Raw genomic sequence first — 72,089 nt, 5'->3', positions numbered from 1 at the left:
CCCTCGTGCTCACATCCCACAAAATTAAGAACAAGTATGAAGTATAGTTCAAGAATTGGATTAATTGTTGAGCACCTCAGTTAAAGATTATTGTTAGAATACAACTTGTATTAGGATTATGACTCCTACTCGGTTTGTAATAAGGCTAGGTCAGGTGTGGCTTAGCTCTTATATATACTTCTTGTACCGGCACAATATTGCATCAACAATTATTCAATACAATTCTACATGGTATCAGACTTTCGATCCTAGGGTATGGGTAACCCGCCAGCCCCGCCACCGCTGTCGCCGCCCGGCTACTTCGAGCGGCGCGCTGCCATCGTCGCCGCGGCCATGGCCTCCTCCGCCTCAACCTCTACTCTAGCTCTACCTCCACCAATACCCATTTCCATCTCCTTCATCGACACCATCTCCAATATTAGTCCCTACATCCCCGTAACCCTAGACCTCGCTGCTCACAACTACTACCATTGGCGTCACCTCTTCGACGTCCACCTTGGGCGATGCAATATCTTCTCTCACGTTGCCGACGACTCTCTTCCTCAACTTCATGATCTACAATGGGTCAAGGATGATCTCACCATTATTCAATGGATCTACATGCGAGTCTCCACGGAGATCTTCAATCTCGTCCACTGTGACGGTGCCTCCACCGCCGATCTATGGGTGGCCCTTCGTCAGCTCTTCCAGGACAACGTCGACGCTTGAGCCAACAATCTCCACACCGAGCTTAGAAATACGGTGCAAGGTGATTCACCAGTCAACGTCTACTGCCAACGCCTCAAGGCGATCGCGGATAAACTCCACGAACTTGGTGATTCGATCGACGATTGCCAGCTCATCAATGTCCTCCTCGTCGACCTCAGCGAGCGGTTCGAGAAGCAGGCCTACTTCATCCCTATGGTGCGTCTATGTCCCTCCTTTACCGAGGTTCGCTCGATGCTCCAATGGGCCGATCGTGCCCTAACTACGAAGGACTCCCGTCCTCAGGTCTTCACTGCTTCTCCTTGCCCGCCTGCGTCGATGCCGCCACTGCCACCTCCACCAACAACACCTCCTCAACCATCCAGCCGGCGTCCAAGTCCTAACTACCGGGGCAAAAACCCTAGGCTACCGCAGTTCCGCACGGCGCCCGCTCCTGCTCCGCCCCCGGCTCCACCAACTGCACCACCACCGCCGCCCGGATGGCGCCCATCTCCTGATCCATGGACAGGGCTAGTCTGAAGGAAATATGCCCTAGAGGCAATAATAAAGTTATTATTTATTTCCTTATTTTATGATAAATGTTTATTATTCATGCTAGAATTGTATTAATCGGAAACATAATACATGTGTGAATACATAGACAAACAGAGTGTCACTAGTATGCCTCTACTTGACTAGCTCGTTAATCGAAGATGGTTGTGTTTCCTAGCCATGGACATGAGTTGTCATTTGATTAATGGGATCACATCATTAGGAGAATGATGTGATTGACTTGACCCATTCCGTTAGCTTAGCACTTGATCATTTAGTATGTTGATATTGCTTTCTTCATGACTTATACATGTTCCTATGACTATGAGATTATGCAACTCCCGTTTACCGGAGGAACACTTTGTGTGCTACCAAACGTCACAACATAACTGGGTGATTATAAAGGTGCTCTACATGTGTCTTGATACGTCTCCAACGTATCTACTTTTCCAAACACTTTTGCCCTTGTTTTGGACTCTAACTAGCATGATTTGAATGGAACTAACCCGGACCGACGCTGTTTTCAGCAGAGTTACCATGGTGTTATTTATGTGCAGGAGCAAACGTTCTCGGAATGACCTGAAACTTCACGGAGCCACTTTTCAGAAAATAAGAAAAATACCTGCAAAAGATGAAGGCCAGGGGGCCCACCACCTTGCCATGAGGGTGGGGGGCGCGCCTGCCCCCCTAGGGCGCGCCCCCTACCTCATGGGCCCCCTCTTACCTCTCCGACTCCAACTCCACCTCCATATATTAAGTTTCAGGGAGAAAAAAATGAGAGAGAAGAAATCATCACGTTTTACGATACGGAGCCGCCGCCAAGCCCTAAAACCACTCAGGAGGGCTGATCTGGAGTCCGTTTGGGGCTCCGGAGAAGGGAATCCGTCGCCAGTCATCATCAACCATCGTCCATCACCAATTTCATGATGCTCACCGTTGTGCGTGAGTAATTCCATCGTAGGCTTGCTGGACGGTGATGGGTTGGATGGGATCTATCATGTAATCAAGTTAGTTTTGTTAGGGTTTGATCCCTAGTGTCCACTATGTTCTGAGATTGATGTTGCCATGACTTTGCTATGCTTAATGCTTGTCACTAGGGCCCGAGTGCCATGATTTCAGATATGAACCTATTATGTTTTCATCAATATATGAGTGTTCTTGATCCTATCTTGCAAGTCTATAGTCACCTATTATGTGTTATGATCCGTTAACCCCAAAGTGACAATAATCGGGATACTTATTGGTGATGACCGTAGTTTGAGGAGTTCATGTATTCACTATGTGTTAATGCTTTGTTCCGGTTCTCTATTAAAAGGAGGCCTTAATATCCCTTAGTTTCCGTAAGGACCCCGCTGCCACGGGTGGGTAGGACAAAAGATGTCATGCAAGTTCTTTTCCATAAGCATGTATGACTATATTGAGAATACATGCCTACATTATATCAATGAACTGGAGCTAGTTCTTTGTCACCCTAGGTTATGACTGTTACATGATGAACCGCATCCGACATAATTCTCCATCATCGATCCATTGCCTACGAGCTTTCCATATATTGTTCTCCGCTTATTTACTTTTCCGTTGCTATTGCTATCATCACTACAAAATACCAAAAACATTACTTTTACTACTGTTACCTTTTGCTACCGTTATCACTACTATCATATTACTTTGATACTAAACACTTTGCTGCAGATATTAAGTTTCCAGGTGTGGTTGAATTGACAACTCAGCTGCTAATACTTGAGAATATTCTTTGGCTCCCCTTGTGTCGAATCAATAAATTTGGGTTGAATACTCTACCCTCGAAAACGGTTGCGATGCCCTATACTTGTGGGTTATCAAGACTATTTTCTGGCACCGTTGTGGGGGAGCATAGCTCTATTCTTTGAGTCACTTGGGATATATATCTGCTTATCATTATGAAGAACTTGAGAGATCCAAAAACCAAGATCTATCCCTCAACTACGAGGGGAGGTAAGGAACTGCCATCTAGCTCTGCACTTGATTCACCTTTTGTTTTGAGTAAGCTTGCGACACCTACACCTGCTTCTGCTATTCGTTCTGATATGTCGCATGTTATTGATGATGCCACTTCTGCTATGCATGATACTTATGATGAAACTACCTCTATGCCTGATACTACTATGCCACTTAGTGATTTTCTTGATGAACAACTTGCTAGGGCTAGAGAAATTGAAAATATTGAATCTGACGATACTGATGAAAGTGATGATGAAGAATCACTTGTTATTCCTAAGGGTTATGTCTTTGATCAAGAAGCTTCTTTAGCTATTTTAGTGTGCCAAAATAGAACTGAACTCAAAAGGTTATTAGCTAAATGGAGTAAGCAATCTCTAAATGCTAGAATGAAACCTGACCCTGCTTTTGCTACTTCACCTATCTTTGTTACTGATAAGGATTATGAATTCTCTGTTGATCCTGATATAATTACTTTGGTTGAATCTGATCCTTTTCATGGTTATGAATCTGAAACTGTTGTGGCACATCTTACTAAATTAAATGATATAGCCACCCTGTTCACTAATGACTAGAGAACTCGCTACTTTTATATCCTTGAAATATTTCCGTTCTCATTAAAGGGTGATGCTAAGATATGGTTTAATTCTCTTGATCCTGGTTGTGTGCGTAGTCCCCAGGATATGATTTATTACTTCTCTGCTAAATATTTCCCTGCTCATAAGAAACAAGCTGCTTTAAGGGATATATATATAATTTTGTGCAAATTGAAGAAGAGAGTCTCCCACAAGCTTGGGGGAGGCTTATCCAATTACTTAATGCTTTGCCTGATCATCCTCTTAAGAAAAATGAAATACTTGATATCTTTTATAATGGACTAACTGATGCCTCCAGAGATTACCTGGATGGTTGTGCTGGTTCTGTTTTCAGGGGAAAAACACCGGATGAAGCTGAAATTCTATTGAATAATATGTTGACAAATGAAAATAATTGGACACCTCCAGAGCCAATTCCTGAGCCTATTCCTAAACCAACTCCGAAGAAGAGGGGTATTTTATTTCTCAGTCCTGAAGATATGCAAGAGGCAAAGAAATCTATGAAAGAAAAAGGTATTAAAGCTGAAGATGTTAAGAATTTACCTCCTATTGAAGAAATACTTGGTCTTAATTTACCGCTTGTTGAAGAAACATATAATCTTAATCCTTTACCTATTGAAGAAACTCATGGTCTTGATAACCCGACACACGTAGTAAAGGTAAATTCTCTCTATAGATATGATAAAGCTGTAATCCCATTTACTAAGTTTGCTAGCCCATGCTTAGATGAGTTTGATAAATTTATGGCTAAGCAAGAAGATTTTAATGCTTATTTTGGTAGACAATTGAAATACAACTCAAATATGCTTGAACACTTGGGTGATTATATGGCTAATGTTAAAGGTGAACTTAAACTTATTAGTAAACATGCTTCTATGGTTACCACTCAAGTAGAACAAGTACTTAAAGCTCAAAATGATTTGCTCAATGAATTGAATAGTAAAGATAATGATTATGTTGTTAGAGTGGCTACTAGAACTGGTAGAATGACTCAGGAACCTTTGTATCCTGAAGGCCATCCTAAGAGAATTGAGCAAGATTCTCAGAGAAATAATATAGATGCACCTAGTTCTTCTAAAAAGAATAAAAATAAAAATGATAGGACTTTGCATGCTTCTAGTGAACCTATTGTTGAAACACATGAGAATCCAAATGATATTTCTATTTCTGATGCTGAAACTCAATCTGGTAATAAACCTTAAACTAGTGATAATGTTAATAATAATGTTCATGATGATGCTCAACCTAATAATGATAATGATATAGAAATTGAACCTGTTGTTGATCTTGATAACCCACAATCAAAGAATCAACGTTATGATAAGAAAGACTTTGTTGCTAGGAAACATGGTAAAGAAAGAGAGCCTTGGGTTCAGAAACCCATGCCTTTTCCTCTCAAACCATCCAAGAAAAAGGATGATGAGGATTTTGAGCGCTTTGCTGAAATGATTAGACCTATCTTTTTGCTTATGCGATTAACTAATATGCTTAAAACCAATCCTTATGCTAAGTACATGGAAGATATTATTACAAATAAAAGAAAGATACCGGAAGCTGAATTTTCCACCATGCTTGCTAACTATACTTTTAAGGGTGGAATACCAAAGAAACTTGGAGATCCAGGAGTACCCACTATACCATGCTATATTAAAAGAAACTATGTTAAAACTGCTTTATGTGATCTTGGAGCCGGTGTTAGTGTTATGCCTCTCTCTTTATATCGTAGACTTGATTTGAATAAGTTGACACATACTGAAATATCTTTGCAAATGGCTGATAAATCAACTGCTATACCTGTCGGTATTTGTGAGGATGTGCCTGTTGTAGTTGCAAACGTTACTATTTTAATGGACTTTGGTATTCTTGATATTCCCGAGGACGATAGTATGTTTATTATTCTTGGAAGACCCTTTTTGAATACTATAGGGGCTGTTATTGATTGCACTAAAGGCAATTTCACTTTTCATGTAAATGGTAACGAGCATACGGTACACTTTCCGAGGAAACAACCTCAAGTTCATAGTATCAACTCTATTGGAAAAATGCCATCGATTATATTTGGAGGTTTTGAATGTCCTCTTCCTACTGTCAAGAAGAAATATGATATTCTTATTATTGGGGATGTGCATATCCCCGTTGAGGTAACATAGTGTTATTTGAAATTTCTCCGGTTCCATGTTATTCGGAATGAGTTCGTTAACAAGACTTGATCAACCTTGTTAGTGGATTCCTTTTGATGATCATGAGATGGATGAAACTAGAAGGCACAACCTTCTGTACCCCACTTTTAGTTTCTGTTATTTATATTAAATAAAATAAAAATAAATATTTTTCTGTCTGTCATCTGATTATCCGTGCAATATAAAAATACCTCAAAAATAAAAGTTCTCCAAATGCCCTGAAATTTAAATATGATTTTTTCTAGAATATTTGAGGATTTATGGAACTAAGAACACACCAGGGGGGTAAACCACCTGCCCACGAGGGTGGAGGGCGCGCCCACCCCTCTAGGGCATGCCCCCTGCCTCATGGGCCCATGGTGGCCCTCCTCCACTTATTCCTGCACCCACACACTTCATCTTCCTGCCACAAACACGAATATCCAGCTCAAGCACGAGTTCTAGCTCATCTTGCTGCCATTTTCGATCTCCTTGCTCAAAGCACCTCTCACAAAACTGCTTGGGGAGATTGTTCCTTAGTATGTGACTCCTCCATTAGTCCAATTAGTTTCTGTTCTAGTGCTTTATTCATTGCAAATTTTTGCTGCTTAGGTGACCCTGTTCTTGAGCTTGCATGTCAAATTTATATGGTCAAAAGTAGTTTTGAAGCATGATATAGGCCCTAGGCACTTGTAGGAGTAGTTGCTATCAATATTATTTAGTTTGGTTTACTTTTATTTTGAAGTTACTAAAAAATTTCAGAATTTTTCAGAGGAAGAAATATGCTTAGGAAAATGTTCCAAGGTGGTTCTTCAAGGAAGCAAGGACCCAGGCTTGCAATGCGTGATGCTGATGAAGAGGCACCAAGAGACGCTCCAGTGCGTCCTTGTGAATGGCCTTCTGAGAACTTTATGGATCGAGCGGGAATTAAGGAATAATTTAACACATATTGCGTAACACTGATCTTGTGAGCTTCGAGGAAGAGAAGTGCAGTCAGTATCACTATCTCACCAGTACCTTTGTGAGGAGGTTTGAATTTTCAACTTCACGTAATTCTCCAACTGTCCTGTTTGATCTTTATGATAAATCTTACACTATGGACTTAGAGGATTTTACCACTGCTTGCAAACTTCCACAATGGGGTAGTATAAGGGATCCTCGCAAATCTGAATTTAGAGATTTTCTTGCTAGAATAACTGTGGGAGAATCTAGAGATATTACACAAGCTTCCATAGGGAGCATTCACTTTCCTGCTATACATTATTTTGCTCTCTTCATAGCTAGATGCATTAATGGTAAAGATGAGGCATGTCACATGTGTGTCCCCGATCTTAGTATTCTTAGGAGTGCTGTGTTAGGAGACAAATCATATAATTTGGGAGCCATTGTTGCACATAGGTTGCATCTTAATAGACTTAATGGAGATTTCTTTGGTGGAATCTATGCAACCCGCATAGCTAATTTTCTTGGTATAGCCATATGCGAAGATGATATTGAATTACCTCCTGCTTATCTAGATTTTAATGCTATGGTTCACCACTAGTTTGTCGAGAGGAATGAATCACCTCTCCAGTATCGACTAATCTTTGACAGACACCTTGATGTCCGTATTACCCTCCCTGCTCCTGCCTTCTTTGATTATCAGGCAAGAGGAGGATATACTATTACCAAAGAGGAGGCAGATGAGTACGAGAGGAGAGAGGAGGCCGCTCGTCGCCATGCTGCAGCTCAGCAGACGATAGCTGCTGCATCGCAGTACGACCCCAACTACTATTATGGATATCCGCCAGGCCAGCCGTGGCCATAGACCAGCTTAGGCCAAAAGCCTAAGCTTGGGGGAGTACGTATTTCCCACCGACATTACATTTATGTTCACACACTCATTGCTAGATGTCAGTGCTCATACTTTTTCATTGTATCATCCATGCTAGTTTATTTTCCTCTTTATGCTTTCTTCTTGTGTGTTTAATAAACCTTAAGAAAAACCAAAAAAATTAGCTGTAGCTTTTAATTAATTTACTTTCCATGCTTGTACTGGTAATTAAAGAGAAAACCCAAAAAGATTTCCTGTTCTTCTTTTGCTTGTTGGGAGCTTTCCCGTGTAAATAGTTTTGTTTCTTTTCTTTCCTTTGGGGGTCGATAGGAGAAGACCATAATTAAATTGTTGAAGTGGCTCTTATATGCATTATTGTTGATCTGACAAAAGAGCCCATATTGCCTTGTCTTCTCCTGTTTATTGAATGCCTGTAGATTCCAACTTAGTCCAATGCACGTGCACTATTATTATTATTCACATTGTTCGGTCGTGCAAGTGAAAGGCAATTATGATGTTACATGATGGACTGGCTGAGACGAGAAAAGCTGGTATGAACTCGACCTCTTTTGTTTTTGTAAATATGATTAGTTCATCGTTTCCGATTCAGCCTATTATGAATAAACATGTTTGCAATGACAACTAGAGATCATAGTTTCTTGTGCCATGCTTGATTAGCTATGAGTTATAATGGTTTACCTTGCATGCCAACATGGTATTAAAATGGTTATGATGTGGTATGATAGGGTGGTATCCTCCTCTGAATGATTTAAGTGACTCGACTTGGCGCATGTTCACGCGTGTAGTTGAAACAAAATCAACATAGCCTTCACGATATTTATGTTCATGGTGGATTATATCCTACTCATGCTTGCATTCGGTGTTGATTAATTTTAATGCATGTTCATGACTGTTGTCGCTCTCTAGCTGGTCGCTTCCCAGTCTTTTGCTAGCCTTCACCTGTACTAAGCGGGAATACTGCTTGTGCATCCAAACTCCTTAAACCCCAAAGTTATTCCACATGAGTCCACTATACCTACCTATATACGGTATCTACCTGCCGTTCCAAGTAAATTTGTATGTGCCAAACTCTAAACCTTTAAAAAATATCCTATTTTGTATGCTCGAATAGCTCATGTATCAACTAGGGATGTCTGTATCTTCCATGTTAGGCGGGTTATTCTCAAGAGGAGTGGACTCTGCTCCTCACTCACGAGATAAATGGCTGGTCACGGGATGCCCAGTCCCATGCTTTATGCAACCTAAATCAAGATAATTGCAAACAAAACTCCCCCTGGGACTCTTGTTAGTTGGAGGCACTCGTTGTTTCGAGCAAGCCATGGATTGATGCTTGTTGGTGGAAGGGGGAGTATAAACTTTACCATTCTGTTTGGGAACCGCCTATAGTGTGTGTAGCATGGAAGATATGGCCATCTCTTGGTTGTTATGTTGACAATGAAAGTATACCGCTCAAAATATTATTCACCTATGTTTCAAAACCGAGCTCTAGCACCTCTACAAATCCTTGCTTCCCTCTGCGAAGGGCCTATCTATTTACTTTTATGCTGAGTCATCATCCTCTTATTAAAAAGCACCAGTTGGAGAGCACCGCTGTCATTTGCATTCATTACTATTAGTTTACATTGAGTATGACTTGACTGGATCTCTTTTACCATGAATTACAATGTCTAGTCAGTCCTTGGTCTTTAAAGGTGCTCTGCATTTATGTTTTGTGGTCTCAGAAAGGGCTAGCGAGATACCACCTTGTTATATTATATTATGATTGTTTTGAGAAAGTGTTGTCATCCGAGATTTATTATTATTGCTCGCTAGTTGATTATGCTATTGATATGAGTAATCTTTAGACCTATGCATCATTGCAAATGTGGTTAGTTATAATCTTTGCTGAAAACTTGAATGCTGGCTTTACATATTTACAACAACAAGAGCAAACAGAGTTTGTAAAAGTTTTTCTTTATCACTTTCAGTTTATCAACTGAATTGCTTGAGGACAAGAAAAGGTTTAAGCTTGGGGGAGTTGATACATCTCCAACGTATCTACTTTTCCAAACACTTTTGCCCTTGTTTTGGACTCTAACTTGCATGGTTTGAATGGAACTAACCCGGATTGACGCTGTTTTCAGCAGAGTTACCATGGTGTTATTTATGTGCATGAGCAAACGTTCTCGGAATGACCTGAAACTTCACGGATCCACTTTTCAGAAAATAAGAAAAATACCTGCAAAAGATGAAGGCCAGGGGGCCCACCACCTTGTCACGAGGGTGGGGGGCGCGCCTGTCCCCCTAGGGCGCGCCCCCTACCTCGTGGGCCCCCTGTTGCCTCTCCGACTCCAACTCCACCTCCATATATTGAGTTTCGGGGAGAAAAAAAATCAGAGAGAAGAAATCATCACATTCTACGATACGGAGCCGCCGCCAAGTCCTAAAACCTCTGGGGAGGGATGATCTGGAGTCTGTTCGGGGCTCCGGAGAGGGGAATCCGTCGCCATCGTCATCATCAACCATCCTCCATCACCAATTTCATGATGCTCACCGCCGTGCGTGGGTAATTCCATCGTAGGCTTGCTGGACGGTGATGGGTTGGATGGGATCTATCATGTAATCGAGTTAGTTTTGTTAGGATTTGATCCCTAGTGTCCACTATGTTCTGAGATTGATGTTGCTATGACTTTGCTATGCTTAATGCTTGTCACCAGGGCTCGAGTGCCATGATTTCAGATCTGAACCTATTATGTTTTCATCAATATATGAGTGTTCTTGATCCTCTCTTGCAAGTCTATAGTCACCTATTATGTGTTATGATCCGTTAACCCCGAAGTGAAAATAGTCGGGATACTTACCGGTGATGACCGTAGTTTGAGGAGTTCATGTATTCAATATGTGTTAATGCTTTGTTCCGGTTCTCTATTAAAAGGAGGCCTTAATATCCCTTAGTTTCCGTAAGGACCCCGCTGCCACGGGAGGGTAGGACAAAAGATGTCATGCAAGTTCTTTTCCATAAGCACGTATGACTATATTCGGAATACATGCCTACATTATATCAATGAACTGGAGCTAGTTCCGTGTCACCCTAGGTTATGACTGTTACATGATGAACCGCATCCGGCATAATTCTCCATCATCGATCCATTGCCTACAAGCTTTCCATATATTGTTCTCCACCTATTTACTTTTCCGTTGCTATTGCTATCATCACTACAAAATACCAAAAACATTACTTTTACTACTGTTACCTTTTGCTACCGTTATCACTACTATCATATTACTTTGCTACTAAACACTTTGCTGCAGATATTAAGTTTCCAGGTGTGGTTGAATATACAACTCAGCTGCTAATACTTGAGAATATTCTTTGGCTCCCCTTGTGTCGAATCAATAAATTTGGGTTGAATACTCTACCCTCGAAAACTGTTGCGATCCCCTATACTTGTGGGTTATCATGTCTCCAAAGGTACTTGTTGGGTTGGCGTATTTCGAGATTAGGATTTGTCACTCCGATTGTCGGAGAGGTATCTCTGGGCCCACTCGGTAATGCACATCACTATAAGCCTTGCAAGCATTGTAACTAATGAGTTAGTTATGGGATGATGTATTACGAACGAGTAAAGAGACTTGCCAGTAACGAGATTGAACTAGGTATTGAGATACCGACGATCGAATCTCGGGCAAGTAACATACCGATGACAAAGGGAACAACGTATGTTGTTATGCGGTTTGACCGATAAAGATCTTCGTAGAATATGTGGGAGCCAATATGAGCACCCAGGTTCCACTATTGGTTATTGGCCGGAGACGTGTCTCGGTCATGTCTACATAGTTCTCGAACCCGTAGGGTCTGCATGCTTAAAGTTTCGGTGACGATTGTATTATGAGTTTATGTGATTTGATGTACCGAAGGTAGTTCAGAGTCCCGGATGAGATCGGGGACATGACGAGGAGTCTCGAAATGGTCGAGGCGTAAAGATCGATATATTGGGCGACTATATTCGGACATCAGAATGGTTCTGAGTGGTTCGGGTATTTTCGGAGTACCGGGGAGTTACGGGAATTCACCGGGAGAAGTATTGAGCCTTATTGGGCCATATGGGAATAGAGGAGAGAGGCCAAAAGGAAGGAGGCGCGCGCCCCCCTCTGGTCCGAATTTGACAAGGGTGCAGCCCCCTTTTCCTTTTCCCTCTCCCCCTCTTTCCTTCTCTCCTACTCCTGAAAGGAAAGGGGAATCCTACTAGGACTTGGGAGTCCTAGTAAGACTCCCCACACTTGGTGTGCCCCCTCTAGGGCCGGTCTCTCCCTCCCTCCTTTATATACGGGGGCAGGGGGGCACCTCTAGACACACAAGTTGATTAGTTGATCTCTCCTAGACGTGTGCGGTTCCCCCCTCCACCATAATCCATCTCGATCATATCGTAGCAGTGCTTAGGCGAAGCCCTGCATCGGTAGCATCATCATCACCGTCATCACGCCGTCGTGCTGACGGAACTCTCCCTCGAAGCTCCGTTGGATCGGAGTTCGTGGGACATCATCGAGCTGAACATGTGCTGAACTCGGAGGTGCCGTACGTTTGGTACTTGGATCAGTCAGATCGTGAAGATGTACGACTACATCAACCGCGTTGTGCTAACGCTTCCGCTTTCGGTCTATGAGGGTACGTGGATAACACTCTCCCCTCTCGTTGCTATGCATCACCATTATTCTGTGTGTGCGTAGGAATTTTTTTGAAATTACTATGTTCCCCAACATAGTCTAGGCGTGGCCTATGCCCTGGTCCGCCCGTACTCCATATGGTGCCCCGCCTACCTATACCGGTGGCTGGCAGCCCGGTGCTCGCCCTCACACCGGTGTGCCCGTCCTCGTGCCTCGATGACCGACGGCCACGTATCACGCTGCTCCCTCCTACGCGCCACCGATCTACAACACCAGTCCTCATGCATCCCATGGCGCTCCATCGCCCCCCTACATGCAGCAGTACAATGATGGTGTCTCTCTCTTTACGCCGATGCCAGCCCTACTGCTGACACCACCACACCCGCAAGCTCCCACGACTACACCGTCCTCTACTTCGACTCCGAGCTAGGACCAAGCTGCTTTTCTACAAGCCATAAACAACTTTGTTGCACAAGGGAACTCAGGTACGAATTGGATTTTCGATTTTGGTGCTTCTCGTCATATGTCTGCATCGAGTAATTTGCTTTCTTCTTGCACACCTTCATCTTTTCCCTCTATTACTCTTGGTGATGGATCTTCTATTCCTATTTACTGTGTCGGTCAGGCTCAAATCTAATCCCCAATTAAGCCTTTGCTTCTTCATGATGTTCTTGTAGCTCCTGCTCTTAATGAAAATTTGATTTCTGTTCGCCAAATCACCACTGATAATCATGTTTCTGTTGAGTTTGACCCCTTTGGTTTGTTTGTGAAGGACTACCCACCAAAGTCGAGATCGCTCGATTCAATAGCTCTGGTGATTTATATTCTCTCCTGTGCTCCCGTCGCTGTTCTCCAACATCTATGGCGGCCTATGTTGATCTGTGGCACCAACGTCTTGGCCATCCCAATAAAAATGTGTTATCCACACTTCTTAGTGAATTTTCAATACCTTGTAATAAAGACTCTCATAATTCTTCTATGTGTCAGTCATGTCAATTGGGAAAACACGTTCGCCTTCCCTTTAGTTCCTCTCAATCCTCTAGTACTTTTCCTTTTGAATTACTTCATTGTGATCAACAGAGTTACCATCACCCATATAAAGTGTATCTGGTTTTAAGTATTATCTCGTGATTCTTGATGATTTTACTCATTATGTTTGGACTTTTCCTTTACGCAACAAATCCGGCTGTCAGGACCCCGATTCCAAGTCACATCGATCTAGCCAGTAACACCTCATATCACTTTGCGGCCTCACACACGGTATTACCACGGGTGTCACCTTACCATGGCCTGGGACCGTTTGCGCCTTTTAGCTCATGTATATGATAGTGTCGCTAGCATCCATATGACAGAGAACCCGGGCCGACATGGGTAGTCGTGAACCCAAAGCGGTAAAGACCTATGGAGACAGGCATACATGAATCACATCGAGCATGTCGGTCATCAGCGAGTGAATCCGGGCTGTAACACTGGGCTAACAGGACTCCGGGGAATCCGGGCTGTAGCAGGCTAGGCAGGACTCCGGAAGTCACCGCGTGACATTTCCCCGAAGGGACAGACATAGGAACGAAGTGAAACACATGCCGGCCAGTCAAGTGTCCTGAGCAGTAGTGCTGGGCTAGCAGGACTCCGGTGAACCGGGCTGTAGCGGACTACTATGGCTCAAGGAGCACTAGACTACATTTCCCCATAAGAGAGGCTGCCAAGGATAAACAACCAGATTGTCGGATCCCACACATACCAAGCATTTCAATCATACACACAATATGCTCGATATGTGCAAATACAACATGGCATCACAACAAAACTCTACAACTCAAGTACTTTATTTAAAGGCTCCAGAGAGCCATGCATAACATGTTCATACAGGTAGGGGTCACATGACCCGACACTCAAGTCATACAAGCACATGCGGAAGCAAATAGTCTAAGTACAGACACTAGAAAGGAAGAAGGCTTCTCGAAGCCTGTCTATCTACATAGGGCCCTCCATGGCCAGGATCACCACCTGGGTGGGAAGTTACTCATCGACGTCGAGGTCTACATAAAACCCATCAGAGGGGGCGGTGTTGTCGTCTGAAAATAGTAATTAAAGCAAACATGAGTACAAAAGTACTCAGCAAGTCTTACAACAGAACATACTATACATGTTCATTCTCAAGAAGGTGGTGGAGTTATTGCAGCAAGCCAGCTTTGACTCTTGGCTAAGCTATCCTACGAGACACCACTAGCAAAATAGTTTTCGCACACGAGTCCACTAATCACCAACACAATAATCCACCGGGGATCCTCCCTCGTCATCCTACGAGAGAGCCATCCTCGGTACTCACACTTATCTTGAGTCTTTTAGTAGTAACCATTAACTTGTCTATGAACTGTATAGGCAACCAAGTAGTCCTTTACCACGGACGCGGCTATTCGAATAGATGATGTTAACCCTGCAGGGGTGTACTTATTCATACACGCTCTCACCACTTACCGTCGTTTACACGACATGTATTCGACAACCTTCAAGCGGAAGCCCAATGAGGGTGTCGGCTATGGCCTACCTAAACACTCAAGTCTCTAGTCCAGGTTTATCGCCTATCTAGGTTCCATCCGCAGGGAGTCCGGCTGAGGTTTCCACATACGGCCCCGAACGATGTGAACAGGGTCCCGAGACGCCAAATGGACGCTCGGCATACCCGGCCACGGTGTATCTATCGCATCATAGCCCACCCCTAGGGTCAGCGCTACGCACGGCCGCCAACACATAACCTACAAAACACCAGAAACTAATTGCAACTCCTGGACAGAGTACTAGGGTGATTAAGAAGCCGAGAGGGTCAATTAAGGATCCCAATGCATGGTATTAGCTGATTCTTAAATCACACATACAGATCTCAGTTCTTAGGGACGGCCTCAATGAAACAACCCACCATGTACTCCTACATGGCCTCTCATCGATACCTTTACCAAAACATGTTCAACACATCCCTCACATTACCGACATAATGATTTCACTCTAGCCCATCACCCAGATGAACCAGACCTGACACAACTCTAAGCATAGCAGGCATAGCAAGGTAGGAAACACATACATGGCTCAATCAACTCCTACACATGCTAGTGGGTTTCATCTAGTTACTGTGGCAATGACAGGTTATGCATAGGATAAGGGTTCAACTACCGCAACACACAGCAGTTTGAAATGTTGTTGTCTTAATGCAGTAAATGAGAGCAGAGGCGAGAACATGGGATTCTATCGATATGATCAATCGGGCTGCTTGCCTGATGGAGTAGTAGTAGGGTTCTGCCCTTCAGTTGGATACTCGGAGATATCCTCGGAGGCAGAACCTACCATGAAAGACACCACAGAATAGAATCAACACATGGCAATATGCAACAATATGATGCATGCTATGACATGGAAAAATGAGGTGTCCTGCCTAATGCAATGTGAAATAAGTTGAAATGGGTCCATTTGAATCAAAGATTCAAATGGAAGCTTAGGTTCTTATGCATTATAAGTGTATTAGCTTGTTTCACCTAAACAACAAGGTTAAAGCGTTTTGTCATGCATGAAACCATTACAGATGGAAAGATTGAATTTTTTTGATCATTTTTCATATATAATTTGTTTGATTTGGAGCTATGGTTGATTTTCTATGATTTTTAGAAGTTTTGGCTATTTTCTGGAATTTCCTATATAAAAATAATTCCAGAAATAATTAATTGCGTCAGCACTGCGTCACTGTGATGTCAGCGGGTCAAAGGCGCCAGCCCAGGTCAAACCTAACGGCTGGGACCCACACGTCAGTGAAACAACTAATTAACAGGGTTAAGTTAATACTAACTAAACTGTCAGTGGGGCCTGGGCCCGCATGTCAGTGACCTATTGGGTTAACTAAAAGTTAATTAGTGCTAAGCTAAAATTAGCAGGGCTCTGGGCCCACCTGTCATTGACCCAGGGGAGTTAAACCCCAGGTCAAATGAGGTCAACTCGCCGGCGGTTTGACGTCGGCGACGAGAGATGCGGCGGAGGGCTTCGGTAAACGCCCACAGGCGACCATTTGCGCGGCGGAGAGGCTCTACATGACGAGGAGACTCGTCCGCGTCTAGTGGTGGTGTTGTTTGGGCTCGGGGTGGTCGGAAAAGACGCCGGCGATGACGTTGGCGGTTGCCGGAGCTCGGACAAGCTCGGGGTCGTCGCTAGGAGGCACGGCAGGAGATGCGGAGCGGTGCTGCGGCTCCTGGGGATGTGGTGAGTACGGTGATGCGCTCGGTTTCGAGCTTGCGCATCTGTGGCCACGACGGCGACATGGCCAGCAGAGCCGAGCTCTCGACCATGATGGCCAACGGGGTTAGGGGGCAGCTCGAGCGACGTGGCTAGGGGGAGAAGAAAGAGGAGCTCACGATGAGTGCAGCGGTGGCCTCGGAGAGCTCGGGGAGGCAGCGAGTCGAGCGCGGGGTCGCCGGCGATCTTAGAGCCCGAAGGTTGAAGAAGAGGTCGAGGAAGGCGTTGCAGGGCTTCCGGCGTTGCGTAGCTCAGCGAGGAGGTCGAGGGAGATGCGGCAGAGCTCGTGGACACGGTAGATTGGCGGAGACGACGGTGGCTACAGCTACGATAGTGAGACGGCGGCAGCTGCGTCGGCCATGGCTTCGGGGGAGCGAGGGAGGGAGCAGGGGGGAAGTGTGCGGTGTCCAGGTGGTTGAGGGGAGCCAGGGAGGCAGTTCAGGCGTCGCGGTGGCGAGGGACGCAGGCAGGCAGGGAGGTGGCGTGTCGCCATGGCACGCGCGTGCGCTGTCTCCCTCCTCTGCCTACTGGCAGAGGTAGAGGATGACTGGCATGGGCTCTGGTGGGTTAGGCCACCAGCTGGGCCAGCCAGGTGGGCTGCCAGCTAGGTCCAGGTGAGTGGCCCAGTGGCCTTCTCTCTCTCTCTCTGTTTTTTTGTTTTTATTTATTTCTATTATTTCTGTAACTTTAGGGCTTTATTAAAAATGCCAGGGCATTTCCAAAAATCATAAAATTAATCATGGCTACTGTTTAGAATATATCCAACACTAAACATTTTATTTTATGATTATTTGAGCATTCAAAATATTTTATAGCATTTAAATGCCCAAATGCAAATACTATATGAGTTAATCCAATGACCTTAAGATGTCCTAGAAAAGTGTTCACCATTTTTGTCAAAGGTTTTAACCCGAAACAAAAAGGGTGGACTTTTTAGAAAGGCATTTCAGGTTCATTGAAAAAGTTTTTAGTAAACCCTAGTTGTTCCAGGGGGCTGGGGGTTCTATCATCCCCATTTAATTTTTCTGGGAAATTTAAACATGATGCAATCACTCTAATGCATGAACTAGCTAGGGTGTGACACCGACGTTCATAGTATATTTCTTAACTTTTCAGCGCTATGTCTCGGTCCACTTTTTCCTCCCTATAAGATTCATCCAATGTGATAATGGTCGTGAATTTGACAATTTTAAAAATCAAAATTTCTTTCTACAATATGGAATTCTCTTGCGCTTCTCCTGTCCTTATACCTCCCCTCAAAACAGCAAAGCCGAGCGTTCTCTTCATACTCTTAATGACATCATTTGCACTCTGCTTGTTCAATCTTTTATGCCTCGGAAGTTCTAGGCCGAGGCCCTCCACACGACCACATATTTACTCAATATTCGTCCATCCAAAGTTAACCCACAAACTACTCCTTACTTCTCTTTATTTCTCTCTCATCCAAATTACTCTGACGTTCGCGTCTTCGGTTGTCTTTGTTCTCCAAACTCCTACTCCACTTCTCCTAACAAACTTTCCCTGCGCTCTACCCCGTGTGTCCATCTAGGTTTTTTTACGAGCACAAGGGTAACCGTTGTCTAGATCTTGTTAGCGGTCGTGTTCATGTGTCTCGTCATGTAACATTCGCTGAAAACATTTTTCCCTCTTTCGAGCGTCAACAATTAGATCTCAACTCACCCACGTCGTCCACTAGTCCCTCTTGTCGCAATCATCTTCCCTTCTTTCACCCGCCGACCTATCGAGCGAAACCAGCCAAATCCTCTACCGTAGTAGTGGATCCTGCAGCGACCACTTCTGTCATCACCTCTGTTCCAGCAGAGGAAAACCCATTACACTCTGTCGCGGCAGACCTCCTGCCTATTGGAAATATGCCCTAGAGGCAATAATAAAATGGTTATTATTATGTTTCCTTGTTCATGATAATTGTCTATTGTTCATGCTATAATTGTGTTCTCTGGAAATTGTAATACATGTGTGAATACACAGACCACAACATGTCCCTAGTGAGCCTCTAGTTGACTAGCTCGTTGATCAATAGATGGTTATGGTTTCCTAACCATGGACATAGGATGTCATTGATAACAGGATCACATCATTAGGATAATGATGTGATGGACAAGACCCAATCTATTGGAAATATGCCCTAGAGGCAATAATAAAATGGTTATTATTATGTTTCCTTGTTCATGATAATTGTCTATTGTTCATGCTATAATTGTGTTCTCTGGAAATTGTAATACATGTGTGAATACACAGACCACAACATGTCCCTAGTGAGCCTCTAGTTGACTAGCTCGTTGATCAATAGATGGTTATGGTTTCCTAACCATGGACATAGGATGTCATTGATAACAGGATCACATCATTAGGATAATGATGTGATGGACAAGACCCAATCCTAAGCATAGCACAAGATTGTGTAGTTCGTCTGCTAAAGCTTTTCTAATGTCAAGTATCTTTTCCTTAGACCATGAGATTGTGCAACTCCCAGATATCGTAAGGGTACTTTGGGTGTGCCAAACGTCACAACCTAACTGTGTGGCTATAATGGTACACTACGGGTATCCCCGAAAGTATCTGTTGGGTTGGCACGAATCGAGACTGGGATTTGTCACTCCGTATGATGGAGAGGTATCTCTGGGCCCACTCGGTAATACATCATTGTAATGAGCTCAATGTGACTAAGGGGTTGGTCACGGTGAGGGAGTCCTAGATTAGGGGGTCTCCGGACAGCCGGACTATATCCTTTGGCCGGACAATTGGACTATGAAGATACAAGATTGAAGACTTCGTCCCGTGACCGGATGGGATTCTCCTTGGCGTGGAAGGCAAGCTTGGCAATACGGATATGTAGATCTCCTCCCTTGTAACCGACTCTGTGTAACCCTATCCCCCTCTGGTGTCTATATAAACCGGAGGGTTTAGTCCATAGGACAACAACAATCATACAATAGGCTAGCTTCTTGGGTTTAGCCTCTACGATCTCGTGGTAGATCAACTCTTGTAATACTCATATCATCAAGATCAATCAAGCAGGACGTAGGGTATTACCTCCATCGAGAGGGCCTGAACCTGGGTAAACATCGTGTCCCCTGCCTCCTGTTACCATCCGCCTTAGACGCATAGTTCGGGACCCCCTACCCGAGATCCGCCGGTTTTGACACCGACATTGGTGCTTTCATTGAGAGTTCCACTGTGTCGTCATCATAAGGAGGGATGGCTCATCTCGTTGTCAAGAACAACATCACCTCTGGGGGAGCCCTGGCTGTAGGACAAACTCTCCGACTAGGCGGCTTCGTCATGACCGCCCGCTGCACCGACAATGACTTCTCGGGTCATCAAAAATAGCCTCCACATCGGCTCGAAATTCACCGAGCAAATGGATCCAATGGAGCTCTCCTCTTTGAACGAGCTCTTGGATCGCATCGCCGCTTTGGGAGTCGCTACGGACTATGATCGGATCGGGCTTAAACCCGACCAAAGGGAGATTAACTCTCCGCCGGTCACCCATCAGATAGGGGTAGTGGAGGAGCAATGCGGTGATTCTTCCTCTATCCTAAGGACAAACTATGTCCGGATTCCCGAGCTCTCCGAGCCGGATACCCGTCCAGGGGAGGACATCTCCCTTACCCTGAATCTTGAATCAGGCAGCATGCCGAACCTGGGAGGCAACATCCTGGAGCCCGAACTTACAAGATCGGAGACTCCCCCGCCCCTGGGTCTCAGATTGGGTCATGGTCTAGACTTAAATCCACCCACCCACCCATATATAAACGATCTTTCCCACATTAGGCAAGAGCCCCAAGAGACAGTACATCACTATTAGGCCAGATTCCTCCTTGTAATGAACAAGGTCAAGGACTGTCGCGAGGAAGACACAATTTCGTTCTTTTGCAACAATTGCACGGACAAGGGAATCCTCAACGCCATAAGTCACCGTGACATAGCACACTTCGCTGACTTGGCGGCCATAGTACGGAAGTACTGTGCGATGGAAAGCGCCTGGAAAGCCCAAACAAAATTTTGGGATAATCCGGCTCTGACAAAACCCCCAGTCCGAACTAAAAGGGTGCACTCTCATAAGTCGCCCGACTCAATTACAAAGAAGCAAAAGCCGACTACAGGGCATGGAATAGTATTGGTGGGATGGCTTAACGGGCCCTGCAAAATTCATAGTACAATGGATACCATACCAACACGCAGCCTTAGAGCATGTTGGGTACTCCGGCAGGTGGCCAAGAGCGGTGAGGATCTCCTCATTCAAAACACCACAGAGCACCATCCCCTGGATAACAATACAGTATTGACAGTCTTCGAGACCTTCGCCTCAAATAATAGGCGTAAGCAGGCACTCTGCAGCCTTGCCGAAGTCTGCCACATGGCAGCAATAAATCCATGGAGCGACACGGCTATCACCTTCAATGCCAGTGACGAACCTAAATTCTGAACAGCCCGAGCACCAGCCGCCTTGGTCCTCAGTCCAATTGTGGATGGCTTTCGGCTTACTAAAGTGCTCATGGACGACGGCAGCAGATTAAACCTCATTTATGAGGAGACTCTTAAAAAAATGGAAATAGATAGAAACCATATTGAGCAAAGCAACACGACCTTACAAGGAATCATCCCCAGTCGAGAGGCACGTTGCGCTGGGAAAATCACACTAGATGTGGTATTCGACACTCCGGAGAACTACAGGTCCGAAGAAATTACATTCCAAGTGGCCCCGTTCAGTAGCGGATTCCACACCCTTCTAGGGTGGGAGGCATTCACGATCTTCCAAGCCATACCCCATTACGGTTACATGAAGCTCAAAATGCCCGGGCCCAATGGTATCATCACTCTAGCTAGTGATCCGGACATAGCACTCCGCGCCGAAAACAAAACAGCCGCACTGGCCCTCGAGGCATTATCCGAAGCCCTTGCGGCAGAGGAATTAACTGCGCTGCGCTCCATAGTGGACAGGGACGACGTGATACTCGACAAAAGATCCAAGTCCACCTCTTTTAAACCAGCGGATGAAATAGTCAAATTCCAAGTCCATCCAACGGACCCCACAAAAACAGCATCCATCGGGGCATAGTTAAACCCCGCTGTAGACGCCGCACTACGGGAGTTCCTGCACGAGAATTGGGACATATTCTCTTGGCATCCTTCAGACATGCCAGGAATCCCATGCAGGTTGGCCGAGCATAGCCTTAACATCCTAAAAGGATTCAAGCCGGTCAAGCAGACTCTTCGGTGTTTATCTAAACCTAAGCGACAAGCCATGGGAGAGGAGCTAGCCAAGTTACTGGAGACCTGATTCATTAGAGAAATAAAACATCCGGACTGGCTAGCAAACTTGGTGATGGTACCAAAGAAGGACAAATCCTGGCGCCTATGTGTCAACTTCAAGGATCTTAATAAGGCTTGCCCAAAGGATCCCTTCCCCCTCCCTCGCATCGATTAAATTATTGATGCTACCGCAGGACACGACTCATTGTGCTTCCTCGACGCATACTCCGGTTACCACCATATTAAGATGGCGGAGTCCGATCAAGCCGCAACGACATTTATCACTCCATACGACCCCTTCTGTTTTAACACAATGCCCTTCGGGCTCAAAAACGCCGGCGCAACGTATCAACGCATGATCTAGACATGTCTGGAAAAGTAGATCAGCAAAACAGTGGAGGCATACGTAGACGATGTGGTCGTTAAAACCAGACAAGTCGACTCCCTAATAGACGACTTGAGGCTCACGTTCGACAATCTCCAAGCATACGACATTAAGCTCAATCCGGAAAAATGCGTTTTCGGCGTGCCCGCCGGAAAGCTCCTCGGCTTCATCATCTCCAGTAGAGGAATTGAAGCAAATCCAACTAAAATCCGTGCTCTGTCGCAGTTGGCTATCCCAACTGACCTCAAGCAAATCCAGAAGTTAACTGGATGTGTGGCGGCCTTAAGCCGCTTTATCACCTTCTTCGGCGCACCGAATACTTTGAGTGGACGGACGCATCCACGGCCGGATTGGAAGAAATAAAAGCCATCCTGGACACTAACCCAATCTTGGCTGCGCCAAATATCGGCGAACCAATGCTGTTATACATAGCGGCAACTCACCAAGTTGTAAGCGCAGTTCTTGTCATCGAACGAGAGACGGACGGACATAAATTCCCACTTCAAAAGCCGGTATATTATGTATCCACTGTCCTCACTCCATGCAAATCACGGTACCCATATTATCAAAAGATAGCATATGCGGTATTCATGGCATCCCGGAAATTTCGACACTACTTTCAAGAGTGTTCAATTATGGTGGCCTCAGAAGTACCACTCAACGACATAATAAACAACCGCGATGCCACGGGCCGGATTGCCAAATGGGCTATCGAGCTCCTCCCGTTCGACATAACATATAGACCACGACGAGCCATTAAGTCGCAAGTACTGGCCGATTTCGTCGATGAGTGGACAGAAGCCGAACTCCCTAAAGAGTACAGCGCGTACTCCAATTGGATCATGCACTTTGACGGCTCTAAAATGATGGCTGGTCTGGGGGCAGGCATCGTCCTGACGTCCCCCACCGGAGATACAGTCCAATACGTACTCCAAATATTATACACAGACTCCAACAATGGAGCCGAATATGAGACCCTATTACATGGTCTCCGGATGGCAGTTTCCATGGGCATTCAATGCCCGGAGGTGCGTGGGGACTCGAACCTCGCAATATCTCAAATAAATGGAGACTTCGATGCCAAGGATCCAAAAATGGCGGCATATCGCAATGCCGTCCTCAAAATGTCAGCTCGGTTCGAGGGGCTCGAATTCCACCATGTGGCTCGGGAAAACAATTAGGCGGCGGATATCCTGGCCCGTATCGGTGCTAAGCACGACCCTGTCCCACCTAACATATTCTTGGAAAGGCAGTTTAAGCCATCTGTGGTATGGGAAGGGGACACCAGTAACAATAGTCCGGACCCAGCCACAACACTAGATACCGAACACTCTAACACAATCGCAGGCTCTGCCATCGAAATAACACCTTCAGCCCACGTGATAATGGCCATCATCGCCCCGTGGACAGAACCATTCCTGGCCTACCTAACCAGGCAGGAACTACCCGAGGACCAAAATGAGGCACGCTGCATAGTGCGACGATCTAAAGCCTACAAGGTCCACGAGGGAGAGCTATATAAGAAAAGCACTACCGGAGTCCTCCAAAGGTGCATCTCCGAAGAGGAAGGGCGGAAGCTTTTGGTAGAAATCCATGCTGGACTCGGCGGCCACCACGCCGCAGCTCGGGCCCTTGTAAGCAAGGCCTTCCGTACAGGTTTCTATTGGCCGACGGCCCGAGTAGATGCACAGGATCTGGTCCAACGTTGCATCGGTTGCCAGCTTTTTGCAAACCAAAGCCACATGCCGCCTACCGCTCTCCAAACAATCCCCATTACTTGGCCCTTTGCGGTCTGGGGGCTTGATATGGTCGGACCCCTCAAAGGGGGAACCCATAAGAAAAAAATACTTACTGGTCATGGTGGATAAATTCACCAAATGGATAGAAGCCAAACCCGTTAAAACGGCTGAATCCGGACCGGTGATAGACTTCATATCTGGGGTTGTACACCGTTATGGCATCCCCCACAGCATCATCACCGACAATGGCACGAACTTTACAGCCGACGAGGTAAAACTTTGGTGCAGTGATACGTCCATTTTGCATCATGCTTTTATATCAATATTTATTGCATTATGGGCTGTTATTACACATTATGTCACAATACTTATGCCTATTCTCTCTTATTTTACAAGGTTTACATAAAGAGGGAGAATGCCGGCAGCTGGGATTCTGGGCTGGAAAAGGAGCAAATATTAGAGACCTATTTTGCACAGCTCCAAAAGTCCTGAAACTTCACGGATGATGTTTTACAAATATATAAAAAATATTGAGCGCAAGAACCTCACCAGGGGGCACACCCTTCTCACGAGGGTGGGGGTGTGCCCTACCCCCAGGGCGTGCCCCCTACCTCGTGGACCCCCTGGTGGCCCTCCGGTGGCCATCTTCTGCTATATGGAGTCTTTCGATGGGAAAAAAAATCATAAGCCATCTTCTCGGACGAAACTCCGCCGCCACGAGGCGGAACCATGGTGGAGCTGTTCTGCCGGGGAAACTTCCCTCCCGGAGGGGGAAATCATCACCATCTGATGGAACAAAACATCCTGATGAACATCTGATATATGTGGATCAAGTTTGTGGATTATTTAAGCTTGTAGGTGTACCCAGAGATGTTGTTAAGAAGAAGGTCTTCCCCTTATCTTTGAAGGGAGATGCATCGACATGGTATAGGCTATGTGATGATATGAGGTCTTGGAATTACAAACGATTGAAATTGGAATTTCATCAGAAGTTTTATCCTATGCATCTTGTTCATCGTGATCGCAATTATATATATAATTTTTGGCCTCGCGAAGGAGAAAGCATCGCTCAAGCTTGGGGGAGGCTTAAATCAATGTTATATTCATGCCCCAATCATGAGCTCTCAAGAGAGATGATTATCCAAAAAAAATATGCTCAGCTTTCTGGTAACAATCGCACCATGATTTATACTTCTTGTGATGGCTCTTTTATGATGAAGACTATTGAATTCAAACGGGGTTTATTTGAAACAATTAAACATAACTCTGAAGATTGGGACCTCGACAATGGTAAGGAGTCAGGTATGACACCTAGTTTTGATTGTGTTAAATCTTTTATGGATACCGATATTTTTCGTAAATTTAGCAGTAAATATGGACTTGACTCTGAGATAGTAGCTTCTTTCTGTGAATCTTTTGCTGCTTATGTTGATATCCCCAAGGAGAAGTGGTTTAAATATCATCCTCCATAGAAGTAAAAGTAGATGCACCTATTAAAGTTGAAGAAAAGACTATTACTTATAATGATCCTATTGTTCCTACTTCTTATATTGAGAAACCACCTTTCCCTGTTAGGACAAATGATCATGCTAGAGCTTCAACTGTGGTTCGTAAAAGCAATATTAAAACATATACACCTCCTGAGCAAGTTAAAGTTGAACCTAATATTGCTATTGTTAAAGATCTCTTGTCTGATAATATTGATGGGCATGTTATTTATTTCTGTAATGAAACTGCTAGAATTGCTAAACCCCGTGATAAAGATAAACCTAGACCTCTAGTAGGCATGCCTGTTATTTCTGTTAAAATAGGAGATCATTGTTATCATGGCTTATGTGATATGGGTGCTAGTGCTAGTGCTAGTGCAATACCTTATTCCTTATACAAAGAAGTTATGCACGATATTGCACCTGCTGAGATGGAAGATATTGATGTCACAATTAAACTTGCCAATATAGATACTATTTCACCAATGGGAATTGTTAGAGATGTTGAAGTCTAGTGTGGGAAAACTAAATATCCTGCTGATTTTCTTGTTCTTGGTTCCCCACAAGAGAGCTTTTTTCCCATTATATTTGGTAGACCCTTCCTAAATATTGTTAATGCTACCATAGATTGCTAAAGAGATGTTGTTACTGTTGGTTTAGATGATATGACTCATGAATTTAATTTTTCTAAATTTAGTAGACAACACCGTGAAGAAGAATTACCTAGTAAGGATGAAATTATTGGTCTTGCTTCTATTGCCGTACCTCCTAGTGATCCTTTAGAGCAATATTTGCTAGACCATGAAAACGATATGTTTATGAATGAAAGAAGGGAATTAGATGAAGTATTCTTTAAACAGGAACCTATTTTGAAAAATAATTTACCTGTTGAAATCCTAGGGGATCCTCCTCCACCCAAGGGTGATCCTAAAATGAAAGAAGTGGTAAGAAAGGAGATACTAAAGCTCCTTGGGGCAGGTATAATTTATCCCATTGCTGATAGTCAGTGGGTAAGCCCTGTCCAGTGTGTCCCTAAGAAAGGAGGTATTATTGTTGTTCCTAATGATAAAGATGAATTGATTCCTCAAAGAATTATTACAGGTTATAGGATGGTAATTGATTTCCGCAAATTAAATAAGGCTACTAAAAAAGATCATTACCCCTTACCTTTTATCGATCAAATGCTAGAAAGATTATCCAAACATACACAATTTTGCTTTCTAGATGGTTATTCTGGTTTCTCTCAAATACATGTGTCAGCTAAAGATCAATCAAAGACTACTTTTACATGCCCTTTTGGTACTTTTGCTTATAGACGTATGCCTTTTGGCTTATGTAATGCACCTGCTACCTTTCAAAGATGCATGATGGCTATATTCTCTGACTTTTGTGAAAAGATTTGTGAGGTTTTCATGGACGACTTTTCTGTCTATGGATCTTCTTTTGATGATTGCTTGAGCAACCTTGATCGAGTTTGCAGAGATGTGAAGAAACTAATCTTGTCTTGAATTGGGAAAAGTGCCACTTTATGGTTAATGAAGATATTGTCTTGGGGCATAAAGTTTCTAAAAGAGGTATTGAAGTTGATAAAGCCAAGGTTGATGCTATTGAAAAGATGCCATGTCCCAAGGACATAAAAGGTATAAGAAGTTTCCTTGTTCATGCCGCTTTTATAGGAGGTTCATTAAGGACTTCTCAAAAATCTCTCGGCCTCTGACTAATTTACTACAAAAAGATATACCATTTGTCTTTGATGATGATTGTGTAGAAGCATTTGAAATACTTAAGAAAGCATTGATCTCTGCACCTATTGTTCAGCCACCTGATTGGAATTTACCCTTTGAAATTATGTGTGATTCTAGTGATTATGCTGTAGGTGCTGTTCTAGGACAAAGAGTTGATAAGAAGCTAAATGTTATTCAATATGCTAGTAAAACTCTAGACAATGCTCAAAGAAATTATGCTACTACTGAAAAAGAATTCTTAGCAGTTGTATTTGCTTGTGATAAGTTTAGACCTTATATTGTTGATTCTAAAGTAAGAATTCACACTGATCATGCTGCTATTAAATATCTCATGGAAAAGAAAGATGCAAAACCTAGACTTATTAGATGGGTTCTCTTGCTACAAGAATTTGATTTACATATTGTTGATAGAAAAGGAGCTGAGAACCCCGTTGCAGACAACTTGTCTAGGATAGAAAATGTGCTTGATGACCCACTACCTATTGATGATAGCTTTCGTGATGAGCAATTAAATGTCATAAATGCTTCTCATACTACTCCATGGTATGCTAATTATGCTAATTACATTGTTGCTAAGTTTATACCACCTAGTTTCACATACCAGCAAAATAAAAAGTTCTTCTATGATTTGAGGCATTACTTTTGGGATGACCCACATCTTTATAAAGAAGGAGTAGATGGTGTTATTAGACGTTGTGTACCTGAGCATGAACAGGAACAGATCCTACGCAAGTGTCACTGCGAAGCTTATGGAGGACACCATGCTGGAGATAGAACTGCACATAAGGTACTACAATCTGGTTTGTATTGGCCTACTCTCTTCAAGGATGCCCGTAAGTTTGTCTTATCTTGTGATGAATGTCAAAGAATTGGTAATATTAGTAGACGCCAAGAAATGCCTATGAATTATTCACTTGTTATCGAACCATTTGATGTTTGGGGCTTTGACTATATGGGACCTTTTCCTTCCTCTAATGGTTATACACATATTTTAGTTATTGTTGATTACGTTACTAAGTGGGTAGAAGCTATTCCAACTAGTAGTGCTGATCATAACACTTCTATTAAAATGCTTAAAGAAATTATTTTTCCAAGATTTGGAGTCCCTAGATATTTCATGACTGATGGTGGTTCACATTTTATTCATGGTGCTTTCCGTAAAATGCTTGCTAAATATGATGTTAATCATAGAATTGCATCTCCTTATCACTCTCAGTCTAGTGGTCAAGTAGAATTGAGTAATAGAGAACTCAAATTAATTTTGCAAAAGACTGTTAATAGGTCTAGAAAGAATTGGTCCAAGAAACTTGATGATGCATTATGGGCCTATAGAACTGCATATAAAAATCCTATGGGTATGTCTCCGTATAAAATGGTCTATGGAAAAGCATGTCACTTACCTCTCGAACTAGAACACAAGGCTTATTGGGCTATTAAAGAACTTAATTATGATTTTAAACTTGCCGGTGAGAATAGGTTATTTGATATTAGCTCACTTGATGAATGGAGAACCCAAGCCTACGAAAATGCCAAGTTGTTTAAAGAAAAAGTTAAACGATGGCATGACAAAAGGATACAAAAGCGTGAGTTTAATGTAGGTGACTATGTATTGTTATACAACTCTTGTTTAAGATTTTTTGCAGGAAAACTCCTCTCTAAATGGGAAGGCCCTTACATTATCGAGGAGGTCTACCGTTCCGGTGCCATAAAAATCAACAACTTTGAAGGCGCCAATCCGAAGGTGGTGAACGGTCAAAGAATCAAACACTATATCACATGTAATCCCATAAATGTTGAAACCAATGTTATCGAAACCGTAACCCCGGAGGAATACATAAGGGACACTTTTCGGAACGTTTTAGACACCGAAAAGGAATAGGTATGTGGTACGGTAAGTAAACCGACTCCAAAACAGTTTTTAAGACAAGATTTCTCCGTTTTGGAATACTTAGAAAAATAGAAAAATAAGCGGCAGTCTGGAAAGGACACAAGGGCTCCACGAGGGTGGAGGGCGCGCCCTACCCTACTGGGCGTGCCCCCTACCTCGTGGGCAACTCATGTGCTCTCCGGACTCCGTTTTCGTACACGACACGTATTTTGGTCGGTAAAAATTCATTGTATAATCTCCCAGGGGTTTTGACTCCCGTATCACGCAAATATCTCTTGTCTTTGTTTTGAGCTGTCCTGCTGCAGACAGAGCAACATGTTGTCCCAGGATTCGGAAGGAGAAAGCTACGTGGCTGATTACCTTGCAGATCCTAAGGTTTATGGGGATGTGGAGCATTGCGGTTGGACTACAGAAGAAGAAGAGGACTATGAACCCAAGGGAAAGGAGGAGACGAGCTCAGATGAAGATGAAGTCCCACTACCTTAACCTGGGGACATGCATGTGGAGTTCAAAAAGTCAAGCCTCCCGGATAGGGTAAAGAAACCTAAGATCGAGTTTATCCCTTTTCGCCTCTTGCAGGAGAACAAATAGGAACAATGCAAAAAGATACTGAGCTTGGAGCAGGAGATCGAGGACCTAAGGGACCAAAATTCTGTCCTCAAGCGCAAATTAAGGAAGAAGCCTACGCCATCAACAAAATCACCACCGTCTCCACCAACAAAGAAGAATTGAGTATCTGGTATGGGCACTCCCCTTGGCAATTTCCAAGCTTGGGGAGTGCCCCTGTATCGTATCACCATCACTTTAGCTTTACCGTTTTTCATAGTTCGATCATTTTGGTAATATCTTGATCTAGTAGAATAAAAGTTCTTAGTATGATCTAGTTGTGAGTTTTGCCTTATTATCCTTCTATGTAATCGAGTTTGTGAGCTATATAATAAAGATTAGTTGAGTCAAGGGCTTGATTATTTTGCCATGACCCTAAAGGAATAAAAGAAAAGAGAAAGAAATAAAAAGAAACAAAGAGATCATATGAGTCTTATGGAGAGTAATGAGCTCACATAGAAAGAGTATGATTAATAAAAGTTGTTGAGAGTTGACAAACACAGTTTTGGTCATCGTTGCAATTAATAGGAAGTAATAAAGAAAGAGAGGTCTTCACATATAAATATACTATCTTGGGCATCTTTTATGATTGTGAGCACTCATTAAAATATGACATGCTAAAGAGTTGACATTGGACAAGGAAGACAACGTAATGGGTTATGTTTTCTTACATCTGAGATAAATTATATTGTCTTGGATCTTCCAACATTATGAGCTTGCCTTTCCCCCTCATGCTAGCCAAATTCATTGCACCAAGTAGAGATACTACTTGTGCTTCCAAACACCCTTAAACCAGTCTTGCCATAAGAGTCCACCATATCTACCTATGGATTGAGTAAGATCCATCAAGTAAGTTGTTATCGGTGCAAGCAATAAAAATTGCTCTCTAAATATGTATGATTGATTGGTGTGGAGGAAATAAGCTTTATACGAGCGTGTGATATGGAAGTAATAAAAGCGACATACTGCATAATAAAGGTCCATATCACAAGTGGCAGTATAAAGTGACGTTCTTTCGCATTAAGATTTTGTGCATCCAACACATAAAAGCGCATGACAACCTCTGCTTCCCTCTACGAAGAGCCTATCTTTTACTTTTATCTCCTACATTGCATAAGAGTCATGGTGATCTTCACCCTTCCTTTTTTACATTTTATCCTTTGGCAAGCACAATATGTTGGAAAGATCCTGGTATATATGGCTAATTGAATGTGAGTTTTCATGAACTATTACTGTTGACATTACCCTTGAGGTAAAACGTTGGGAGGCAAAACTATAAGCCCCTATCTTTCTCTTTGTCCGATTAAAACTCCATACCCATAATTATTGCATGAGTGTCAGCAATTGTGAAAGATTATATGATAGTTGAGTATGTGGACTTGCTAAAAAGCTCTTATACATTGACTCTTTCCTATGTTATGATAAATTGCAATTGCTTCAATGACCGAGATTGTAGTTTGTTAGTTTTCAATGAAGTTTACGATTCATACTTCATATTGTGATTGAATTATTACTCTAGCATCAGATATTATATGACAAAGAATTATGTAAGTTGTTGTTCTAAGAATGATTATGATGCCCTCATGTCCGTATTTTATTTTTACCGACACCTCTATCTCTAAACATGTGGACATATTTTTCGATTCGGCTTTTCGCTTGAGGACAAGCGAGGTCTAAGCTTGGGGGAGTTGATACGTCCATTTTGCATCATGCTTTTATATCAATATTTATTGCATTATGGGCTGTTATTACACATTATGTCACAATATTTATGCCTATTCTCTCTTATTTTACAAGGTTTACATAAAGAGGGAGAATGCCGGCAGCTGGGATTCTGGGTTGGAAAAGGAGCAAATATTAGAGACATATTCTGCATAGCTCCAAAAGTCCTGAAACTTCACGGATGATGTTTTCCAAATATATACAAAATACTAAGCGCAAGAACCTCACCAGGGGGCCACACCCTTCCCACGAGGGTGGGAGGCGCGCCCTACCCCCCAGGGTGTGCCCCCCTACCTCATGAGCCCCCTGGTGGCCCTCCGGTGGCCATCTTCTGCTATATGGAGTCTTTCGATGGAAAAAAATCATAAGCCATCTTCTCGGACGAAACTCCACCGCCACGAGGCAGAACCTTGGCGGAATCAATCTAGGGCTCTGGTGGAGCTGTTCTGCCGGGGAAACTTCCCTCCCGGAGGGGGAAATCATCGCCATCGTCATCACCAACGCTCCTCTCACCGGGAGAGGGCAATCTCCATCAACATCTTCATCAGCACCATCTCATCTCAAAACCCTAGTTCATCTCTTGTATCCAATTCTTGTCTCCAAGTCCGGGATTGGTGCTAGTAGGTTACTAGTAGTGTTAATTACTCCTTGTAGTTGATGCTAGTTGGTTTAATTGGTGGAAGATCATATGTTCAGATCCTATATGCATATTAATACCCCTCTGATTATGAACATGTTTATGATTTGTGAGTAGTTACTTTTGTTCCTGAGGACATGGGAGAAGTCTTGCTATTAATAGTCATGTGAATTTGGTATTCGTTCGATAGTTTGATGAGATGTATGTTGTCTCTCCTCTAGTGGTGTTATGTGAACGTCGACTACATGACACTTCACCATTATTTGGGCCTAGAGGAAGGAATTGGGAAGTAATAAGTAGATGATGGGTTGCTAGAGTGACAGAAGCTTAAACCCTAGTTTATGCGTTGCTTCGTAAGGGGCTGATTTGGATCCATATGTTTCATGCTATGGTTAGATTCACCTTAATACTTTTGTTGTATTTGTGGATTCTTGCAATAGAGGTTAATCATAAGTGGGATGCTTGTCCAACTAAGGGCAGCACCCAAGCACCGGTCCACCCACATACCAAATTATCAAAGTACCGAACGTGAATCATATGAACGTGATGAAAACTAGCTTGACGATATTCCCATGTGTCCTCGGGAGTGCTTTACATCATATAAGAGTTTGTCCAGGCTTGTCCTTTTCTACAAAAGGATTGGGCCACCTTGCTGCACTTTATTTACTTTTGTTACTTGTTTCTCGTTACAAATTATCCTATCACAAAACTATCTGTTACCACTTATTTCAGTACTTGCAGAGAATACCTTGCTGGAAACCGCTTATCATTTCCTTCTGCTCCTCGTTGGGTTCGACACTCTTACTTATCGAAAGGACTATGATAGATCCCCTATATTTGTGGGTCATCATGCAGCAACATGGGCATCAAGCTCGATTATGCTTCTGTCTATCACCCGCAAACTAACGGTCAAGTCGAGCGAGCAAATGGTCTTATCATGAGCGGCATCAAACCCAGATTAGTGCAGTCCTTAAAGGAATCAAACACGCAATGGGTAGAGGAGCTCAACTCCGTACTATGGGGGCTGCGGACCATGCCGAATCGTACTACCGGATACACACCGTTTTTTATGGTGTACGACTTCTGCCTTGCGACATAATTCATGACTCACCTCGAGTGTGCATGTACGAAGAGAAAGAGGCCGAGCTCGATTGGAAGGACAGTTTGGACGCCCTGGAGGAGGAGCGCGACGTGGCAAAAGCCCATTCCGCATTCTATCAGCAACAGGCTCGAAGGTATCAAAGCAGAGAAGTACGTGCCAAAACCTATAATGTTGGTGAACTAGTTCTATGCCTGCCGGAGAAGAAAAGAACAAGCTCAAGCCCAAATGGCAAGGTCCCTTCATTATTGACCATATGTTGACCGGTGGAGCGTACCGTCTGCGGGATGCATCAGACAATCGACTCGAGCCAAACCCATGGAACGCAGCCAGACTCCAAAGATTCTATGCCTAGTGTTGGACTCTACGTTTGTCTCCTTACCCCCGTCAATTTTTTGCATATCCATTATCTGTCTTTTCTCTCTTTCTCTCGTCTTTTTTCTTCTCCTCAAGGCCTTAAAAGGCTAACTTATGTCTTGACTACACAACCTTGACGCGCTACCCGCGCTCATTACCTGGGGGCTTCTTATACAGAAGCTTAATATAACTATTTTTCTGGGCTTTATGCCCCACATATGTGTTATTCTTCCGCATGTACCTTTTTCACCATTATATGCATCAATATGACTTAAGTTTTGGCCAAGCTGGGTTGCCTGGCTCTTGTATTTATGCCCTACGTTCCCGTTAATTCGGCTAGGGCATAAGGGGAGCACCCTCTGCGATTGTTATTGCCGGGTCAGCCGGATGTGTACCTCAGACTGGGAATATTCGGTCGGTGAACAAAAGATGACTTTTATTTATTTTGATACATGCCCCCAGATGTTTATAGCCCGCATCTCTTTTCGCAGTTCGGACATGCACATTAGGGCATGCGTACCCAAGGAAAGGAACCCTTAACGGAACTATTCTCCCTGGAAGATATTTCTTACTATCCATGTAATATAACATAGCTAGTTGGGTACTTGTTTGTTCAAGCACTTATGACCCCTACGCCTGGTTTCCATGCATACCCCAGTTTTTACATAACCGAGCGGGTATTCAGATACACTCCGGACTATCGGGTCCAGAGGTTGAAGCGAAAAGATCCGCCATGACAAATGATTTACAATCCGGCTAGGGACATTATATATGTCACTTAAAGTACACAGTCACTAAGACTGACTAAATTCTTCTTCTATACCATCCAACAAGCTGTCTAGCCTACAATCCTGTTGGGAATACTTTGCGGCTAATTCTACTTGGTCATACACCAAACTGACGGGGATCTCTTTCCCATCGGGCCCCACAGGTCCGACCTCGGCCATGTAGTTTGGGTCAGCTTTGGTATATCGCGTCTTCACCATGGCCCAGGCTTCCCTTGCACCTTGTCGGCAAGCTGATATCTTCCATAATCGGAAGCGCCGCCGTGCTCCCTTGAGCTTCTCTATAAGCTCCCCCATGCCTCCTGGTGGGGAGGCGGATGACCACAAGGCTTGGGCAATACCCTGCATCACCTGCCGAACTTGTTCGTGCAATTGTGAGAGCTCTGGTAGAAGATCACCCGTTGACCCGGGCATCTCCTCCGCCGGACGACCCGTCAGCATACCTGCAGACATAACTCTGTTAGCCGGCTTCTTCGCCGAACTCTTTCAAAAGTTCGTTCAAGCACTTACTGAAAATGCCATGTCAAAGCCGCTTATTCTCCTTCACGGAGTCCACAAGCTGGGCTCGGACATCTTTCAGTTCCACGCCCAGCTGGATATTGGCGTCCTAGAGATTATTTTTCTCCTGCCTGACCCGCGTAAGCACGCGCTCGCCAGCATTTAGCTGTCGACTAGCACGTTGTGTATTCTCCGGCACGGCCTCCGGATTCACTCCGGAGTCATCTGCAACATCTATTGTTAGATTTGCATGCCTGCCGCATACTATCTGGTACCTGTCACTCTTTGCAATGGAAACAAGTGTTACTAGAGGGGGCCTTCTCAGACTCCTTCAACGCGGCAACCACGGCCCGTAGCTGGGCTTTGCACTCTTCTAGCTCCTGCGACAATTGGGTATTCTTCTCTGTAAGAACCTGCACAATTAATGATCCTTAAATCAGTTGTGTCAACTGTTTCAAGTCTCAGGGGCTACTGATATATATATAATCATCAATTTTCTTACCTGTATATCCTTTACATACTGGTCTGTGGCTCTGGCAAGACCGTTTTGAGCAGCACAGATGTACGCGTCTCCTGAGTTGAAGGCATCGAACGCCTCTTGGGAGAAACAAGTGTCACGAAGTACGGCCCAGCGACGCCTGTGATTCATGGCGCTCTCCACTTTGGAATTTGTAGCGGATAGTCTATCCGCATCCTCTGTAGGAGGAGCATCTGGCGTTCGCCCCGTGTTAGTTTCTGCCTCTATGTCCGGCCCTGGAGCCCGACTGGTGGAGGCGTGATCGGCAACCTCTCCGGATATAGTCCGGCGAGCATTTTTCCTACTAGGAAACATGGACGTCATTATATTTTAAGAAAGACGACAACCACGGAGCGAGGTTCTGAATCATACCTCTGTGTCGGCATCTTAGTCCTGACCGCCTTCCTTTTTAGCCTACCCGGCTTCGGTGTCCTGTGTTGGCGACTCACTGCGGGTTCGGCATGGCGTCCCGAGGGCCTTCCCTTTAAGACACCATATGTGTACGATAGGCGAAGTGCATAAAAGGGGATCCTTCTCAGAAGTTGGGACTCCGGTTTTTTTACATGCGATGCAGGGAGTAGCCCAGGATAGTCGGCTATGATGGCCACCATGGCATCATCGCAGCTCAATTGAAAGAATGTCCTGTCGAACAGCTCCACAAATATGTCCGAATCCTCTTCGAGTCCAGGATCGAGGGCCCGGTCAGGGTCCTATGGTTGTGGAGGTGGGTTGTTGACCTCCCTTATAGATTTTCGCAGTTCCTTCCATGAAATGGCGAGGTGAGTATTTATGACGAAGAATGCGGGAAGGTTGGGATTAAAAAGTGACAACTTACCCAGCTTGGAGGGTTGTACAGGGAGAATCCATCCCGTGGCTTAATATGGATGAACTCCTCTTCCTCTCCCTTGAACAAATTGGACAGAATTTTTCTAGAGCAGCAACTGAGTCCGGTCCCTTACGCCCGCAGCGGGTGGCATCATCTTCCCTGTTAAAGCGCCACATGGGGTGCCCTCGATATTGAAGTGGTTGCACCCCCCGCATTATACGTATTGACATAACCTCGATTATTGTCAGTCCTGATTGAGCCATCACTTTTATCCGGCCCATCAGGTAAAGGACTTCTCCGTTATCTTCCTCCTGAGGGCTCCGTGGGCACCAACTTCGGTGTTTCTTCAAAGGGGCGTTATTGAACTCGGGAAGACCCATCCGAATAGGATCTGGAAGGGGGACGTCCTCCATATAAAACCACTCTGAAGGCCAGTCTTGGGACGTCTTCTTCGGGGTACCGGACAGATATCCGGTCCCGGCGATGCGCCATATTTCGACTCTGCCCACTTGATATATTGAGCCCTTCTGTGTACGGGGCACAAGACAGAATAGCCTTTTCCACAGCTCGAAATGAGCTTCGCAGCCCCGAAACATCTCACAAAGGGCAACATAACCAGCGATGTGTAATATGGAAGCAGGGGTGAAATTATGCAACTGGAGGCCATAAAACTCCATAAGCCCGTGGAGGAACGGATGGATTGGAAATCCAAGTCCCCTTAGTAAATAAGGGATGAGGCATACTCGCTCCCCCTTGGAGGGATTGGGGAAGTTCTCCGCTTGCTCCCCGCCATTATAGGTGGCTAGCCCGGCTCGAACGGAGACCATATACGCTGGAGGGAGAAATCCCTGGGTCTATAACTCTACTAATTGGTTGTGCGGGATGGAACACATCTCCCAATCACCGGGCTTAGGGCTACGGCGGCGGGAGGAGGAGCTGCGATGGCCGGCCATGTTGGAATGGATTTTTTTGAGTGCACTCCGATGGATACTCGTCGTGGGAGGATGGTGTGGTCTGGATTTAAGAATCCCCGTCTCTTTAATAGACAGTTTACTTACATGGCTAGGGTGGCAAATGGAAAAATGCCCTGGCTCCTCGCATTCGCTCAACACGTGGAAGATAGCCCTTATTGGGCGCGGAAGCCAAGAAGTGCAACATTTATGGGGAGCCGGACACTACTCAGCAGATATTCAGAATTTGGAGAAGAACCTGCCTTGCAATGCCGAAGACAATCTGCGCGCCGGACTCATCGTCATTGAAGCCTGGTTCGGGGGTTACTAAGGGTGTTTTGGATTATGGGGTCTTCGGACAGCCGGACTATATCCTTTGGCCGAACTGTTGGACTATGAAGATACAAGATTGAAGACTTCATCCCGTGTCCGGATGGGATTCTCCTTGGCGTGGAAGGCAAGCTTGGCAATACGGATATGTAGATCTCATCCCTTGTAACCGACTCTGTGTAACCCTAGCCCCCTCTAGTGTCTATATAAACTGGAGGGTTTAGTCCGTAGGACAACAACAATCATACCATAGGCTAGCTTCTAGGGTTTAGCCTCTACGATCTCGTGGTAGATCAACTCTTGTAATACTCATATCATCAAGATCAATCAAGCAGGACGTAGGGTATTACCTCCATCGAGAGGGCCCGAACCTGGGTAAACATCATGTCCCCTACCTCATGTTACCATCCACCTTAGACGCATAGTTCGGGACCCCCTACCCGAGATCCGCCGGTTTTGACACCGACACACGGGATGATGTGTTACGGGACGAGTAAAGAGACTTGCCGTAATGATATTGAACAAGGTATTGGTATACCGACGATCGAATCTCGGGCAAGTGCTATACCGGTAGACAAAGGGAATCGTATACGGGATTGATTGAATCCTTGACATCGTGGTTCATCCGATGAGATCATCGTGGAACAAGTGAGAGACAACATGCGTATCCATATCTCGATGTTGGTTATTGGCCGGAGAGATGTCTCGGTCATGTCTGCATAGTTCCCGAACCCGTAGGGTCTACACACTTAAGGTTCGGTGACGCTAGAGTTGTAATGGGAATTGTATGTGGTTACCGAAAGTTGTTCGGAGTCCTGGATGAGATCCCGGACGTCATGAGGAGTTCCGGAATGGTCCGGAGGTGAAGATTTATATATGGGAAGTCCAGTTTCAGTCACCGGAAAGGTTTCGGGGTTTATCGGTATTGTACCGGGACAACCGAAGGTGTTCCGGGGGTCCACGGGGAGGGTCCACCTGCCCCGAAGGACCTAATGGGCTGTAGTTGGGTGGGAACCAGCCCCTTAGTGGGCTGGTGCGCCCCCCAAGGGGCCAAGGCGCCTAGGGTTGGAAACCCTAGGGGGCCGCTGCCCTCCCGGGGGGCGGGCGCCCCCCTAGTTGGAAACCCTAAGGGGGCCGCTGCCCCCCCGAGGGGCCGCCGCCCCCTAGATGGATCTAGGGGGCCGCCCCCCTCTCCCCTTCCCCCTATAAATAGTGGGGGGTGGGAGGGAAACCGCACCTATTTCTCCTGGCGCAGCCCTCCCCCTTCCTACACCTTCTCCTCCTCCGTAGCGCTTAGCAAAGCTTTGTCAGAGAACCACGAGCTCCACCGCAACCACGCTGTCGTGCTGCCGGAGCTCTCCCTCAACTTCTCCTTCCCCTTGCTGGATCAAGAAGGAGGAGACGTCCCCGGGCTGTACGTGTGTTGAACACGGAGGCACCGTCGTTCGGCGCTTAGATCGGAATCAACCGCGATCTGAATCGCTATGAGTACGACTCCTTCATCCGCGTTCTCATAATGCTTCCGCATCGCGATCTTCAAAGGTATGAAGATGCACTCCCCTCTCGTTGCTATTAAACTCCATAGATTGATCTTGGTGATGCGTAGAATTTTTTTTAATTTCTGCAACGACCCCCAACAGTGGCATTATGAGCTAGGTTTATGCGTAGTTTCTATGCACGAGTAGAACACAAGTTGTTGTGGGCGTCGATTTTGTCGATTTACTTGCCATTACTAGTCTTATCTTGATTCGGCGGCATCGTGGGATGAAGCGGCTGATACGTCTCCAACGTATCTACTTTTCCAAACACTTTTGCCCTTGTTTTGGACTCTAACTTGTATGATTTGAATGGAACTAACCCGGACTGATGCTATTTTCAGCAGAATTGCCATGATGTTGTTTTATGTGCAGAAAACAAAAGTTCTCGGAATGACCTGAAACTCCACAGGATATCTTACAATAAATACTAAAAAATCCTCGCGAAATATGAAGACCAGGGGGCCCACACCATTCTCACGAGGGTGGGGGGCGCCCCCCTAGGGCGCGCCCCCTACCTCGTGGGCCCCCTGTTGCGTCTCTGACTCCAACTCCACCTCCATATATTGAGTTTCGGGGAGAAAAAAATCAAGGAGAAGAAATCATCGCGTTTTACGATATGGAGCCGCCGCCAAGCCCTAAAACCTCCCGGGAGGGCTGATCTGGAGTCCGTTCGGGGCTCCGGAGAGGGGGATTCGTCGCCATCGTCATCATCAACCATCCTCCATCACCAATTTCATGATGCTCACCACCGTGCGTGAGTAATTCCATCATAGGCTTGCTGGACGGTGATGGGTTGGATGAGGTTCACCATGTAATCGAGTTAGTTTTGTTAAGGTTTGATCCCGAGTATCCACTATGTTCTGAGATTGATGTTGCTATGACTTTGCTATGCTTAATGCTTGTCACTAGGGCCCGAGTGCCATGATTTCAGATCTGAACCTATTATGTTTTCATCAATATATGAGAGTTCTAGATCCTATCTTGCAAGTCTATAGTCACCTATTATGTGTTATGATCTGTTAACCCCGAAGTGACAATAATCGGGATACTTACTGGTGATGACCATAGTTTGAGGAGTTCATGTATTCACTATGTGCTAATGCTTTGTTCCGGTTCTCTATTAAAAGGAGGCCTTAATATCCCTTAGTTTCCATTAGGACCCCGCTGCCACAGGGAGGGTAGGACAAAAGATGTCATGCAAGTTCTTTTCCATAAGCACATATGACTATATTCAGAATACATGCCTACATTACATTGACGAATTGGAGCTAGTTCTATGTCACCCTATGTTATGACTGTTACATGATGAACCGCATCCGGCATAATTATCCATCATTGATCCAATGCCTACGAGCTTTCCATATACTGGTTTACACTTATTTACTTTCCCGTTGCTATTGTTACAATCACTACAAAATACCAAAAACATTACTTTGCTTTCATTACACTTTTGTTACCATTACCATCACTATCATATTACTTTGATACTAAACACTTTGCTGCAGGTACTAAGTTTCTAGGTGTGGTTCAATTGACAACTCAGCTGCTAATACTTGAGAATATTCTTTGGCTCCCCTTGTGTCAAATCAATAAATTTGGGTTGAATACTCTACGCTCAAAAGCTGTTGTGATCCCCTATACTTGTGGGTTATCAAGACAAATTTCTGGCGCCGTTGCCGGGGAGCATAGCTCTATTCTTTGAGTCACTTGGGATTTATAGCTGCTTGACACTATGAAGAACTTGAGAGATCCAAAAACTAAGATCTATCCCTCAACTACGAGGAGGGGGGGTAAGGAACTGCCATCTAGCTCTGCACTTGATTCACCTTCTATTATGAGTAAGCTTGCGACACCTACACCTGCTTCTGCTATTCGTTCTGGTATGTCGCATATTATTGATGATGCTACTTCTGCTATGCATGATACTTATGATGAAACTACCTCTATGCCTGATACTACTATGCCACTTAGTGATTTTCTCGAGGAACGACTTGCTAGGGCTAGAGAGATTGAAAATATTGAATCTGATTATGAAGATGAAAGTGATGATGAAGAATCACTCGTTATTCCTGAGGGTTATTTATTTGATCAAGATGCTTCTTTGGCTATTTTAGCCTGCAAAATAGATATGAACTCAAAAGGTTATTAGCTAAATGGAATAAGCAATCTCCAAATACTAGGATGAGACCTGACCCTGCTTTTGCTACTTCACCTATATGTGTTGCTGATAAGGATTATGAATTCTCTGTTGATCCTGATATAATTACTTTGGTTGAATCTGATCCTTTTCATGGCTATGAATCTGAAACTTTTGTAGCACATCTTACTAAATTAAATGATATAGCCACCCTGTTCACTAATGATGAGAGATCTCGCTACTTTTATATCCTTAAAATATTTCCGTTCTCATTAAAGGGTGATGCTAGTTTAATTCTCTTGATCCTGGTTGTGTGCATAGTCCCCAGGATATGATTTATTACTTCTCTGCTAAATATTTCCCTGCTCATAAGAAACAAGCTGCTTTAAAGGAAATATACAACTTTGTGCAAATTAAGGAAGAGAGTCTCCCACAAGCTTGGGGGAGGCTTCTCAAGTTACTTAATGCTTTGCTTGATCATCCTCTTAAGAAAAATAAAATACCTGATATCTTTTACAATGGACTAACTGATGCTTCCAGAGATTACCTGGATAGTTGTGCTGGTTCTCTTTTCAGGGAAAGAACACCGGATGAAGCTGAAATCTTATTGAATAATATGTTGACAAATGAAAATAATTGGGCACCTCCTGAGCCAGCTCCTGAGGAAGCTCCTGCTCCAATTAATGATCCTATTCCTAAACCAACTCCGAAGAAGAGAGGTTTCTATTTCTCAGTCCCGAAGATATGCAAGAGGCAAAGAAATCTATGAAAGAAAAAGGTATTAAAGCTGAAGATGTTAAGAATTTACATCCTATTGAAGAAATACATGGTCTCAATTTACCGCCCGATGAAGAAATATATGATCTTAATCCTTTATTTATTGAAGAACCTCCAGACCTCGATAATCCGACACAGGTAGTAAAGGTAAATTCTCTCTATAGATATGATAAAGTTGAAATCCCTCCTACTAAAAGTGCTAGTCAATGCTTGGATGAGTTTGATAATTTTATGTTTAAGCAAGAAGACTTCAATGCTTATTTTGGTAGACAATTAAAACAAGATTCTAATATGATTAAATACTTGGGTGATTATATGGCTAATATTAGAGGTGAACTTAAACTTGTTAGCAAACATGCTTATATGGTTACCACTCAAGTAGAACAAGTACTTAAAGCTCAAAAAGAATTGCTCAATGATATGAATAGTAAGAAAAATGATTATGCTGTTAAAGTGGCTACTAGAACTGGTAGAATGACTCAGGAACCTTTGTATCCTGAAGGCCACCCTAAGAGAATTGAGCAAGATGCTCAGAGAAATAATATTGATGCACCTAGTTCCTCTAAAAAGAAGAAAAAGAAAAATGATAGAACTGTGCAAACTTCTAGTGAACCTATTGCTGAACCACCTGATAATCCAAATGATATTTCTATTTCTGATGCTGAAACACAATCTGGCAATGAACCTGAAAAATGTGATAATGTTAATGATGATGTTCATAATAATGCTCAGCTTACTAATGATAATCATATAGAAATTGAACCTGTTGTTGATCTTGATAACCCACAATCAAAGAATTAACGTTATGATAAGAAAGACTTTGTTGCTAGGAAACATGGTAAAGAAAGGGAACCTTGGGTTCAGAAACCCATGCCTTTTCCTCCCAAACCATCCAAGAAAAAGGATGATGAGGATTTTGAGCGCTTTGCTGAAATGATTAGACCTATCTTTTTACGTATGCGATTGACTGATATACTGAAAACAAATTGTCGGTGTCAAAACTGGCGGATCTCGGGTAGGGGGTCCCGAACTATGCATCTAGGCCAGATGGTAACAGGAGGCAAGGGACACGAAGTTTTACCCAGGTTCGGGCCCTCTCGATGGAGGTAAAACCCTACATCCTGCTTGATGAATATTGATGATATGGGTAGTACAAGAGTAGATCTACCACGAGATCAGAGAGGCTAAACCCTAGAAGCTAGCCTATGGTATGATTGTTGATGTGTATGTCATCCTACGGACTAAAACCCTCCGGTTTATATAGACACCGGATAGGGTTAGGGTTACATAGAGTCGGTTACAATGGTAGGAGATCTGAATATCCGTATCGCCAAGCTTGCCTTCCACACCAAGGAAAGTCCCTTCCGGACACGGGACGAAGTCTCCAATCTTGTATCTTCATAGTCCTGGAGTCCGGCTGAAGGTATAGTCCGGCCATCCGGACACCCCCTAATCCAGGACTCCCTCAGTAGCCCCCGAACTAGGCTTCAATGACGATGAGTCCGGCGCGCAGATTATCTTTGGCATTGCAAGGCGGTTCTCCTCCAAATTCCATGTACCTGTTGAATAAAGTCCGGTTTCTTGTAGATGTTGCGCTCCTTGGCTTCTGCGCCCAATAACGGCTGCTCCCTACGTTCCAAACGAATATGAAAGGTCTGAGTGTTTTTACATTCACACCCTAGTCGTGTAAACAAGCTGACCTATTTAAGGAGACGGGGATTTAGATCCAAACCACACCTTCCCCCTTCGCGAGTGTTCATCAGAGCGCATTCAACAAAGATCCATTCCACCATGGCCAGCCGTCGCGACTCCTCCTCCCGCCCTTCCAGCCCTAAGCCTGGATATTGGGAAAGATGCTCCATCACGCATAGCGAGTTAGTGATGCTCCAGACCAAGGGATTTCTCCCCCTGTCCTATATGATCCCGGTTCGAGCCGGTCTTGCCGTCTATAACGGCGGAGAGCAAGCGGAGAGCGCCCCTAATCCCTCCAAAGGAGAGAGGGTGTGCCTCGTCCCTTATTTAATAAGGGGGCTCGGATTTCCAATCCATCCATTTCTCTGGGGGCTGCTGGAGTTCTACGGCCTCCAGCTAGATCATCTCACGCCTGCCTCAATATTGCATATCGCGGGCTTTGTAGCCCTCTGCGAGCTATTCTTGGGTGTTGAAGCTCATTTCGGACTATGAAGGGAGCTATTTTGCCTCGTGCCCCGTTCCAAGAAGGGGTCTATGTATCAAGTGGGCAGAGCCGAAGTATGGCGCATCCCCGGGACCGGCTATCTGTCCGGAACCCCAAAGAAGGCGTCCGAAGACTGGCCCTTGGAATGGTTTTACATAGAAGACGTCCTGCTGCCGGATCCTATCCGGATCGGCCTCCCTGAATTCAACAATGCTCCCTTAAAGAAGCGCCTAAGCTGGCGCCCATGGAGCCCTCAGAGGGAAAGTGACAGGGACGTTGTTTACCTGATGGGCCAGATAAGATTGTTAGCTCATTCCGGACTAACCATGATTGGGGTCATGGCCGCATGCATCATGCGAGGGATGCAGCCGCTACATTATAGAGGCCACCCCATGTGGGATTTCAACGGGGAGGACGACACCACCCGCTACGGCCGTAAGGGGCCGGATTCGGCTGCGGCTCTAATAAAGACCTTGTCCGCTTTGTACAAGGGAGTAGAGGAGGATTTTCTCCGCGTCGACCCAAAGGGTGGATTTTCCATGTACAATCCTCCAAGCTGGGTGAGTGATCACATCTTGCCCATCCATTTTATATCCCCATTGTTAAGTATTTAATCTTAGTGATTTCGATGCAGGAACTGCGCCAGGCTGTTAAAGAAATAAACAGCCCTCCTCCACAACCCGAGGACCCGGGATGGTCCCTCAACCCAGACTCGCAAGAGGATCCGGAGCTTTCGATGGATCTGATTGATGGAGTGTTCCATCAATTGAGCAAGGACAACGCCCTGGTGGCCATTACGGCCGATTATCCAGGGCTAATCCCGACCTCCCAGAAACGGGAGGCCAAACCTGCGGCGACAAGCCAATGAGGGGCCGCAGGGCCCCGTGGGCAGAAAAGAGGTGCAGTCCGGACCGGGGCGTCAGCGCAAAGGTATGGCGCACCCCCTTATCCCAGGTGGCATACCTTCAGGGCATATTAACACTTGTGCCCTCTTCAGGACAAAGAGACCTCGCCGAACTATATTCGGAGAGACCGCCAATCGCGCCTCCACCAGCCAGGCTCCAAAGCCTGGCCCGGAAGCGGGGCCGAACATACGGCGTGCACCGGACGCTCCTCCGACGGAGGATGTGGACAGGTTGTCTGCCACCAACTCTGAGGTGGAGAGTGCCATGAACCACAGGCGTCGCCGGACAATTCTTCGTGATGCTTGTTTCTCCCAAGAGGCGTTAGATGCCTTTAAGTCGGGAGATGCGTACCTCCGTGCCGCTTAAAATGGTCTAACCAGAGCCACGAAGCAATATGTAAAAGACATACGGGTAAGAAAATTTTGGTAATTATATATATACCAGTAGCCCCCGAGACTTGAAACAGTTAAAATAACTGATTTAAGGATCATTTGTTATGCAGGTTCTTACAGAAAAGAATTCCCTACTGTCCAAGGAGCTGGAAGAGTGCAAAGCCCAACTTGAGGCTGCACTAGCCGCGGTAGGGGTGCCTAAGGAGGCCCCCTCTGGTAATATACACTTCAAAAGATAAGTATTTTGCGAAGCACGGCTTTGGTGCGAATCTGACAAATGAAATTGCAGATGGTGCCGGATTGGATCCGGAAAGGCAACACCTCCTACGCCAGCTAAAGGCTGGTGAGAGGGTGCTGTTAAAGGTGATGGGGGAGAAGAACGATCTACGAGATGCCAACACCAAGCTGGGCGTCGAGCTGAAAGATGTTCGTGCCCAGCTGTTAGAATCCATGAAGGAGAATCAGCGGCTTCGGCGCGGCATATTTAGTAAGTGCTTGAACGAACCTTTTGAAAGAAAGTTCGGTGGGGAAGTCGATTAACAGAGCAATGTCTGTAGGTGTGCTGACAGGCCATCCTGCAGAGGAGATGCCCGGTTCTATGGGTGACCTTCTTCCCGAGCTCTCGCAACTGCTCGATCGAGTTCGGCAGGCGATGCGAGGCATCGCCCAGGCCCTATGGTCATCCGTCTCCATGCCCGAAGGTCTTGGAGAGCTTGCGAAGAAGCTAAAAGGAGCACGGCGGCGCTTCCGATTATGGAAGATATCAGCTTGCCATCAAGGCGCTAGGGAGGCCTGGGCCATGGTGAAGACGCGGTACGCAAAGGCTGACCCCAACCACATGGCCGACGTCGGTCCTATAGGGCCCGATGGGAAGGAGATCCCTGTAAGCTTAGTATACAACCAAGTAGAGTTGGCCGCAAAGTATTCCCAGCAGGACTGTAAATTAGACAGCCTGTTAGATGGTATTGAAGAGGAATACGATCAGTCAAAATGACTATGTAATTTAATTGACATTTATAATGCCTTCTAGCCGGATTGTAGATCATTTGTCATGGCCGACCTTTTCGCTTCAGCCTCGGGACCTGACGGTCCGGAGTGTGTCCGAATTCCCATGCGGTTATATAGGAACCGGGGAATGCATGGAGACCAGGCGTAGGGGTCATTAGTGCGTGAACAGACAAGTGCCCGACTAGTTATGTTATATTACATGGTTAGTAAGAAACATCTTCCAGGGAGAATAGTTCCATTAGGGGTTCCTTTCCCTGGGAGGCATGCCCTAAGGTGCATGTCCATGCTGCGAAAAGAAACGCAGGAAAATCATCTGGGGGCGTATAGATAAAAATAAAAAAAGATCATCTTTAGTTCACCGACCGAATATTCCCTTAAGAACGCTAGCTTTCGGCTTCACCCAGTCTGAGGTACACGTCCGGCTAACCCGGCAGTAACAATCGCAGAGGTGCTCCCTTTACCACCAAGCTGAACAATCGGGAACGTAGGGGTAAGCACAGGAGCCAGGCAACCCAGCTTGGCCAAAACTTAAGTCATATCGATGCATATAATGGTGAATAAAAGGTACATGCGGAAGTGTGACGCATGTGTTGGGCATGAAGACCGTATGAATAAGCTTCTGTTTAAAGAAGCCCCCAGGTTTAATGAGCGCGGATGGCGCGTCACTTTATGAGCCTTTAAGTGCTATAAGAGAGAGAGAGAAGAAGAAGAGAAATGCAAGATAGAAAATATATAAAAAATGGACAGAGGAAGGAGACGAACATAGAGTCCGGCACTAGGCATAGAATCTTCGGAGATGGGCTGCGTTCCATGGGTTCGGCTCGAGTTGGTTATCCGATGCATCTCGCAGGCGGTACACTCCACCAGCCAGGACTTGGTCAATTATGAAGGGACCTTCCCACTTGGGGTTGAGTTTGTCCTTTTTCTTGTCCGGTAGTCGTAGAACTAATTCGCCAACGTTGTAATTTTTGGCCCGTACTTCTCTGCTTTGGTATCTTCGAGCCTGCTGTTGATAGAATGCGGAACGGGCTTTTGCCATGGCACGCTCCTCCTCCAATGCGTCTAAGCTGTCCTGCCGATCGAGCTCGGCTTCTTGTTCTTCGTACATGCGCACTCGAGGTGAGTCGTAAATTATGTCACAGGGCAAAACTGCCTCTGCGCCGTACACCATAAAGAATGGTGTGTATCCGGTGGTGCGATTCGGCGTGGTCCGCAGCCCCCAGAGTACGGAGTCGAGCTCCTCTACCCAGTGCGTGTTAGATTCCTTGAGGGACCGCACTAATCTGGGTTTAATGCCGCTCATGATAAGACCATTTGCACATTTGACCTGGCCGTTAGTTTGTGGGTGATAGACGGAAGCATAGTCGAGCTTGATGCCCATGTTTTTGCACCAGAGTTTTACCTCGTCGGACATGAAGTTCGTGCCGTTATCAGTGATGATGCTGTGGGGAACGCCGTAACGGTGTACGACCCCGGATATAAAGTCTATCACCGGTCCGGATTCAGCCATCTTAACAGGCTTGGCTTCTATCCATTTGGTGAATTTATCCACCATGACCAGTAAATATTTTTGCTTGTGGGTTCCGCCTTTAAGGGGTCCAACCATGTCAAGCCCCCCAGACCGGGAAGGGCCAAGTAATGGGGATAGTTCGGAGGGCGGTGGGTGGGATATGGCTTTGGTTTGCAAAGAGCTGGCAACCGGTGCATCGTTGGACTAAGTCCTGAGTGTCTGCCCGGGCCGTCGGCCAATAAAAGCTTGTACGGAAGGCCTTGCTTACAAGGGACCGAGCTGCAGTGTGATGACCGCCTAGTCCGGCATGCATTTCAGCTAGGAGGTTCCGCCCCTCCTCTTCGGAGATGCACCTTTGAAGGACTCCGGTAGTGCTTTTCTTATAAAGCTCTCCCTCGTGGACTCTGTAGGCTTTGGATCGCCGCACTATGCAGCGTGCCTCATTTTGGTCCTCGGGAAGTTCCAGCCTAGTGAGGTAGGCGAGGAATGGTTCTGTCCACGGGGCGATGATGACCATTATTACATGGGCTGAAGGTGTTATTTCATTGGCAGAGCCTCCGATTGTGTCAGAATGTTCGGTGTCGGGCAGTGCGGTTGGGTCCGGGGTGTTATTGTTTGGCTCCCCTTCCCATACTACGGATGGCTTGAACAGCCTTTCCAAGAAGATGTTGGGGGGACTACATTGCGTTTTGCGCCGATGCGTGCCAGGACATCTGTCGCCTGATTATTTTCCCGGGCTATATGGTGAAATTCAAGCCCCTCGAACCGAGCTGACATTTTTAGGACGGCGTTGCGGTAAGCTGCCATTTTTGGATCCTTGGCATCGAAGTCTCCATTTATTTGGGATATTGCGAGGTTCGAGTCCCTGCGCACCTCTAGGCGTTGAATGCCCATGGATACTGCCATCCGGAGACCATGTAAAAGGGCCTCATATTCAGCTGCGTTGTTGGAGTCCGTGTACATAATCTGGAGTACGTATTGAACTGTGTCTCCTGTGGGGGACGTTAAAACAACGCCAGCCCCCAGTCCGGCCAACATCTTGGAGCCGTCAAAATGCATGATCCAATTTGAATATGTGCCGTACTCTTTAGGGAGTTCGGCCTCCGTCCATTCTGCGACGAAGTCGGACAAGACTTGCGACTTGGTGGCTCACCGTGGCTTATAAGTTATGTCGAACGGGAGGAGCTCAATGGCCCATTTTGCAATCCGGCCCGTTGTGTCACGGTTGTTTATAATATCGTTAAGTGGTACTTCCGAGGCTACTGTTATTGAACACTCTTGAAATTAATGTCGTAGCTTCCGGGATGCCATGAATACTGCGTACGTGATCTTTTGATAATGCGGGTACCGTGATTTGCAAGGAGTGAGGACAGTGGACACATAATAGAACGGCTTTTGAAGGGGGAATCTGTGTCCGTCCGCTTCTCGTTCGACGACGAGCACTGCGCTTACAACCTGATGTGTTGCTGCAATGTATAATAGCATTGGTTCGCCAATATTTGGCGCGGCCAGGACTGGGTTTGTTGCGAGTATGGCTTTTATCTCCTCGAGTCCGGCCGTGGCTGCATCCGTCCATTCAAAGTGTTCGGTGCGCCGAAGGAGGTGGTAAAGGGGTAAGGCCTTTTCTCCCAAATAGTAGATAAAGCGGCTTAAAGCCGCCACGCATCCGATTAACTTTTGTATTTGTTTGAGGTCCTTTGGGATATCCAGTTGCGACAGAGCTCGGATCTTGGCTAGATTTGCTTCGATTCCTCTACCAGATACAATAAAGCCCAAGAGCTTTTTGGCTGGAACGCCGAAAATGCATTTTTCCGAGTTGAGCTTGATGTCGTATGTTCGGAGGTTATAAAATGTGAGACTCAAGTCGTCTACTAGAGATTCGACATGTTTTGTTTTGACGACCACATCATCTACGTATGCCTCCACTATTTTGCCGATCTGGCTTGCCAGACATGTCTGAATCATGCGCTGATATGTTGGGCCGGCGTTTTTGAGCCCTAAGGGCATTGTGTTGAATCAGAATGGGCCGTATGGTGTGATAAATGCCGTTGCAGATTGGTCAGATTCTGCCATCTTGATTTGATGGTAGCCGGAATATGCATCGAGGAAACACAACGAATCGTGTCCTGCGGTAGCGTCGATAATTTGGTCGATGCGGGGGAGGGGGAAGGGATCCTTTGGGCAAGCCTTGTTAAGGTCATTAAAATCAACGCACAGGTGCCAGGATTTGTCCTTCTTTGGTACCATCACCAGGTTTGCTAGCCAGTCCGGATGTTTTATATCTCTGATGAATCCGGCCTCCAATAGCTTTGCTAGCTCCTCTCCCATAGCTTGTCTCTTAGGTTCGGAAAAACGCCGAAGAGCCTGTTTGACAGGTTTGAATCCTGTTTGGATATTTAAGCTGTGCTCGGCCAGCCTGCGTGGGATTCCTGGCATGTCTGAAGGGTGCCAGGCGAAAATGTCCCAGTTTTCTCGTAGGAACTCTCATAGTGCGGCGTCTACATCAGGGTTTAACTGTGCCTCGATTGAAGCTGTTTTATTTGGGTCCGTTGGATGGACTTGGAATTTGACTATTTCGTTCGCCGGTTTAAAGGAGGTGGACTTGGATCTTTTGTCGAGTACCACATCGTCCCTATTCACCGTAGAGCGCAGCGAGTTAGTTCCTCAACCGCTAGGGCTTCAGATAGTGCCTCGAGGGCCAGTGCGGCTGTCTTGTTTTCGGCGCGGAGTGCTATGTCCGGATCACTAGCGAGAGTGATGATACTGTTAGGCCCGGGCATTTTGAGCTTCATGTACCTGTAATGGGGTATTGCTTGGAAGATTGTAAACGCTTCCCGCCCTAGCAGAGCGTGATAACCGCTGCTGAACGGAGCCACATGGAACGTGATCTCTTCGGACCTGTAATTATCCGGCGTGCCGAACACCACATCTAGTGTGATTTTTCCTGTACAGCGCGCTTCCCGACTAGGGATTATTCCTCTAAAGGTTGTGCTGCTTCGCTCAATGCGGTTCCAGTCTATTTCCATTTTTTGAAGGGTTTCCTCGTAAATGAGGTTCAATCCGCTGCCGCCGTCCATGAGTACCTTGGTAAGACGAAAGCCGTCCACTATTGGGCTGAGGACCAATGCGGCTGGTGCTCGGGCTGTTCGGAATTTAGGTTCATCACTGGCGTTGAAGGTAATTGCCGTGTCACTCCATGGGTTTATTGTTGCTACTTGGTAGACTTCGGCAAGGCTGCGGAGTGTCCTTCTTCGCATATTATTTGATGCGAAAGTCTCGAAGACTGTTAATACCGTATGGGTGTCTCTGGGGTGGCTTTCTGTGGCCTCCGGATTTAGGAGGTTTTCGCCAATTTTGGCCACCTGCCGGAGTATCCAACATGCTCTAAGGCTGTGAGTTGGTGTGGCGTCCTCTGTACTGTGAATTTTACAGGGTCCGTTAAGCCATCCTTCCAGTACGGTTCCATGCCCTATAGAGGGTTTTTGCTTTTTGGTATTTGACCTGGGTGTCTGGTTATGCTGCACCCTTTTATTTCGGACTGGGTTTGTATTTAGGGCCGGATTGTCCCAAAATTTTATTTTGGTTTTCCAGGCGCTTTCCATCGCACAATACTTTTGTACGATGGACGCCAAGTCAGCGAAGCATGTGATATCATGGCGACTTATGGCGTTGAGTATTCCCTTGTCCTTGCAATTATTGCAGAAGATTAAGATTGCGTCTTCCTCGTGGCAGTCCCTTAGCCCGTTCTTAACCAGGAGGAATCTAGCCCAGTAATGATGTACTGTTTTGTCGGGCTCTTGCCTGATTTTGGATAGATCGCTTATGTTGGGGTGGGTGGGTGGAGTTAAATCCGAAGCCTCACCCCGTCTGAGGCTCAGAGGCCGAGGAATTTCTGAACTCGAAAATTTGGATCCCTGGGTGTTGTCCAATGAATCCAGCCCGTCGCCTGACTCGAAGTTCAGGTTTTGAGTGATATCCTCCCCTCCGCGGGTATCCGACTTGGAGGGGTCGGGAATCCGGACGTAGCGAGTCCTTAAGATAGACGAAGGGTGGCCGCACTGTCCCTCTACCACGACAACATGATGGGTGACTTGGGGAGAGTTAATCTCTCTCAGATCGGTTTTAGGCCCAATCTGGTCGTAATATGTAGCGACTCCCAGGGCGGCGAAGCGATCCAAGAGCTCGTTTATGGAGGAAAGCTCCATTGGATCTAACTGCTCGGCAAGTTCCGAACTAACATGAAGATTGTTTTCGATGGCTCGAGAGGTCATCATCGGCGCAGAAGCCGAACAGGCGGTCATAAGAAAACCACCTAGCCGGAGGGTTTGGCCGACAGCCAAAGCTCCCTTAGCAATGGTGTCGTCTTTAAAGACGGGGCGAGACATCCTTCCTGATGGCGACGATAGAGAGGAACTCTCAATGAAAGCACCAATGTCGGTGTCAAAACCGGCGGATCTCGGGTAGGGGGTCCCGAACTATGCGTCTAGGCCGGATGGTAAAAGGAGGCAAGGGACACGAAGTTTTTCCCAGGTTCGGGCCCTCTCGATGGAGGTAAAACCCTATGTCCTGCTTGATTAATATTGATGATATGGGTAGTACAAGAGTAGATCTACCACGAGATCAGAGAGGCTAAACCCTAGAAGCTAGCCTATGGTATGATTATTGATGTGTATGTCGCCCTACAGACTAAAACCCTCCGGTTTATATAGACACCAGATAGGGTTAGGGTTACATAGAGTCGGTTACAATGGTAGGAGATCTGAATATCCGTATCGCCAAGCTTGCCTTCCACGCCAAGGAAAGTCCCTTCCGGACACGGGACGAAGTCTCCAATCTTGTATCTTCATAGTCCTAGAGTCCGACTGAAGGTATAGTCCGGCCATCCGGACACCCCCTAATCCAGGACTCCCTCACAAATCCTTATGCTAAGTACATGAAAGATATTATTACAAATAAAAGAAAGATATTGGAAGCTGAAATTTCCACCATGCTTGCTAATTATACTTTTAAGGGTGGAATACCAAAGAAACTTGGAGATCGAGGAGTACCTACTATACCATGCTCCATTAAAAGAAACTATGTTAAAACTGCTTTGTGTGATCTTGGAGCCGGTGTTAGTGTTATGCCTCTCTCTTTATATCGTAGACTTGATTTGAATAAGTTGACACCAACTGAAATATCTTTGCAAATGGCTGATAAATCAACTGCTATACCTGTCGGTATTTGTGAGGATGTGCCTGTTGTGGTTGCAAACGTTACTATTTTAACGGACTTTGTTATTATTGATATTCCTGAGGACGATAGTATGTCTATTATTCTTGGAAGACCTTTTCTCAATACTGCAGGGGCTGTTATTGATTGCAACAAAGGCAATCTCACTGTTCATGTTAATGGTAATGAGCATACAGTACACTTTCGGAGGAAACAACCTCAAGTTCATAGTATCAATTCTATTGGAAAAATTCCATTGATTATATTTGGAGGTTTTGAATTTCCTCTTCCTACTGTCAAGAAGAAATATGATATACTTATTATTGGGGATGTGCATAGCCCTGTTGAGGTAACCTAGTGTTTCGAAATTTCTCCGATTTCATGTTAATCAGAATGGGTTTGTTAACAAGACTTGATCAACCTTGTTAGTGGATTCCTTTTAACGAGTATGAGATGGATGAAACTAGAAGCACAACCTTCTGTACCCTCTCTTTACTTTATGTTATTTATATTAAATAAAGTAAAAATAAATAATTTTCTGTCTGTTATCTGATTATTTGTGCAATATAAAAATACCTCAAAAATAAAAGTTCTCCAAATGCCCTAAAAATTAAATATGATTTTTTTTATAGAATATTTGAGGATTTATGGAATAAAGAACACACCAGGGGGCCAACCACCTTGCCACGAGGGTGGAGGGCGCGCCCCCTGCCTCGTGGGCCCATGGTGGCCCTCCTACACTTATTCTTCTAGCCACACACTTCATCTTCCTCCCTCAAACACGAAAAACCAACTCAAACCCGAGCCCAAGCTCGTTTTGCTACCATTTTCAATCTCCTTGCTCAAAGCACCTCTCACAAAACTGCTTGGGGAGATTGTTCCTTGGTATGTGACTCCTCCATTGGTCCAATTAGTTTTTGTTCTAGTGCTTTATTCATTGCAAATTTGTATTGCTTAGGTGACCCTGTTGTCGGTTTCAAAACCGGCGGATCTCGGGTAGGGGGTCCCAGACTGTGCGTCTAGGCCAGATGGTAACAGGAGGCAAGGGACACGAAGTTTTACCCAGGTTCGGGCCCTCTCGATGGAGGTAAAACCCTACGTCCTGCTTGATTAATATTGATGATATGGGTAGTACAAGAGTAGATCTACCACGAGATCAGAGAGGCTAAACCCTAGAAGCTAGCCTATGGTATGATTGTTGATGTGTATGTTGTCCTACGGACTAAAACCCTCCGGTTTATATAGACACCGGATAGGGTTAGGGTTACATAGAGTCGGTTACAATGGTAGGAGATCTGAACATCCGTATCGCCAAGCTTGCCTTCCACGCCAAGGAAAGTCCCTTCCGGACACGGGATGGAGTCTTCAATCTTGTATCTTCATAGTCCAGGAGTCCGGCTGAAGGTATAGTTCGGCTATCCAAACACCCCCTAATCCAGGACTCCCTCAGTAGCCCCTGAACCAGGCTTCAATGACGACGAGTCCGGCGCGCAGATTGTCTTTAGCATTGCAAGGCGGGTTCCTCCTCCAAGTACTTCATAGAATATTTTAAACACAAAGATAGTGTCCGATTCTACAAAATAAGTTTCCACATATTGCCATAGAGAGAATAATATTTACACAAATCTAATCTGCTGACCTACTCTGTAATGTGACATCACACCACGGCCAAGCTTTTATTCAAACCGTTTTACTGTCCCATCTTAGCGCGTTATGCGAGGCGGTTTCCTTGGCACGTCTTGTTAAAGCAGAGATCGTGTCCCCTTATTCCGGGACTCTCATCAATATGGGCGTGGGTAACCCAACCGCGCCATTGATTATGGCGCTTGGAGATAAGCAAGTTTTACCAGGCTGGTGGCGACACGTAGTTGCGTCCACCCATATAAGGGGATAAGGATCCACCATTTCACCCACGCCTTCTTCCTCCTTTGCCTATCCATTCTTGCGCACTCGAGCTCCAGCGCCCAAGTCCGCACTACCACCTCAACCTTCTCCAGTCATGTACGGAGCGGGAGGCAAGTGGATGGTCTCCTCCGTCACGGAGGGACACATCAAAAAGCTGAGGAAGGCCGGATATCTGGCTAGCGACATCACGCACCGGCTTCCCGAAAAGGGGCAGCTCATCCCCACTCCTAGGCCCCATGAGAGGGTGGTATTCCTCCCCCATTTCCTCCGCGGACTGGGCTTCCCTCTGCATCCATTTGTCCGGGGGCTCATGTTCTACTATGGCCTGGATTTCCACGATCTGGCCCCGAATTTTGTCCTCAACATCTCGGCGTTTATCGTCGTGTGTGAGGCTTTCCTCCGCATCCGCCCCCATTTCGGCCTATGGCTCAAGACCTTCAACATCAAGCCAAAGGTGGTGCGCGACAACCGGGCGCAGTGCGGAGGTGCCATGGTGGGCAAAATGGCCAACGTCCTATGGCTCGAGGGCTCCTTTGTGGAGACCCTGAAGGGGTGGCAATCGGGGTGGTTTTACATCACCGAGCCGCACGACCCCGAATGGGTCGCAGCCCCCGAGTTTCGGTCCGGACCCCCTACGCGGCTCACCTCCTGGAAGGAGACCGGCCTGTCGTGGGGTAAAAAAGGAGAGCTGACCGGACTCCAAACATGCGTCCAAACCCTGGTGAACAAGAAGCTCAAACTTGTCAACGTAGTCCAGGTTATGCTCATCCGCCTGATCCTGCCGTGTCAACGACGGGCCTTCAATCTGTGGGAGTTCGACCCAGCGCAGCATCAAACTCTAAACAGGCTCTTCGACACGATGTACGAAGATGCCTGGAGGATGCTTTTCAAGGGCGCCAAGCCTCCTGCATCCGCTACCGAGGATCGAGGATTCAGCGCGCAACGTCACACGCTCGCGGTAAGCTGTTTTTTCCTTTTACAGGGTATCAATTTTCCATAGTTTGATTCTATGCGGGATCTAAACTCCCTTACCTTTGACAGGACTGGCAGGTGACGTCCGGACAGATCAATTGTCCGGCTCCTTTGCCCGAAGGCCCAGCAGACGCTCACTTGGCAAAGCTGCTGGTTCCGGCACCCTATGTTGTGCCGAAGAAGAAGGTCAAGAAGAAGGCCACGAGGACTCGAAAGAGTGCCCGGCGCCTGGAGGTGTCGGATTCACCATCCGACGAATCCAAGATGCACTCCTCCCAAGAAGACGAGGAGGAGGAAGAAGAGACCCCTCCCCCTCCAGCGGGGGAAGGGAAGAAAAGGAAGGCCGCCCTCTCTGAGGAGGCCGGAGGGTCCAAGAAGGGGAAAACCCTTCCTCCGGACTACTCCGCCGACACCGACGACGGCGGAGATGAGTGGAAGCCCAGGGCCAAGCCCCTGGCAAAATCGTAAGTATCTGGATACCGGAGTAATTCATAGTATTCGTTTATTGCATAGCTTTCCCTTATGTCGAATTTGCTTATGCAGCCCACCCAAAGATCGGCTCGACGCGTCGTCGAGCGGCTCATTGGACTCGTCGGATGTGAACTCGCTTCCGACGGCTTCCTCCCCCCCACCCTACGGACGACACCGAGGTGTTGTCCCAACAGGTTCCAATCCGGGAGGAGGTGGTCCTGGAGGTGCCGCGAGGCGACCTCCCGGACTCCAGGAGTAAAGGGGATGAAACCCCCCAGGGCTCCAAGTCCGGCTCTAGGCCGGATGCCGCTCTGGAACCTTCAAAGGTTCCAGAGTCCGGCTGGGGACCTCCTTCCAAGAGGAGCAAGTCCACCGTGCCGGCGGCCTCCGTCCAACCGGAGGCACCGGACAATATGCTGGAGGCACTCCAAGGCGCCTCCATCGACGAGGAGCACCGCGCTATTATGAGTGCGGTGGTCCAGAAGGTTCAGTCCGCAAAAAAAAGACTAACTGAAGCTTGTACTAGCCTTTTGACAGGCTTCGAGGTATGTAAAGAAAGTGTAAATAATAGTACCGCATAGACAGTAGCCCCTGATGCTCTGTTTGGTGTTCGGGAAGAAAAGCCAAATAGAGGATCAAATAGAATTCGTAGGAGTCTAACAAAAATGAGTCAATATGCATGTGCAGGCTACCCTGCTTGCGTCCGCCGCACTGACTGCGGAAGTGGACACGCTAAAGCAGGACCTCAAAAGGTCCGAGCAAGAGCTCGAGCATGCCAAGAAGCAGCTCGAGGATAATGAAGGTAAGAAATACCTTGTTAAATATATATATATATATATATATATATATATATATATATATATATAAGGTGCAATTGCAAAAAATGACATGATTATCGTGGCTATTGTAGGGGCCACGTCTGAGGTGGCGACCCTTAAGCAAACGCTGGACGAGGCCGAGAAGAATTCGGCCTCGGAGCGCACCGAGCGGGAGAAGTATGAGGCCGAGGTTGGCAAGGTGCAGCAAGAGCTCCAGGCTCTCATGGAAAAACATGAGAGTTTGGAGTGTGACTCAAGGACGCGAGCGTCCGAGCTCGCGGCGGCTATTGAAAGTGCCAAGTCTGCCAAGGACGAATCCCAGAAGACCCTCCAGGAGTTGGATGAGGTGAAGAAGATAGCGGCGGGTAAGGCATTCTTTATGCAAAGCAAACACATAAGCATGAGTTACTTGTTACTTACCCGAATCCGGAGTTCTCCAGGCGCGTTCTCAGATCTTCCCCGGAGTGTGTCTGATGCTGACGCATTCTATCGAGCCAAGGAGGGGAGCTCGACAGAGAAGGTGTTCCGGTCTCAGTACGCTGAGGCCGGACACCCCGTGCCCCTGAGCGACCAGCTGAAGCAACTGATCGAGCTCCACAAGGCGGCCGAACAGGCCATGAAGGGCCTCATAGTTCGGCTGTGGCCTGGAGAGGCTCAGCCTGGGAGCTATTTCGGGCTGGTGCGGCGGCTGGTGGAGGCCTGTCCGAGGCTTGAAGACATCAAGCGCTCCGTCTGCATTGAAGGTGCCCGTAGGGCCCTTGCCCGTGCTAAGGTGCACTGGGGCAAGCTGGATGCGGAGAAGCTTGTGAAGGACGGGCCACCGCCGGGGAAAGAGCATAGCAAGCCCGAGAATTACTATAAGGATGTTCTGAAGGGTGCCCGCCTTGTGGCGGATGAATGTACTATGGATGTAATTTTTGAGTAAAACTCGCTCGTTTTGTCCTGTGCACTGAAAACTTGTTCATATGCGCTAAGCAATGCTGCTTGAATTTAAAATATTACCTTCTGTGCGGCTGTTTATCAATACTAAGAGATGGCGAGTTGTCGACTTCTGCCCCCTTGCCGCTAGTGCTGGGGTGTTCGGGGATAAACCTGGGCGCTCTTTTTCCCATATTTGGGTCCTTCGAGGGAGGCGCTCAGCCCAACGAATGAGGCAATCAGACTATAATGCATGAACACTCTCACTTAGCTATAGAATTCTATAATTTTAAATTTCGGCGAAGCCCCTAGTATTCGGAAGACCGAGTTCGGGGCGTTATCCACGCCTTGGCCGGACAGAGCCGGCTCCTCGCCCTAAGCGGCATAAGTCTTTAGGGACTCAAAAAACCTCTCGAACAGCGACCGGCTCTCGCTTCATCATGACGGTCAGTTTTAGCTTTCTCCACTGAGGTGCTCGACCCAGCTCAACCGGGGCACAATCGCAGTGGTTCTCCTAGTGCTACCTTAGCCGATATAGCAGAACGTAAGGCACCAAAACATAGGAGCCGGGCAAACCCAACTATTGACCCAAGGCATGATTCGGAGTCGATGCATATAGTGCTATAAGTTCGGGGTGCCGCACTTGTGAAAGTGTTCGGACTTCTCACACCATATTGAGGGGTGCTAAAAGCCCCTGGCGTATTTTGGCCATACCAAGTTGTACGGGTGCAACATGTCGTTAAGGAGCATTTATTTATAAAAAGATAATGCAAAAAATAGACAAAAGCTATGCATTGTTTATTAAAAATAGTTGCGATCAAAGCAGAACGATACAAGTAATGCGATAAACGAAAAGTTGGACTATTTAACATGTCTGCGCCAGGGGCAAGCTGCGGAATAGTATGCGAAACAGGTATACTGCTCGTGATAGAGACCACCTGGTATTTTCGTAAAGCGGCATGGCTTGTCTGCTTCCCTGGTCCTTGCATCGTTTGTGCAGCAATTGAACTACCGAACAGGCCTTTCGAAGAGTAGAGTCCTGGAAGTAAGAGAAAAGTAAAAAATCAGCAGCCCCTGGTGCGGTTTAAGCCGTGTTTTGGGCGTGCCGTGATGGTGCCCCTCCCCCTGTGCCCATGGTATTTCTAGAGCGTAGTTATGTACGCGAAGTACTAGCGTCGCCTTTTTGCGACGGTTGGGGTTGGGGCCGCATTGCTACGCCTGCTCGGAACGTGCCAGGCGGTCTTGTTGTAGGTTACTCTAGGCGCGCTTGACGGTGTTCGGTCGTTTAGTGGCTGGACTGGAGAACTGCCTGGAGAGGCTGCTTTGAACTTCCGCTGCAAGGGCCGCCGTGTGCTCCTCCGTTCGGAGGGAGCATTCGGTGTTTCCATTGACCGTAATTACTCCTCGAGGGCCTGGCATCTTGATCTTAAGGTATGTGTAATGCGGTACCGCATTAAACCTAGCGAATGCGGTTCGCCCGAGCAGTGCGTGATAACCACTGTGAAATGGGACTATGTCGAAGATTAACTCCTCGCTTCAGAAATTATCCGGAGATCCGAAGACCACTTCAAGTGTGACTGAGCCTGTATAGTTGGCCTCTACACCTGGTATTACGCCTTTAAAGGTCATTTTGGTGGGCTTAATCCTCGAGGGATCGATTCCCATTTTCCGCACTGTATCCTGGTAAAGCAGGTTCAGGCTGCTGCCGCCGTCAATAAGGACTCTAGTGAGATGAAATCCATCAATAATTGGGTCTAGAACCAATGCGGCGAATCCGCCGTGACGGGTGCTAGTGGGATGGTCCCTTCGATCAAAGGTGATCGGGCAGGAGGACCATGGGTTGAACTTTGGGGCGACTGGCTCTATCGCGTATACGTCCCTTAACGCGCACTTCCGCTCCCTCTTGGGGATGTGGGTTGCGTATATCATGTTCACCGTCCGTACTTGTGGGGGACAACCCTTCTGTCCATTGTTGTTCGGCGGTCGGGGCTCCTCGTCGTCATCTCTATGCAGACCCTTGTCTTCATTGTCGGCGCTTAGCTTGCCTGCCTGCTTGAACACCCAACAATCCCTGTTGGTGTGATTGGCCGGCTTTTCGGGGGTGCCATGTATTTGGCACAAGCGGTCGAGTATTCGGTCCAAGCTGGACGGGCCCCTAGGATTCCTTTTGAATGGCTTCTTCCGCTGACCGGATTTAGAGCCTCTGAATCCGGCATTAACTGCCGTATCCTCAGCATTGTCGCCGTTAATGTGGCGCTTCTGCTTGTTGTGACACGACCTGCCACTAATGTCCCTGGTGTCCGAACTACCAGGGTTCTTGGTCATATTGTTGCTACGAGCGAGCCAGCTGTCTTCTCCCGCGCAAAAGCGGGTCATGAGTGTCGTGAGTGCTACCATAGATTTCGGCTTTTCCTGTCCAAGGTGCCGGGCCAGCCACTCGTCGCGGATATTGTGCTTGAAGGTTGCTAGGGCCTCAGTGTCTGGACAGTCGACTATTTGATTTTTCTTTGTAAGGAACCGTGTCCAGAATTGCCTGGCCGATTAATCTGGCTGCTGAATTACGTGACTTAGGTCATCGGCGTCTAGGAGTCGCACATAAGTGCCCTGGAAATTGTCGAGGAATGCGGCTTCCAGGTCCTCCCAACAACTGATTAATCCTGTTGGCAAGCTGTTGAGCCAATGCTGAGCTGGTCCTTTAAGCTTGAGTGGGAGGTATTTGATGGCGTGAAAATCGTCGCCGCGGGCCATGTGGATATGAAGGAGATAATCCTCGATCCATACCGCAGGGTCTGTTGTGCCATCATATGATTCAATGTTTACGGGTTTGAAACCCTCGGGGATTTGATGATCCATTATTTCGTCTGTAAAGCAGAGTGGGTGTGCGGCGCCTCTATACTGGGCTATATCCCGACATAGCTCCAATGAGCTTTGTCTACTATGTTCGGCCCTGCCGAATTTGTGGCTGGCATGATGGTTGCCGTCTCGAGCCGTGGGGCGCCCACGCGATCCGTAGATCGATCTTGTTTGCCTTGCCTTGTCCTCCAACATTCTCGTAAGTCCGACGCGTAGTCCCGTGCCTTGCTACAGGGTGCGGCTTGAGTGGAGGGTCGGGAGGCCTCTCTGTCGCGGCCACGAAGTGGCCGTTCGGCCGCATCAAGTGCTTCCTCCTCTAATCGGGGTAGCAACTTGCGCTTTGGGTAACTCTTGGAGGGGCGTTCGAGTTTATGCTCTTCGGCCATAAGGACTTCAGTCCATCTGTCAACCAGCAAATCTTGATCAGCTCTGAGCTATTGCTGTTTTTTCTTGAGGCTTCTTGCCGTGGCCATAAGCGTGTGTTGGAAACGCTTTTGCTCAACGGGATCCTCTGGCATGACGAATTCGTCGTCATCGAGGCTTGCCTCATCTTCGGAGGGAGGCATATAATTATCGTCCTCGACCTCTCTGTCTGCCGTTCTCTCATGAGGGCTGGTTTCTCCATCCTCCTGTGCTAAACCTTGCTGGAGGGGGTTTTCTTCGGCAATCTTCGGACTATTATTATCTCCCGTGCTGGAATCACCATTTTTGTGTTGGCGGGATTTTGAGCGGCGCCGCTGACGCCGGTGCTTGGGCTGTTTCTTGGAGGGGTCATCGTCCGCTGTTCCGTCGCCCTCTCCCTCTTTTGGGGTGTCCACCATGTATATGTCATATGACGAGGTGGCTTTCCAGGGCCTAGTAGGCGCTGGTTCTTCATCATCTCCTTCATCGGCGTCCATACCATCGATGTCTTCGGAGTCGAAGTCGAGCATGTCGGTTAAGTCATCGACATTGGCTACAAAGTGGATGGTGGGTGGGTTTTGAATTTCTTCATCGTTCGTACCCCAACCTTGCTGACAGTAGTCCGGCCAGGGCTCTCCTGATAAAGAGAGAGAATTCAGTGACTTCAGGATATCGCCGAAAGGCGAGTGCTGAAAGATGTCCGCGGCAGTGAACTCCATGATCAGCGCCCAATCGGATTCGATTGGCAGGGGCGCGGAGTGTTTGGAGTCCGGAGAGGAGTCCCGCTCCTTGGAGTCACGAGCCTCGCAGAGTACGGGGCTGGTGTTTGGCTCAATCGTCGTTTGGATCGCAGCCCCCGAGGTGGCGTCCAACCGCCCATCCTCGATCGGCGTAGTTGACTCCGAACTAAGGGTCGGAGCCGGTGCAGGTGCGGCCTCTAGGGCACTGTTCGGTGGCAGAGTTAGATCATGCTCGTCATGACAGTGCGGCACGCTCGGCAGTGGTTCGAATCCACCGAAGATCAAGTCCCCGCGGATGTCAGCCGTGTAGTTTAAACTTCCGAATCTGACCTGACAGCCAGGGGCGTAGCTTTCGATCTGCTCCAGGTGGCGAAGTGAATTGGCCCGCAGTGCGAAGCCACTGAAGACGAAGATCTGTTCGGGGAGGAAGGTCTCACCCTGGACCGCATCGCTATCGATTATCGTAGGAGCCATCGGGCCTGACGGCGATGGCACAGAGGAACTCTCAATGAAAGCACCAATGTCGGTGTCAAAACCGGCGGATCTCGGGTAGGGGGTCCCGAACTGTGCGTCTAGGCCGGATGGTAACATGAGGCAAGGGACACGAAGTTTTACCCAGGTTCGGGCCCTCTCGATGGAGGTAAAACCCTACGTCCTGCTTGATTAATATTGATGATATGGGTAGTACAAGAGTAGATCTACCACGAGATCAGAGAGGCTAAACCCTAGAAGCTAGCCTATGGTATGATTGTTGATGTGTATGTTGTCCTACGGACTAAAACCCTCCGGTTTATATAGACACCGGATAGGGTTAGGGTTACATAGAGTCGGTTACAATGGTAGGAGATCTGAACATCCGTATCGCCAAGCTTGCCTTCCACGCCAAGGAAAGTCCCTTCCGGACATGGGACAGAGTCTTCAATCTTGTATCTTCATAGTCCAGGAGTCCGGCTGAAGGTATAGTTCGGCTATCCGAACACCCCCTAATCCAGGACTCCCTCACCTGTTCTTGAGCTTGGATGTCAAATTTATATGGTCAAAAGTAGTTTTGATGCATGATATAGGCCCTAGGCACTTGTAGGAGTAGTTGCTATCAATATTATTGAGTTTGGATTACTTTTATTTTGAAGTTACTAAAAATTTTCAGAATTTTTCAGAGGAAGAAATATGCTTAGGAAAATATTCCAAGGTGGTTCTTCAAAGAAGCAAGGACCCAGGCTTGCAATGCGTGATGCTGACGAAGAGCCACCAAGAGACGCTCCAGTGCGTCCTTGTGAGTGGCCTTCTGAAAATTTTATGGATCAAGCGGGAATTAAAGAAGAATTTAACGCATATTTGCATAATGCCGATCTTGAGGACTTTGAGGCAGACAAATGCCCCCAGTATCATGAGCTCACAAGCTCTTTTGTGAGGAGGTTTGAGTATTCATCTTCACGTAATTTTCGTTTAGTCATGTTTGATCTTTATGATAAATCTTATACCATGGAACTAGAGGATTTCACTCTTGCTTGCAACTTTCCACAATGGAGTAGTGTTAGGGATCCCCCTAAATCTGAATTTAGAAACTTTCTTGCTAGTATAATTGTAGGGGAATCTAGAGATATAACGCAGGCTACCATAGGGAGCATTCACTTTCCTGCTATACATTATTTTGCTCTCTTCATAGGTAGGTGCATAAATGCTAAGGATGAAGCATGTCACATGTGTGTCCCTGACCTTAGCATTCTCGGGAGTGCTGTGTCAGGAGACCAATCTTATCATATGGGAGCCATTGTAGCTCGTAGGTTGCATCATAATAGACATAATGGAGATTTCTTTGGAGGAATTTATGCAACCCGCTTAGCTAAATTTCTTGAGATAGACGTTCGTGAAGGAGACATGGAGTTGCCTCCTGCTTAATTAGATTTTGATTCTATGGTTTCCCACCATTTTGTCGAGAGGAACGAATCACCTCTCCAGTATCGACTAATCTTTGACAAACACCATGCTGCCCATATTGCTCTCCCTGCTCCTGCTTTCTTTCTTTATCAGGCAAGAGGAGGATATACTATTACCAGAGAGGAGGCACATGAGTACGAGAGGAGAGTGGAGGTCGCTCGTCGCCACACTGCAGCTCAGGAGGCGATAGCCGCTGCATCACAGTACGACCCCAACAACTTTTATTATGGATATCAGCCAGGCCAGCCGTGGCCATAGACCAACTTAAGCCAAAAGCCTAAGCTTGGGGGAGTACGTATTTCTCACCGACATTACATTTATGTTCACACACACTCATTGCCAGATGTCGGTGCTCATACTTTTTCATTGTATTATCCATGCTAGTTTATTTTATTTTATGCTTTCTTCTTATGTGTTTAATAAACCTTAAGAAAAACCAAAAAAATAGTAGTAATTTACTTTCCATGCCTGTAGTAGTAATTAAAAAGAAAACCCAGAAATATTTCATGTTCTTCTTTTGCTTGTTGGGAGCTTTCCCGTGTAAATAGTTTTATTTCTTTTCTTTTCTTTGGGGGTCAGTAGGAGAAGGCCTTGATTAAATTTTTGAAGTGGCTCTTATATGCATTATTGTTTATCTGACAAAAGAGCCCATATTGCCTTGTCTTCTCCTGTTTATTGAATGCTCACAGATTCCAGCTTAGTCCAATGCACGTGCACTCTTATTATTATTCACATCATTCGGTCGTGCAAGTGAAAGGTAATTATGATGATATATGTTGGATTGACTGAGATGAGAAAAGCTGGTATGAACTCGACCTCTTTTGTTTTTGTAAATATGATGAGTTCATCATTCTTGATTCAGCCTGTTATGAATAAACATGTTTGCAATGACAATTAGAGATCATAGTTGCTTATGCCATGCTTGATTAGCTATGAGTTATAATGATTTACCTTGCGTGCCAACATGCTATTAAAATGGTTATGATGTGGTATGATAGGGTGGTATCCTCCTCTGAATTATTTAAGTGACTTGACTTGGCACATGTTCACGCATGTAGTTGAAACAAATCAACATAGCCTTCACGATATTTATGTTCATGGTGGATTATATCCTACTCATGCTTGCATCCAATGTTCATTAATTTTAATGCATGTACATGGCTGTTGTCGCTCTCTAGTTGGTCGCTTCCCAGTCTTTTGCTAGCCTTCACCTGTACTAAGCGGGAATACTGCTTGTGCACCCAAACTCCTTAAACCCCAAAGTTATTCCAGATGAGTCCACTATACCTTCCTATATGCGGTATCTACCTGCCGTTCCAAGTAAATTTGTATGTGCCAAAATCTAAACCTTCAAATAATCATCCTGTTTTGTATGCTCAAATATCTCATGTATCAACTAGGGATATCTGTATCTTCCATGTAAGGCGGGTTATTCTCAAGAGGAGTGGACTCCGCTCCTCACTCACAAGATAAAGGGCTGGTCACCGGGATGCCCAGTCCCATTCTTTATGCTAACTAAATCAAAATAATTGCAAACAAAAATCCCCCTGGGACCTGATGTATGTTGGAGGCACTCGTTGTTTCGAGCAAGCCATGGATTGATGTTTGTTGGTGGAGGGGGAGTATAAACTTTACCATTCTGTTTGGGAACCGCCTATAATGTGTGTAGCATGGAAGATATCGCCATCTCTTGGTTGTTATGTTGACAATGAAAGTATACCGCTCAAAATGTTATTCACCTCTATTTCAAAAGCGAGCTCTGGCACCTCTACAAATCCCTGCTTCCTTCTGCGAAGGGCCTATCTATTTACTTTTATGTTGAGTCATCACCCTCTTATTAAAAAGCACTAGCTGGAGAGTGCAATTGTCATTTGCATTCATTACTGTTAATTTATATTGGGTGTGACTATGATTGGATCTCTTTTACCATGAATTACAATGTCTAGTCAGTCCTTGATCTTTAAAGGTGCTCCGCATTTATGTTTTGCGGTCTCAGAAAGGGCTAGCGAGATACCATCTTGTTATATCATATTATGATTGTTTTGAGAAAGTGTTGTCATCTGAGATTTATTATTATGGCTTGCTAGTTGGTTATGTTATTTGAGATGAGTAATCATGAGACCTGAGAATTATTGCAAATGTGGTTAGTTATAATCTTTGCTGAAAACTTGAATGCTAGCTTGACATATTTACAACAACAAGAGCAAACAGAGTTTGTAAAAGTTTTTCTTTATTTCTTTCAGTTTGTCAACTGAATTGCTTGAGGACAAGCAATGGTTTAAGATTGGGGGAGTTGATACGTCTCCAACGTATCTACTTTTCCAAACACTTTTGCCCTTGTTTTGGACTCTAACTTGTATGATTTGAATGAAACTAACCCGGACTGACGCTATTTTCAGCAGAATTGCCATGATGTTGTTTTATGTGCAAAAAACAAAAGTTCTCGGAATGACATGAAACTCCACGGGATACCTTACAATAAATAATAAAAAATCCTTGCCAAAGATGAAGACCAGGGGGCCTACACCCTTCTCACGAGGGTGGGGGCGCCACCCCCCTAGGGCGCGCCCCTACCTCATGGGCCCCTTGTTGCGTCTCTGACTCCAACTCCACCTCCATATATTGAGTTTCGGGGAGAAAAAAATCAGGGAGAAGAAATCATCGCGTTTTACGATACGGAGCCGCCGCCAAGCCCTAAAACCTCTCGGGAGGGCTGATCTAGAGTCCGTTCGGGGCTCCGGAGAGGGGGATTTGTCGCCGCCATCCTCCATCACCAATTTCATGATGCTCACCGCCGTGTGTGAGTAATTCCATCGTAGGCTTGCTGGATGGTGATGGGTTGGATGAGATTCACCATGTAATCGAGTTAGTTTTGTTAGGGTTTGATCCCTAGTATCCACTATGTTCTGAGATTGATGTTGCTATGACTTTGCTATGCTTAATGCTTGTCACTAGGGCCCGAGTGCCATGATTTCAGATCTGAACCTATTATGTTTTCATCAATATATGAGAGTTCTAGATCCTATCTTGCAAGTCTATAGTCACCTATTATGTGTTATGGTCCGTTAACCCTAAAGTGACAATAATCGGGATACTTACTGGTGATGACCATAGTTTGAGGAGTTCATGTATTCACTATGTGCTAATGCTTTGTTCCGGTTCTCTATTAAAAGGAGGCCTTAATATCCCTTAGTTTCCATTAGGACCCCGCTGCCACGGGAGGGTAGGGCAAAAGATGTCATGCAAGTTCTTTTCCATAAGCACGTATGACTATATTCGGAATACATGCCTACATTACATTGACGAATTGGAGCTAGTTCTATGTCACCCTATGTTATGACTGTTACATGATGAACCGCATCCGGCATAATTATCCATCATTGATCCGATGCCTACGAGCTTTCCATATACTGGTTTACGCTTATTTACTTTCCCATTGGTATTGTTACAATCACTACAAAATACCAAAAACATTACTTTGCTTTCATTACTCTTTTGTTACCGTTACCATCACTATCATATTACTTTGCTACTAAACACTTTGCTGCAGATACTAAGTTTCCAGGTGTGGTAGAATTGACAACTCAGCTGCTAATACTTGAGAATATTCTTCGGCTCCCCTTGTGCCGAATCAATAAATTTGGGTTGAATACTCTACCCTCGAAAGTTGTTGCGATCCCCTATACTTGTGGGTTATCAGCGGCCCAGACCGACCTTACATGTACACTTACGTGAGACAGGTTCCACCGACTGACATGCACTAGTTGCATAAGGTGGCTAGCGGGTGTCCGTCTCTCCCACTTTAGTCGGATCGGATTCGATGAAAAGGGTCATTATGAAGGGTAAATAGAAATTGGCATATCACGTTGTGGTTTTGGTGTAGGTAAGAAACGTTCTTGCTAGAAACCTATAGCAGCCATGTAAAATTTGCAACAACAATTAGAGGACGTCTAACTTGTTCTTGTAGCATGTGCCGTGTGATGTGATATGACCAAAAGGATGTGATGAATGATATATGTGATGTATGAGATTGATCATGTTCTTGTAATAGGAATCACAACTTGCATGTCGATGAGCATGACAACCGGCAAGAGCCATAGGAGTTGTCTTAATTTATTGTATGACCTGCGTGTCAATGAAAACGTCATGTAATTACTTTACTTTATTGCTAACCATTAGCCATAGTAGTAGAAGTAATAGTTGGTGAGACAACTTCATGAAGACACGATGATGGAGATCATGGTGTCATGCCGGTGACGATGATGATCATGGCGCCCCGAAGATGGAGATCAAAAGGAGCAAAATGACATTGGCCATATCATGTCACTATTTGATTGCATGTGATGTTTATCATGTTTTACATCTTATTTGCTTAGAACGACGGTAGCTTAAATAAGATGATCCCTCGCAATAATTTCAAGAAAGTGTTCCCCCCTAACTGTGCACCGTTGCGAAGGTTCGTTGTTTCAAAGCACCACGTGATGATCGGGTGTGATAGATTCTATCGAATACAACGGGTGTAAGCCAGATTTACACACGCAATACACTTAGGTTGACTTGACGAGCCTAGCATGTACAGACATGGCCTCGGAACACGGAAGACCGAAAGGTCTAACATGAGTTGTATAGAAGATATGATCAACATGAAGATGTTCACCGATGATGACTAGTCCATCTCACGTGATGATCGGACGCAGCCTAGTTGACTCGGATCATGTATCACTTAGATGACTAGAGGGATGTCTATCTGAGTGGGAGTTCATTAAATAATTTGATTAGATGAACATAATTATCATGAACATAGTCTAAAAACTTTGCAATATGTCTTGTAGATCAAATGGCCCACGCTAATGTTGCCCTCAACTTCAACGCGTTCCTAGGGAAAACCAAGCTGAAAGACGATGGTAGCAACTACACGGACTGGGTCCGTAACCTGAGGATTATCCTCATAGCTGCCAAGAAAGCATATGTCCTTGAAGCACCGCTAGGTGATGCACCTGTTTTCCCAACAACTCAAGATGTTGTGAACGCCTGGCAGTCGCGTAGTGATGATTACTCCCTGGTTCAGTGCGGCATGCTTTACAGCTTAGAACCGGGGCTCCAAAAGCGTTTTGAGCAGCACGGAGCATATGAGATGTTCCAAGAGCTGAAAATGGTTTTCCAAGCTCATGCCCGGGTCGAGAGATATGAAGTCTTCGACAAGTTCTACAGTTGTAAGATGGAGGAGAATAGTTCTGCCAGCGAGCACATACTCAAAATGTCTGGGTTGCACAACCGCTTATCTCAGCTGGGAGTTAATCTCCCGGATGATGCAGTTGTTGACAGAATCCTTCAGTCGCTCCCACCTAGCTACAAGAGCTTTGTGATGAACTTCAATATGCAAGGGATGGAAAAGACCATTCCTGAGATATATTCAGTGCTGAAATCAGCGGAGGTGGAGATCAAAAAGGAACATCAAGTGTTGATGGTGAATAAAACCACTAAGTTCAAGAAAGGCAAGGGTAAGAAGAACTTAAAGAAGGATGGCAAGGGAGTTGCCGCGCCTGGTAAGCCAGTTGCCGGGAAGAAGACAAAGCATGGACCCAAGCCTGAGACTGAGTGCTTTTATTGCAAGGGAAACGGTCACTGGAAGCGGAACTGCCCCAAGTACTTAGCGGATAAGAAGGCCGGCAATACCAAAGGTATATGTGATATACATGTTATTGATGTGTACCTAACCAACGCTCATAGTAGCTCCTAGGTATTTGATACCGGTGCGGTTGCTCATATTTGTAACTCAAAACAGGAGCTGCGGAATAAGCGGAGACTGGCGAAGGACGAGGTGACGATGCGCGTCGGGAATGGTTCCAAGGTCGATGTGATCACCATTGGCACGCTACCTCTAAATTTACCTACGAGATTAGTTTTAAACCTCAATAATTGTTATTTAGTACCAGCTTTGAGCATGAACATTGTATCTGGATCTCGTTTAATGCGAGATGGCTACTCATTTAAATCTGAGAATAATGGTTGTTCTATTTATATGAGAGACATGTTTTATGGTCATGCCCCGCTGGTCAATGGTTTATTCTTATTTAATCTCGAATGTGATGTTACACATATTCATAGTGTGAATGCCAAAAGATGTAAGGTTGATAATGATAGTCCCATATACTTGTGGCACTGCCGCCTTGGTCACATTGGTGTCAAACGCATGAAGAAACTCCATGCAGATGGACTTTTGGAGTCTCTTGATTATGAATCATTTGACACGTGCGAACCATGCCTCATGGGAAAAATGACCAAGACTCCGTTCTCCAGAACAATGGACCGAGCAACCAACTTATTGGAAATCATACATACTGATGTGTGCGGTCCAATGAGCGTTGAGGCTCGCGGTGGTTATCGCTATGTTCTCACCCTCACGGATGACTTAAGTAGATATGGGTATGTCTACTTAATGAAACACAAGTCTGAGACCTTTGAAAAGTTCAAGGAATTTCAGAGTGAGGTTGAGAATCAACGTGACAGGAAAATCAAGTTCTTACGATCAGATCATGGGGGAGAATATTTGAGTCATGAATTTGGCACACACTTTAGGAAATGTGGAATTGTTTCACAACTCACGCCGCCTGGAACACCTCAGCGTAATTGTGTGTTCGAACGTCATCATCGCACTCTATTTGATATGGTGTGATCTATGATGTCTCTTACCGATCTACCGCTATCATTTTTGGGTTATGCTATACAGACTGCCGCATTCACTTTAAATAGGGCTCCGTCGAAATCCGTTGAGATGACACCGTATGAATTGTGGTTTGGGAAGAAACCTAAGCTGTCATTTTTGAAAGTTTGGGGATGCGATGCTTATGTCAAGAAACTTCAACCTGAAAAGTTCGAACCCAAATCGGAAAAATGCGCCTTCATAGGATACACTAAGGAAACTATTGGGTATACCTTCTACCTCAGATCCGAAGGCAAGATCTTTGTTGCCAAGAATGGATCCTTTCTAGAGAAAGAGTTTCTCTTGAAAGAAGTAAGTGGGAGGAAAGTAGAACTTGATGAAGTATTGCCTCTTGAACCGGAGAGTAGCGCAGCTCAAGAAAATGTTTCTGTGGTGCCTGCACCGACTAGAGAGGAAGTTAATGATGATGATCACGAAACTTCAGACCAAGTTGCTACTAAACTTCGTAGGTCCACAAGGACACGTTCCGCACCAGAGTGGTACGGCAACCCTGTCCTGGAAATCATGTTGTTAGACAATGGTGAACCTTCGAACTACGAAGAAGCGATGGCGGGCCCGGATTTCGACAAATGGCTTGAAGCCATGAAATCCGAGATAGGATCCATGTATGAAAACGAAGTATGGACTTTGACTGACTTGCCCGATGATCGGCGAGCCATAGAAAATAAATGGATCTTTAAGAAGAAGACAGGCGCGGATGGTAATGTAACCATCTATAAGGCTCGGCTTGTCGCTAAGGGTTATCGACAAGTTCAAGGGGTTGACTACGATGACACCTTCTCACCCGTAGCGAAGCTGAAGTCTATCTGAATCATGTTAGCAATTGCCGCATTCTATGATTATGAGATATGGCAAATGAACGTCAAAACGGCATTCCTTAATGGTTTCCTTAAGGAAGAATTGTATATGATGCAACCGGAAGGTTTTGTCGATCCTAAGAATGCTGACAAGGTATGCAAGCTCCAACGCTCGATCTATGGGCTGGTGCAAGCATCTCGGAGTTGGAACATTCGTTTTGATGAGATGCTCAAAGCGTTTGGGTTTACACAAATTTATGGAGAAGCCTGTGTTTACAAGAAAGTGAGTGGGAGCTCTGTAGCATTTCTAAGATTATATGTGGATGAC

This window comes from Triticum dicoccoides, chromosome 3A (assembly GCF_002162155.2).
Source record: "Triticum dicoccoides isolate Atlit2015 ecotype Zavitan chromosome 3A, WEW_v2.0, whole genome shotgun sequence".
Taxonomy (NCBI): Eukaryota; Viridiplantae; Streptophyta; class Magnoliopsida; order Poales; family Poaceae; genus Triticum; species Triticum dicoccoides.
The sequence above is the reverse complement of the archived record's forward strand: the minus strand, read 5'-3'. Positions refer to the sequence as shown.